Source organism: Dendrobates tinctorius, unplaced genomic scaffold (genome assembly GCF_039654945.1).
Source record: "Dendrobates tinctorius isolate UK_male_01 unplaced genomic scaffold, ASM3965494v1 ptg000104l, whole genome shotgun sequence".
NCBI classification, from domain to species: domain Eukaryota; kingdom Metazoa; phylum Chordata; class Amphibia; order Anura; family Dendrobatidae; genus Dendrobates; species Dendrobates tinctorius.
Window position 1 is genome coordinate 12822291 of NW_027361772.1, and position 60948 is coordinate 12883238.

General features: G+C 43.2%; 2 protein-coding genes and 1 long non-coding RNA gene across 3 annotated transcripts; 2 read left to right on the forward strand and 1 right to left on the reverse strand.

Annotated features, from left to right (window-relative positions):
* Window positions 1–22121: 22121 nt before the first annotated feature.
* On the forward strand, window positions 22122–42493 carry LOC141100457 (CD209 antigen-like protein C). Its single transcript, XM_073588964.1, has 8 exons — window positions 22122–22419; window positions 22513–22590; window positions 25643–25747; window positions 26500–26541; window positions 27196–27273; window positions 27630–27781; window positions 30016–30128; window positions 42196–42493. The coding sequence occupies exons 1-8, from the start codon at window positions 22263–22265 to the stop codon at window positions 42326–42328; spliced, it is 858 nt and encodes a 285-aa protein (XP_073445065.1). The 5' UTR covers window positions 22122–22262; the 3' UTR covers window positions 42329–42493.
* LOC141100456 (uncharacterized) lies at window positions 37864–40744 on the reverse strand. The gene is made up of 3 exons (XR_012234698.1): window positions 38481–40744; window positions 38308–38400; window positions 37864–38225 (listed from the first exon to the last, which is right to left on the reverse strand). It is a non-coding gene; the product is annotated as an uncharacterized lncRNA (long non-coding RNA).
* Window positions 42494–47522: 5029 nt separating the features above from the next.
* LOC141100458 (CD209 antigen-like protein C) lies at window positions 47523–58536 on the forward strand. The gene is made up of 8 exons (XM_073588965.1): window positions 47523–47575; window positions 47674–47751; window positions 48328–48432; window positions 49912–49953; window positions 50544–50621; window positions 52015–52166; window positions 55516–55628; window positions 58120–58536. The coding sequence occupies exons 1-8, from the start codon at window positions 47527–47529 to the stop codon at window positions 58250–58252; spliced, it is 750 nt and encodes a 249-aa protein (XP_073445066.1). The 5' UTR covers window positions 47523–47526; the 3' UTR covers window positions 58253–58536.
* Window positions 58537–60948: the final 2412 nt, after the last annotated feature.

Here is a 60948-nt window from a genome sequence, read left to right on the forward strand (position 1 = left end):
ACTCATTCAGCAATATAAGACCCTTCTGTATTGCCAGCTAGCCTCGCCAGCCGCGCACACCACGCTGCCACCAGCCACGCTTTACTTAATCAAAGAGTTAATTAAGAGGGTCCGCAGCAAACCCCTGAAATTAGTAGAATTATCTAAAAAAGGCGCATAGTTCGTTTCTTAGAGCATGGAGACAGAGCTAATAGATTTTATCTTTTATTCCCAAAAGAATGCGGCCAGTGATTACATAGATAAAAGTTACTATAAAGTGGAGACATTACATATGTACAAATACAAATATAAAACAAAGTGGAGGAAAGAACAGAAAGTACCACTCACATGTGTGTAGTTGGTATTAGGCAGACCATGTGGCTGAGGGAGGGGCGCTTAACCAAACGTCCCCATTCATCAGCACGTCTCTCTGGCAGGAGGACTCCAGCTGAACTGACTGGAATTTGGTAGGGAATACCTATAGCCTAGGGTCTGTGACCTCACGAAGGTCTGTGAGGTCCAACCCCCTTCTCTCTCAGTTATAACTTACCTAAAACGGTTATGATAACCATATCTTAATGGGGGAAGCTCGTATGAACTTACCAAGGGTATCAGGTTTCCCTATGTAATGAACCCAACAAGAAAACATCAAGAATGCACTAGATAGGACACTCCATTTGGGAGCAATCCATATCTCAATTTCTGGAAGTCCGAGAATCGTGAAACTTAGGGGTTTAGAAAGCTGGCTTTGTGCCCTTTGCAGAAATGTGAGTTTCATCTCTCTGTCACAAGCGAAGTGCGCACTGGAGCTTCTTTTAATATTTCCTATACCTGTATGCAAGCCGCATTTTTCAGAACAAAGCAATGCTTTCCCTTGCAAGGAGGAAGACTGCGGAAGGAAATGGAAGGTATCATGTTACCAGCAAGCACAGAGCTGATAAGGAGGGGGGGTTGCAGCTACATGACAAGCTGGTCTCCTCAGTGTGTAGCAATGGGAGATTTCTAGAAGGTTCTAGAAACATCATACTTTACTTTAACATACAGATCTTACAGACATTTTACATTACAATGGCCCACTTATTTTGGATATTGGACGGCAGCTTGGAAACTATTGGGGTTACCCCATGAGCAGTGTCCAGGTAGCTGAGGCCAGAAAGGTATGGATCTGCTTTGGCCAGCTGAAGCTCTAACAGGAGGTCGCTGAGCTCTTGGGACCTTGTACTGTCCTTATTAGATACCTTTGGAAAATCCTCTAGTCGCTTGAACAGGGCCTTTTCTATGGCCTCAGGACTGCCATAGCTTCTTTCTAGCCTCTTCCATGCAGCGATGGGATTACTGATGTGGCGGATTTAAGTCTCTTTACCCGATCCGTGGATTGTGGCCCAAGTCACCTGATTAGCAGGTCTAGCTCTTTAGCAGCGGTGATGCCGAGGTCACTGATTGTGGTTTTAAAGGTACACTTCCAACCACTGTAGTTCTCAGGTTTATCGTCAAACTCTGTAAGACCATTCTTCGTTAGATCACGCCGAATCATGTACCTTGCAAAGCCGGTCATATCAGCATTCTCCGATTTTGGAAGGACCGTAGCTGGCTGGGTAGCATTGTTCAGAGTCTGTGCTTTGACCTGGGAATGCAGGTACATATGGGGCAGCGTAGGTGTTCAGTCCATTAACTGGCTTAATGAGCTTAGTTTCTGCCACACATGGGACTGGAATTGTGTGACTGACCAGAGTGTGGTGACTTGCCTGCATATTCGCCTGCACGTATGTTTCTGTGTATAAGATTTGGTGAGGTGCAGGTTTCCGGTACATTTCGGTGCACAAAGGAGGATCAGGATGCAAGGTTGACAGCGTATTGTACTGACCTTGGGTGCAGGATGCGGGTAAGCACTCTGTGTTCTGTTGTCTCGGGGAGCATCTGTCAGGAAGGATTGCAGGAGCAGGGGTAGCGCTGTATTGGCCTTGTACATAGTCTCTAGTACGCTTAAGAGGGTCTTCAGAATCAAAATCACTTAAACTAATACTGTCTCTTTGGCTCCCACTGATGGCTTGTTCCAGGGCCTTTAACTTTGCCATGGCTGTGGCATGTTCGCATTCCTTCTCTAGGGCCTCTGTTTCTGCCCTTTTTTTTTGCCTTTCTGTGCACTGCTTCGGCTGCCTCTATTTCCATCTCAGTTTTCTTTAGAGCGAAGGCAGCTCGTATTTTCATGGCCTCAGCTTCTGCACGTGCTTTTACGAGCTGTTCGCTGAGGGTTGAGGATTTTGAAGAGCGTGACTTAGATGATCGCTTTGACTGTCTGGCTGAGCCAGAAATACAAGATGACATCTTGGCTAGCTGGATCGCCCTCCCAGGGCTGTGGGGTACCAGGTACCGGGCCCGATGAGCTTCAATGGGAGATGTCACGGCAGCTGGGACCCGGCCCGTGGCCCTGGGCGCCCATTGTAAACAGGGGAAAGTTTATGAATGATTCGTGACGCCACCTGTGGTGTTCGGCAATGTAGATGTAAGCCGACCCTGCAGACAGATCCTCTGGGACAGATGGTGTGGCAGATGGTGTGGTGCAGCAATGATGTTATAGCCCTCCACAGGCAGGGCTGTAGTCCCGGGGCAGAGTAGGTGAAGTGACACTTAGATGGTGTAGTGTCGGGCGCAAGGGATGTAGCAGTGCTGAGCGGGTTGGCGCAGGAATAAATGGAGGACACCAGGGCATGTAGTTCCAAAGCTTTACTCACAGTCTGTTGCAGGTACAGGTACCCGCATCCGTGCCGTGTCCTCCGGGTCAGGAGCTCAGCCAACTTCCAGGCAAGATGAAGTATTCCTTTCCCACACTCCGCCAACATATGTGCCTTTTCTGAACGTCTCCTCTTATAGCGCCTTTGAATGAAGTACTCCCAGTACTGAGTTACACTGGAGTTCCTCCTGTCAGATGTTCCTATGAACTCTATGTGTACAGCAGACAGCTGTAGCCTGCTTCGGGGACTCCTTACTACCTAGTCCCAGCTCACTATCGTTGCTGTTGTGCCCCCAAGTCTTGTGTGGGAATAAAGTGGTGATAACTTCTATTCCTCCAGTGTCTGCTGCAGGACCATTAGTATCCATACAACCTCGGGGACCGGACCCCGGCCTTGCGCTGTGAACTTGGGAAGGGTTCTCTCTTCCAACCCTGATCTTTAGTCCTCCTATTCTCCTTATGTTCCGTACTAATCCTTCTTCCCAATGGAGAATCAAGGTTCCTTTCTCTGTCTCTTTCATGTGCCAGCAGACCCAGATCACTGTGGCTTGCTGCAGTACTTCCTTCTTCCATCCCTCTCCCAGGGATCTTCTCTGTCTCCCTCTCTGTCCTTCTACATCCTCACTCACTCACTGTATGACTGAATGACTGAACGACTGACTCAACTCTTTCCGCTCTTTTTATGTAAACTCAGCTCCACCCACCTCCCAGCACATTTCGTGTTCCAAGCAGGGAGCCACCAAGGGGTGCTATGCTACTCTCAAAACAGGGAGCCGCCGAAGGTGCTTTGCTACACTATTTTGTGGTGTGGGGAGCAGGTGTTGGAGTGTGGTCAGGTGTCTCCACCTTACCTGAATGGTGGGGCACCACACCTCAGGAGGAGGTGTAGTACCTCTGTGGTGACTGAACCCTCAGGGGCGCCACATACCCCCCATTAAACACAGCACATCCATGGGCTGCAAGAAAACAGAAGTTGACAAAATACAGGAACATGCAAAAATTTTATAATGCTAATAAACAGTTCTTATCTAATTTTCTCAATATGAGAGGCACTGTTTCTTGAACGTTGCAAACAATTTTAACTAACTATCTATATCTTACTACAGTTCCTAATTCAAAGTGCTATTTCAAGCATTATCATGCATCACTTCTTTCACATTTTCTACTTTCTTTTATTAACCTTAAGTGACAACCGCTGATGCCTGGTTCATCACCTGCATTTTTCCAATCTTCATCTTTATTCAAATTTCTTTATTAAAACATTCCTATTAGTCATTGCTATTAACTAGATTCTATATAAAAGCTATTCTCTATTAATACTTTCATAAGGCACATTATAAAATACTTCACATCGAAACTTCAATAATTCTTGTAAGTGTTGGACACCGCTCCCAGCCGGGATCTCTTGCAGTGTCCTTTTGGTGGGAGCCTTGCTCCACGATGAGGTAGTTCTTATCCATAAAAGGGCTATGTAAAACAAAGAGAGGGCATCTAAAAAGGTGCAACTATATACATTAAAGTTCTGGATCATTCAGTGTCCATGATCTCCACAGTTCAGTAAAGAAAACGCTGCCAATAGAACTGGGCAACAAAACTGGAAAAACATGATGAATAAACACAAATAACTTTAAAGCACAACGGTGCAAATACCTTCCTGGGTAACAGAGCTAGTTTTTGGTATTTCCTTTAATGTTGGTGGGCCCCTCCAGGGGTACTGGAAGCTGGTTGCTTGGGCTGCTTCCAGGGGAGATGTCTGGGTGTCTTCCTCCTGTTGCTGGCGGTCTACAAATTGCAGGTATTCCCTCTCTCCAGGTGAGGGATTGGTTGCCACTGGCTCAGGTGGAATGGTAGCGATTGTCATTGCTACCGGTATGGAATGCACATCAGCTGTTGCAGGTGGTTTTCCTGCTGCCAACAAGTCAGCAAGGGCTGTAGCCAGTACCAATAGATGCTGCTCTGCGATCCCAAGTGGTACCACAGTTGGCGGTACTACGGCCGGTTGTTGCGGGCTGGATGCCATTGGAGTGCCACCACTCATGGTCCGGGTAATCACCGGACCATTTCTGTCCACAGGCACGGCTCCTAGTACTAGGATCATGGCAGGGGCGGCGACCATACCTGGTGCTTCCCGGTGATGTTCTGACTCCTGCTTAGGTACTGGGTGGCGAATGATGGCAGCCACAACCCCTGGAGTGGATTGATGAACGGCCGGTAGCTGCATCCGTGTCGGCACAGGACTGGGGCATGCCGGTAAAAGCCTGCGCGGCCGCGTCAGATTCGGGCTGGGACTCAGCTCCTGTCCCATAGCCTCCAAAACCCTCATGTACCTTCTCCTGGCAGGCCACATCCAGTGACAGCACCGGCCTGGAGGTGGTGGCGGGCGCTGTAAAGGGTGTCGCAGCGGCCGTATGCTCCACGGGTGTTGCCTGGAGGAGGGTTGCTTCTCCCAGCCATTTTCTCCTGGCCTCCGCGCTCCTTCCATCATGGCGTTCTCTCCTTTCTCTTCCTGTCTGGCCTCTTTTCCCGCCACCGGTTCCCGCTCCTCCTTCTGGGGGCGGCGTCTTCTTCCTACTCCACCATACCATGCCAGTATACGAACCCCTCGGGGGGTGGGCCTTGTTGCTGTTGCATAAAAGTTCAGACAGGGGAGGCCCAGGACAGTTTGCGGTCTATTCTTAGGACCACCCATGTTGTCACGCCCTTCTTCTCCGCGCTGGCGGCCATTTTTAGCATTCATTTTACAGTCTATCATATTGGGTCTTTTGCACATTTCCACAAACTTTTAAGTCCAATAAATCGTAGGCACACAGAAACCGGTGGCACCGGGCTTCATCATCCTGCTCGTGACACCAAGTTGGGTCACCCTCCCAGGGCTGTGGGGTACTCGGTATCGGGGCTGATGAGCTTCAATGGGAGATGTCACGGCAGCTGGGACCCAGACCATGGCCCTGGGCACCCATTGTAAACAGGGGAAAGTTTATGAATGATTTGTGACGCCACCTGTGGTGTTCGGCAATGTAGATGTAAGCTGACGCTGCAGACAGATCATCTTGGACAGATGGTGTGGTGCAGCAATGATGTTATAGCCCTCCACAGGCAGGGCTGTAGTCCCAGGGCAGAGTAGGTGAAGTGACACTTAGATGGTGTAGTGTCGGGTGCAAGGGATGTAGCAGTGCTGGGCGGGTTGGCGCAGGAATAAGTGGAGGACACCAGGGCATGTAGTTCCAAAGCTTTACTCACAGTCTGTTGCAGGTACAGGTGCCCGCATCCGTGCCATGTCCTCCGAGTCAGGAGCTCAGCCAACTTCCAGGCAAGATGAAGTACTCCTTTCCCACACTCCGCCAACATATGTGCCTTTTCTGAACGTCTCCTCTTATAGCGCCTTTGAATGAAGTACTCCCAGTGCTGAGTTACACTGGAGTTCCTCCTGTCAGATGTTCCTATGAACTCTACTTGTACGGCAGACAGCTGTAGCCTGCTTCGGGGACTCCTTACTACCTAGTCCCGGCTCACTATCATTGCTGTTGTGCCCCCAAGTCTTGTGTGGGAATAAAGTGGTGACAACTTCTATTCCTCCGGTGTCTGCTGCAGGACCATTAGTATCCATACAACCTACCTCGGGGACCGGACCCCGGCCTTGCGCTGTGAACTTGGGAAGGGTTCTCTCTTCCAACCCTGATCCTTAGTCGTCCTATTCTCCTTATGTTCCGTACTAATCCTTCTTCCCAATGGAGAATCAAGCTTCCTTTCTCTGTCTCTTTCATGTGCCAGCAGACCCAGATCACTGTGGCCTGCTGCAGCACTTCCTTCTTCCATCCCTCTCCCGGGGATCTTCTCTGTCTCCCTGTCTGTCCTTCTACATCCTCACTCACTCACTGAATGACTTAACGACTGACTCAACTCTTCCCGCTCTTTTTATGTAAACTCAGCTCCACCCACCTCCCAGCACGTTTCGTGTTCCAAGCAGGGAGCCACCAAGGGGTGCTATGCAACACTCCAAGCAGGGAGCCGCTGAAGGTGCTTTGCTACACTACTTTGTGGGGTGGGTGCAGGTGTTGGAGTGTGGTCAGGTGTCTCCACCTTACCTGAATGGTGGGGCACCACACCTCAGGAGGAGGAGTAGTACCTCTGTGGCGACTGAACCCTCAGGGGTGCCACATGTTAGCGTGATTCTTGCCTCTGTCTTGGCTTTTATATCGCGCACCATGCTTTATCTCTCAGAGTTAAGTTGTTGGAAAGCTTTCAGCTCTTTGCAGGGAACTGACGGATTAAGTCTTTGAAACACTGAGATGTACTGATCTGCTATTTCAGCATACCGTTGATAATCTGAACACAGTTGTGCAAGGGTTCCCTCTGGTGGTCGTTCCAGAGAAGCAGGCTGAGACAGGCTGTCTATATGACTCAGCAGTTTTTGCCATAGCTCTGCTATAGCACGGAGAAGATCATGTTTACTGAATTCTAGATTCTCCCTTACTTTCCATGTTGGCTTTGTGGGACGTCTAGCCTTCTCACTAGATGATGGATCAAGTTCTATGCACTCTTCCTCTAACAATGGGTGTGGCAGAGACCGTGTAGTCATTCCTTCAGCCATCCTGATTCACAGGGAGATGGGGAACTGTATAGTCTCTTATATGCTGAGAGCGGATGCTCTGCAGGAAGTTCTGTAGCTTTATAGAAGCTGTGGGTGGCTTTCCAGATGAACCTGGTAAGTTTTTTTTACTATTCTGTCCCCGGGACCTGTGGCTGCAAACATGGCTCTGTGAGATGCTGGATCTCTTCACCTTACTTACAATTGGCGACGGTCGCAGATAGCTTTAACTCAGAAGCAGGCACACATGTTATGAAAAATCCAGAAGAGATTTTGATTTCTTTAAGAATTCTTGTTGAATGCATACAAACAGCAGCAGGTAAAAAAGACTTTCTTCAGACAGGCTGAAAACACATGTGCCTCTAATGAAGCCAAGAAGGAGACTGAGACACGGGGGAAGAAGAAGGAAGTGACATCACACCCAGAAGAGGGAGACAGGGAGCAGAAGGAACAAACTTCATGAAAAGGGAGGATTTCAGCTGTGTAAAACACAGGAACACATAGCAACAATAAAACAGTATGAGAGACTGCAATACAGAATGTAAGATCATAGAATCATAGAATCGTAGAGTTGGAAGGGACCTCCTGGGCCATCTGGTCCAACCCCCTGCTCAAAGCAGGATTCGCTAAATCATCCCAGTCAGATGTCTGTCCAGCCTCTGTTTGAAGACTTCCATTGAAGGAGAACTCACCACTTCTCGTGGCAGCCTGTTCCACTCATTGATCACTCTAACTGTCAAAAAGTTTTTTCTAATATCTAATCTGTGTCTCCTCCCATTCAGTTTCATCCCATTGCTTCTAGTCTTTCCTTGTGCAAATGAGAATAAAGTTGATCCTTCTACAATGTGACAGCCCTTTAGATATTTGTAGACAGCTATTAAGTCTCCTCTCAGTCTTCTCTTTTGCAAACTAAACATTCCCAAATCCTGCAACCTTTCCTCATAAGACAGGGTTTGCAGACCGGTCACCATTCTGGTCGCTCTTTTCTGAACTTGCTCCAGTTTGTTGATGTCTTTTTTAAAATGTGGTGCCCAAAACTGGACACAATATTCCAGATGAGGTCTGACCAAAGAGGAGTAGAGGGAAATAATGACTTCACGTGATCTAGACTGTATGCTTCTGTTAATACATCCTAGAATTGCATTTGCCTTTTTTGCTGCTGCATCACACTGTTGACTCATATTCAGTCTGTGATCTATTAGTATACCCAAGTCTTTTTCACATGTGCTGTCACTTAGCCCTATTCCTCCCATTCTATATATGCTTTTTCCATTTTTATTGCCCAGATGTAGTACTTTGCATTTCTCCCTGTTAAAAACCATTCTGTTTGTTGCTGCCCACTTCTTCAGTTTATTTAAATCTTTTTGAATCCTCTCTCTCTCTTCTCTAGTATTAGCTATCCCTCCTAGCTTTGTGTCATCAGCAAATTTAATCAGTTTACCCTCAATGCCTTCATCTAAATCGTTGATAAAGATGTTGAACAATACAGGGCCCAGGACAGAGCCCTGTGGTACCCCACTTGAGACATTCTTCCAACTGGATGTGCAGCCATTTACGACCACTCTTTGGGTCCGATCACTAAGCCAGTTATGAATCCACCTAACAGTTGCCTTGTCCATACCATACTTAATCATTTTTTCAATAAGGATTGTATGAGAGACTTTGTCAAATGCTTTGCTGAAGTCAAGATATACTATATCTACAGCATTTCCTTGATCCACCCAATCAGTGATACCGTCATAGAAGGAAATTAAGTTAGTCTGACATGACTTATTAGTTACAAACCCATGCTGACTCTGTTTAATCACTTCATTCTTATCCAGGTATTGACATACATGTTGTTTAATAATTTGTTCAAAGATCTTTCCTGGTATAGAAGTCAGACTCACTGGCCTATAGTTACCTGGGTCCACCATCTTCCCCTTTTTGAAGATAGGAACAACATTTGCTCTTCTCCAGTCTTCTGGCACTTCTCCTGTTCTCCAAGAATTTTCAAAGATTATAGAGAGGGGTTCAAAAATTTCTTCTGCTATCTCCTTCAGTACTCTGGGGTGTAATTCATCTGGACCTGGAGACTTGAATTCATTTAGGCTAGCTAAGTGTTTCCTCACTATCTTTCTGTTTATAGATATCCTGGATTCTTCTATTCCCTTAATAGGACAGTGAATAACAGTTGATGTTACATTTCCTTTCTGAGAGAAAACAGATGCAAAATAGGAATTTAAAAGTTCAGCCTTCTCAACATCCTGTCTTACCATTTCATCATTTTCATCCTGTAAAAATCCTATAGCATCTTTGACTTTTCTTTTACTTTTGACATATCCCCAAAATCCTTTATTATTGCTTTTGACATCTCTTGCAAGCCTCAATTCATTTTCAGCTTTAGCTAATCTGATTTGTGCCCTGCAGGTTCTGCAGACAGCATTATATTCTTCTTTAGATATGCCTCCCTCTTTCCATTTTATAAACATTTTTTTCTTCCTTTTTAGCATGTGCTTAAGTTCTGTGTTCATCCATCCTGGTTTCCTTAACTGCTTCCTATTCTTCCCTCTTTTCGGAATTGTTAACAACTGTGCTTTGAGAATTTCATTTTTCAAGATTTCCCATCCTTCCTGGACATTTTTGTCTTTAAGGATATCCAGCCATTGGATCCCTCCAATTCTCTTTCTGAATCCCTTAAAATCTGCCTTTCTGAAATCTAACCTTGACGTCTGAGTCTTCACAGGTCTTCCGCCTCTAGTTATCCAAAATTCTAAAATAGCATGGTCGCTACCTCCTAGGGTCCCAGCCACTTTTACCTCCTCAACCATTTCCTCCCTGTTTATAAGGATTAGATCCAAGGTAGCAGTTCCCCTTGTTTTCTCCCTTACCTTTTGGAAGATAAAGTTGTCAGCAAGAGAGGATAAGAATTTCCTTGACCTGTTAGTTTTGCCTGAGAGAGATTCCCAACAAATGTCTGGATAGTTGAAATCTCCCATGACAACTATGTCATATTTTTTGGAGAACTTGGCCATTTGATGCATAAAGAGTTCATCCATAGCTTCAGCTTGCACAGGCGGCCTGTAGTAAATGCCTACAATGGTGTCCTTTCCATTGTTCTGTCCTTGTATTCTTACCCAAACAGTTTCCACAGAACTCCCAGTCTCTGAAGCTTCAATCTCTGTGCAGATATACGCATTTCTAACATACAATGCGACACCCCCTCCTCGTTTATCAAGTCTGTTTCTTGCAAATAAGTTGTATCCTTCTAGTCTTGTATTCCAATCATGTGTATTGTCCCACCAAGTTTCAGTGATTCCAATGACATCATATTTCTTTTCCTGTGTTAGTAGTTCCAATTCTCCTTGTTTGTTGCCCATGCTTTGTGCATTAGTATAGAAACATTTTAGTTTGTGATTGGTTTCTCTTTCTCCAATATTTTTATTAATTAGATTCTTTCGTCTTTGTTCTTCCTTTCCACTTCTAATAGCAGAGTTCTCAATAGCATTTGTCAGGTGTATGGCTTTTTCTGGTCTTTTGCTTCCCTTCCCATGTTGTTCTAGTTTAAAGCTCTCCTTACAAGTGTAGCAAGGCGACTTCCAAATACATGCTTACCAGTCTTCGTAAGGTGCACCCCATCTCTAGCAAGTAGTCCATCGTATAAGTAGTTCACTCCGTGATCCAGAAATCCAAATCGTTGCTGACGGCACCATCGACGTAGCCAGTTGTTCACCTGCAGAATCTTATTCCACCTCCTTGTTCCATGGCCATCCACTGGGAGGATGGAAGAGAAGACCACCTGCGCTCCCAGTTCTTTCACTTTCTTACCTAAGTCTTCAAAGTCTCTGCAGATGGTTTCCAGGTCGTTTCTTGTGGTGTCATTTGTCCCCACATGTAGGAGCAGGAATGGGTAGTCATCTGTAGGTCTGAAGAGTCCTGATATCCTGTCAGACACATCTTTAATTTTTGCACCTGGAAGACAACACATTTCTCTTGAAGTTATATCCGGTCTGCAGATAGCGGCCTCAGTTCCTCTCAACAGGGAATCCCCCATGACCACCACTCTCCGTTTCTTCTTCACAACATTTTTCTTTCTCCATCCAGGAGGACTCTGAAGGCGTACAAGGTTGCTGCTTGTTGGCAAAGTCTTATCCTGATGTATTTCTTCATTGTTTTCCTGCGTGAGAGCCTGGTACTGGTTCCTGAGCAGTATGGGTGCTGACTGCCTCCTGATCCTCCTGCTTCTCTGGGTCACATGTCTCCATTCCTCTGTTTCTTCAGGTGCACTTTGAATTTCTTCTCTTTCTGTAACATGAAGAGATAATTCTGCTCTGTCCAAGAACTCTTCACCTTCCTTAATGATCTTCAACGTAGCTAACCTCTCTTCGAGATTTTGCAACTTTTCCTCCAACAGGGACACAAGCTTGCATTTGTGGCATGTGAAGTTTGGCTTTTCCACTGGTAAGTCTGTGAACATGTAGCAAGAAATGCAGCTCACCAAATGGCTCCTGGCCTCTTCCATCTTGAGATGTACAAGACAGTCTGTAAAATGTCTCATTCATGGGACATAACAATGAGAAATTGCATCTAATCTGTTTGACAGGACCAGATCCAGCAGATTACCTCTACTGGTTGGGTTCATTAATCAGCTGAGAGAGGTAATTGTCCTGAACTGCGGATAACAAGTTGCAGCTTTTAGCACAACCTGAAGATTCTATGTCCCATTGAATGTCTGGATAGTTAAAATCCCCCATAATATGGACCCTATTAACCCTATTATTATTTTCTGCCTTTTTAATTTGTTACAGCATTTCATCCTCTACCAGTTCAGCTATATTAGGGGGGTATACACAACAAACAGTTGGACTGTGAGTGAGGTTTAGGCGGAGATGTTATGGTGTATTGAGAAAGATGTGATGTGCTTGGTGTCTGAGATCAGTCAAAAACAGCTGACATGTCCACTGACATGTCCACTTCCGTAACATCTAATGGGTTATCACTCTCCCTCACTGTAGCAGGTAAACAAGTGGAGGTTCTGCAACCGAAGACCTGTGTGAGAATACTTACCATGGTGACGGAGGAGGAAGAATCAGTAAATGTGGTTAATGGGGTGGCTGCTGGTTGGCAAGTCCCGCTAGGCCACATTTTAGTGCAGTGATATTCCCAGACTAAGACATCGCACATGTGCCAATTCATGCATGTATTATTGGAATTTTTGCCTCTACTGAGACACTTTTTACAAAGTTGGCAGATGACGTGAGTTGGGTCATCCTTTGCTGTCTCAAAAAATTACCAGGCTAGGCAACCCTTGCCGCCTCTGCGAACTGCAGACTCGCGACCGCTGCTGGCCACAGCCACAGTTGTGACTGATGATACAGTGCTTGTCGTGGTTACATCACTCCGTGTCTGTACGGGCAGCTGCAACGTAACCTCCTTGTCTTCTTTCTCCTCCACCTCCTCTGCTGAGCTTCTCAGCTGCATGGAAACTACAACCTCATCATCATTCTCTATGTTCTTCCACTTCTTGCCCTGAGAATCACCCACTTGACACCACAGTACAGTCCACGTGCACCTCAGGTATCTGAGTCTCATCTGGATCATCTGCAACCCCAGGGATTAACGTTTAGTGATGAGGGTCTGGATTCTGCTTGGACCCTACTTCATCCGGCACCAGATTCAATTGAAGAATCAGTGCAGATGCTTTCCTCCTCTTGAGTCTGTGAATCTTAGGAGCAGACCTCTGATTCCTATGGAATAGAATGTATGAACAGCTATAGAAACTCGCATATCTGTGGTTCCCCAAAGTCAGTTGGGCGATTGGAGAGTTGTGACTCTGGGGGAAAGAAGGGTTATTGGGTGTGATGTTAAGATGGAGGAAGAGGAGTAGAGGCCACTTGATGCAGCGCTTGCCATCTACTGGAGCACATGCTCTTTCTGGCTGTGCGACTTCAAAAGAAAGGGAATCAAGAAGCCCATCCAGGAACAGAAGTTGTCAGTTGTATTTGGATAGGACGAGCCAGTGTTTGTTCAGTATAGCTTTTAGTAACATTATGACCTAGCCCACATACACCTCGAACACCAAGCCTATTCCTCCTTCCACCACAACCTCGCTTTTTCCCTCTCATTTTGAATGTACCCTTCCCCTCTTTTAACCAGCTGTTTCAAAACCCTAGACCTAGACCTGTAAATCACCTGTCACTAAATTAACAGTATCCGAATTTATTGTTTGAGATCAGGGCTGTGGAGTCGGTAATCCAAACCTGCGACTCCGACTCCTCAATTTCCCTTACACCGACTCTGACTCCAACTCCGACTCCACGACTCCGACTCCCACATGTATTGCATATATTTAAGTGAAAAATTTATTGTAGTACAATGTGAACATCAGACATTTAATCATTTTTATGATACAATAGTCAAGATTAGAGTTGAGCGATACGGGTCGGTCATATTCAAAAGTCGGCAACTTTCGCTGAAGTCGGGTTTCATGAAACGAAACCCGACCATAGCGTGAGGTCGGCCACGAGGTCGGCGATCAGAACGCCAAAGTCGCGTTTCAAAAGATGCTTCCAGCGCCCTTTTTCAGCCAATGATGGAGGGCGCACACTGTGGGCAACGCAATGACATAGGCATCGGTCAACACCATCTTTGAGAAGGGCATGCAAGTGATTGGCTGGCTTTGTGTTGCGTCACAGGGGCTATAAAAGGGTGTGAACGCCAACCCCCATCTTACTTCTGCCGATCTTAGCATTAGGGAGAGGTTGCTGCTGCTGATTCAGAATAAGGGAGAGCGTTAGGCAGGGAAGAAGAACCAAAAAAACTGCTTCTGCTGTTAGCGATTTCCACTTCCAACACAACATGTTGTGTGCAGTGACAGGGGAGGCTCTATTTTTGTTCATCAGCTCTGTTGGTTATTAGGCTGCCTTATAAGGCTCCCTGATAGCTGCATTGCTGTTTGCACACTGCTGTGCAAACTGCTTTTTTAAAAGCAAAAATAGTTTTCTTCCTCTTTTCTGCACAGTTACCAAGCGTTCATTTTTCCACACTTTTGTGTGCAGCAGTCCTGCTTATTAGGCTGCCTGCAGGCATACTAGGACTGAGAGCATCATTGTCAGCCTCCTAAAATCTCTAGGGAGATTCAAATTCTCCCCAATACTATATACACCTTGTACTTTGTCATACACCAGCCAATTTCAGCCTGTTACATTGAGGTGTAATCTCTCCTGGGCCTGAGACAATAGTTCTGCGTCCTCAAATCTATAGTGAGATTCAAATTCTCACCAATAGTAGATACACCTTCTACCTTGTTTTACAGTACCATATAGCTGGTGGTATTTTGGGTACATTTTCACAAAAAGGAGGAAGTATGGTGGAAGACCCCATGGAAGTGGGCGGGGGTTGCCAGCTGGTCCCGATGGTGGTGGTTGTGGTGCTGCATCTGTTGGTAGTGGCAAAAGCACAATAGCACCTAAGGCAGGAGGTGTTGAGCCTGCGTCATCGTCTGGCTCCGGAACGCCTGGAAGGCTACCTTTTCTGGGAGTAGGTTAACAGCTTTTAAAGCCGGAGCATCAGGAACTGGTTTTGGCTTACATTGTTGAAACAGACTCCAGCAAATATGCCCTCCTCTTCTGAAGTTTCAAAAAATGCAAGCACTGAGTCGTCAAGTGCTGGCTCCTGGTCAGGAAGAACCCCTTTCCTTGGGTCATTCACCCCCACCAAAAGTGAATGATGCAGCAGGCCACACTTCACATTAGTCCATGTAGCTCTTTCTATCATACCATGCCTGGGTTATCAAATCAAATCGTGAATTCCCCAGTCCAAGATGAATCTGACATGGAGTGTGAGTGGCCAGCCAGGGCAGTGGGGTTAATCGGTACCGGTACCGGTGTCTCAGAGGGATGTGTCACGTTGGTGGTGATGACCCGTTCCATGGCCCTGGGCGTCCATGCAAAGGGGTGAATAACGTTTATAGGTGAATGATACATGACGCCACCTGTGGTTTCTGATCAGATTGACCCGTGCTGCATTGTCACTTCTCTGGGACAGATGTTGTGGTGCAGCTAAGATGTAGAAGGCCTGCACAGGTAGGGCCGTAGTCGCAGGGCAGATGAAAGAGTTGGTAGATGGTGTGCAGTGCAGGATGTAGCAGAGCCGTGCGCCAGGCGCAGGAGAAAGATGACAGACACAGTCGTGCAGTTTCTTTACCTGTACTTGGTAAGTGCCATCTAGGACCCAAAGTATAGATGGAGAAGGAGTTGGTCAGCCTGGAAGCAAATTAGGAATTCTCTCTCTGCAGATAGGTAGTGTGGCCTCCGTTCTAGTGCTTATCTGAGGTACCAGCAGTACTGAGTTCACTGAAGTTCCCCCTGTTGACTCTCTTTTGGAACTTTCTTGTATGGCAGGCAGCCTTAGCCTTTTCCTTCTGGCTCACACACGTCACTGCTGGGGCCTCCGAGCCTTAGTTGGGAACAGAGCATTTACAGCTGCTACTTCCTCCGGTTTCTGCTGCAGGACCGTCAGTGTCCCTACACACTCGAAGACCGGAATCCCGACCATGTGCTCCAGCTAGGAGTGAGCCTTAACTCTGCTCATCCTCCAGCTCCCCTTCCCTTCACAGACTGCCCTAACTTACCTCCTCCCGACCACAGAGAGCAGCTCCTCAGCAGTCAGGTTCAGAGGTCTAGCCTGCTGGCCTCGAGTGGGAACTGTGTTGTGTGTTGGTTTAACTGCTAGAGAGATCCTTCTTTGCTCCCAAGCATGACATCACACTCCCTAGGAGGAAGGTAATGCCACTGTGGCGACTGTACTCCTGGGGGCGCCACAAGTACACTGATGCCCAGCCACTGCTAGGTGATTCTGCTGGTACATTGACCCAGACCACTACATTCCCCTTGCACTCTACACAGCCAGAATCTGACCCTGATGAAACTCAGATCCCCCTTCCCGCATACTATATACCACCTTACACGGTGACAAAGAGGAAGGTGCAGATGAAAGTGCAGGTTCCTTGAGCAGGTGGGGGGCATACTCATGGGCGACGGCACTGGCACAGGGCCCCTCATAGTACGCAAGTGTTTCTGCCGGTGGGAGGGCCCACCCGGGAGGGCCCACCCGCCGTCAGACACACCGCCATACTATGAGGGGCCCTGTGCCAGTGCCGTCGCCAGCAAGTGGGCCCCCCCTGCTTGCTCAGGATCACAGCACTTGCAAAGTTGAAATACTTACCTCTCCCTGCTCCACCGCCGTGAGGTCTTCCGCGTTTCCTGACAGTGACATTCTGGTCAGAGAGCACGATGACATCACGTCTGTACGCCCTCTGCCTAAACAGTCCAAGTGCAGTGAGATGGAAGATGGGAACGACGAGGAGTCCAGACTAGTACAGGGATTCCCTAGTGAGGAGACTTATTTAATTGTTTTCAATGTTGGGACAGCTATATTTGGGGATCACTATACTCTGGAGAATGATATATGAGGCCCACCATACACTGGAGCATTCCAAAGGTGGACATCAGACACTGGAGCAGCATTTACAGGGCCCATTATGCACTGCAGCATTAGAAATGGGGCCCATTATATATGGAGCATTATTTGGGCCCATAACACAGTGAAGCTTCATCCATGGGGCCCATGATATACTGTAGCATTATGTGGAGCTCATCATATACTGTTTCAAACATTACATGGGACCAATGATTTTATATTTCTCCATACATGGGCCTCATTACTCTGTATAGTGCACTATGCGGTGGCCATAATACTGTATGGAGTAATATACTGTCCGTTTTTGGAGCTATTGGAGAATTTAAAATGGATAATCAGTCATGAGATGTAAGAAGTGAAGTATTTTTCATTGTACTATACCGCTATTTCTCTGCCGTATCAGAGGATCATGAATTGTGGCATGTGATAAAAGAGCCCAGTGACACTCTTTGGCCCAGGGCCCACGAAAATCTGGAGCCAGCCCTACCCCCCCACAACTTTAGCCAAATAACCCCCAGTTTTCAATGCCTAACTATTATTATAAAGTAAATTAAGGTTGACAAGCTTAAGTAATAAGAATTGATGTTTTTGGCATTAAAATGGGCACTGTAGGTGTGTTTCCTGTCCTCCATTCCCTGCCGACCTTGGTTCCCCATTGACTTGCATTGGGTTTCGTGTTTCAGTCGGCCTTCGACTTTTCATGATAATCGGCCGATTTTGTTCAACCCGACTTTTGAGAAAGTCAGGTTTCATGAAACCCGACTCGACCCGAAAAAAGGCAAAGTGGCTCATCTCTAATCAAGATATTTAGATACACTATGTAATAAACTGTAAGTGGCAAAAAACAGTTTTCAACTAAAACATACTAAATAACATTTGTGCAGTTTATGAATTTGTTCTAAGAAATAGAATTGCCTCCATCAGATCCTCCTTCATAGATGACCTCAAATCTGACCTAATAATTTTAAGGCTAGAGAACAACCTCTCTACACTAACTTGGGTTGGAGGCAAAGCTGTAGCCTCATGAGCAACATCTCTAACAATTTCCGGGTATAAAGGAATTGCCTCATGCACAGTCAGTTTTGATGAATGGTTGAATTTTTCTATTTCTTTGAGAGCAAGTGAAACATTTTGCTGAAATATGGTCAATCTGCTTGCTATAGGAGATGGAGTGAAATCTTTTTCCTTGCGGCAACGCTTTGCCTGCTCCATATCATCCAAATACTTGTCAAAGTCAAATTCCTCATCTGATGAGGATGAAGATATGGCAGCAGTAGCACTGGCAGGACCCAAGTCCTCTTGCGCCTGGCAGTCCTCCTGTAGGCCACTCATCCTAACTGCTAACTCAGTCAGAGCTTCTTTTCCTTTAGTAAGCTGTTGATCATCAAGCAGTATACAATGACTTGGGTACACATAAACAGCTGCCAGAAAAAAATTATTTTCCAATAGCTGTGTCTCTCTCCGTTTCATTGAAGCAGAAATGCCATCTGCGATTAAACTTCCTCTTTGGGACAGGCAAAATAGCAAGTTCTTCCACTCCCTTATGAAAATACCAGGAGTTAAATCCTCAGCTTGTAATTTTTTAGTCACAGTAAATGGGTGATTAAGCAATTCCTTCAATTCAGCCACCTGTGTCCATTGACCTTCATTTAGGGTTACCTGAGGGTCCGCCATATCTGTAAGAAACAGTTTTAGTTCAAGCAATCGCTCAATCAGTAAATAAGTGCTGCCCCACCGAGTGGTGTGATCGACAATTGCCCCTTTCCCAGCACGTCTCTTCAAGATGGAATCAATTTTAGGGGTTCTGGCAGCAATAGCCAATTTCCTCACTTTTCCAATCAGATTTCCAGCATGTCCCTCTTGCAGACTATCTCTTATTGCCAGCTGCAGCATGTGCACAACACAGCGCATGTGATGAATATGTGCTTCAACAAGATCTATTTCTACAGTATAATTTTTCTGTTCTTCTGTTGTAATATCTGTTTGTTCCTCAGTTACATGAACAGCACTGTGGCCTTCCATCTCAAACACACTGAATCCTAAATTTTCTTCTAGCTGTTGTTCATTACTCTCATTCATCAGTGTAATTGTACTTATCATGTTTGAAGCATTGTCCATTACAATAGCAAGAACCTGTTCTTTTTTGAGTTCGTAATCTTGCAGAACTTTTTCCACTAAGGCCTGGAGAAACTGGCTGCTGTGATGAGCTTTAGTATCTTTTACTGCCAGTGTCTTGGTAACAATTTCTTTGCTGTCACAAACATATCGAGCATTGATGGCAAAATAGTTCACTCTGTGACGTGTAGGCATCCATTTTAAGAAACATGAAGCGTCTTTTGAGAATCTTTTTAAGATCTTCCTTTTGTTTAAGGGCTTCTTCAATCACTAATTTTCTAATACTTTCTCTTTCCAGAGAAACACCAAGTTTGCAGGCCATATCTCCATTAAGAGCTGTAAACGCTGGTAATGCAAATAATGATGATAGTCCACCATCCTTCACGACAAGCTGTATGAGCTGTCTTTTAAAGATATCTGCTGTCATTGTTACAGTAACTTCGTCACTTACAAAATATCTTGCTAATGATGTTTCAGATGCTCTTTCCTCCTCTTTTGCCTGGCAGGAAGTACTGGGCGCGAGTTTCTTGGTGCTGCTGTTATCTTTCTCAGTCACAGCTCTGAAAACTTCTGGGTGGAAGCATTGTAAATGTCTTTTTAGATTGGAAGCTCTTGTAGGAGCATTTTTATCACTGACTGAGTATGCACTGATTTTGGCATCACAGCATTTATTTTCCTCTGGGTCACTGGTCATACATTGACAGACAAAATATTTTTCATCTTGAGTCACTGTGAAATGCTCAACTACAGCTGACTTCATGGGGAGCTTCTTAAACATTTTGTAATCATATAAATTCACTCTCAAAATAATAATTATGTCCTATACATTATTTTATTTTATATTATAATTCCAGCAAGAACAGGGAACCATGTACAGTGGGGAAAATAATAATTTGATACACTGACAATTTTGCAAGTTTTTCCACCTACAAAGAATGGAGAGGTCTGCAATTGTACACTTCACCTGTGAGAGACAGACTAAAAAAAATCCAGAAAATCACATTGTATGATTTAAATAATATGCATTTTATTGCATGAAATATGTATTTGATGCAATAGAAAAACAGAACTTAATATTTGGTACAGAAACCTTTGTTTGCAATTACAGAGGTGAGACATTTCCTGTAGATTCTGTTTCTCTCAGTTGAAGTGTACCTATGATTAAAAATTTCAGACCTCTCAATTCTTTGTAGGTGGGAACCGACAGTGTATCAAATACATACTTTCCCCACTGTATAATTTTAGATAGAAATAAAACAAACTTTGCATAAATCAATAGTACAGATGACAAATATAAAGCTTGTAAAATATGTTATTAGATAGCTTTACCTTGAATTTCCAATCTCAGGCTTTTCTTAGGGTACAGCTCACTAAATGCTTCACAGTCTATGAAGAGGGGAGGAGGGAGGGAGCAAGTTTGTTGTGTATCATACTCCAGGAACAAAGAAAATGATAAGAGCTAATAACTTGATGTTTTGGCTTCTATATCTATACAAGTCCTCATATAAGTCCTCATCAATCCTGTTGCTGTATTTTCTCTGTATATTGTATGCATATTGTATAAAAGCTAGCTTCCCAAAAGTACATGAGCTCAAAGAAAAAACAAACAAGCATCAAGCATACAGAGAGAACATACAGTATACTGGACTATTGATTTATGCACTGTTCATTGAAAGTTTAAGTATGCTTTAAGAAGTAATTACCTTAATCTTGTTATCCTGTTCACTCTAGCAATTCTTCTGAGATGAGTGCAGGCCTTCCTTCTTTCTGAGTGTGTTTACTTTGTACCCTTGCCTGTAGAGGAGGAGCTTCACTGGTTCTGGAGTGCAGCACTGACTTATTTCAGCTAAGACAAAGCCTATATCCGCAGGCTACATTCACACCATAGGCATAGCCAGGATCAAACCTAGGGGGGCCAGAACTTCACACTGTTCTGCAGAACCTCATACTGCATACCTCAGCTGCTGTAAAACCTCATACTGGACACCCCTACACTTGAAAATAAAGCCGCACCTTAGGAAGATTTGGTGATGAACGCAGTCTATTTATTCCAACTATCAATTGATGCTGATGTGTTACTGAAGACGAGCAATGCCTGTCCTGGGCGTCCTTTTGGGCAGCTATGAGGTGTACCAGACTGGTGCTTAAAAAAAAGGAGTGTTAGTCTGTGTGCTACCCGGATTTCATTCTTTTTGGTACAGATAAGATATGGATAAATGGATAGATAGATGGATAGAGCAGACTTCTAATCTGCTTTTGCTATTGAAAACATTATCTATGTGCTCAAAAACCTTTTAAAAAGCTGATCTGCGCTTGCAGCTCAAAAACGTATCCTCAAAAAATGCAGCAAATATACTGTGTGTGAATGTAGCCTTAGATCAGGAACAGAATAGCCATTTACAGGACATTCAAAGGTTTCCCAAATTCCTATGAAAAAATATTCAGCACATTCTGCATTGAACTACTGTACACAATTTATTATATATTTTAGGAGTCGGAGTCGGTCCATTTTATACCGACTCCACCAAAATGAGCACCGACTCCGACTCCAACTCCACAGCCCTGGTTGAGATAGTGTGGCTGGACCACAGAATTAGCACAAAAGATTTTTATGCTGAAATGTGGACTGGTGGCTGGACCACAGAATTCGCACAAAGGATTTCTATGCTGGAAAGGCAATTTGACACAGGATCCTATCTATCTGAACTAGCTGAGAATAAGCCAACCAGCTAACTAAAAAAAAAATGAATAACAGTCCGTGATTCCTTTGACTCTCCTCACCCCCTCCCCTAACATTTCCCCCCAACCCCCCGCTCATCATACAGCACCACTATCCTAGTCAAAGTCCTAACAAAAGCATTAGTGGAAACTCAATAATTTACCGAACTTTGGCCGAATTTTGCCAATTTTGAGGAAAATGCTCGGGAATTCGAATGTGCAACGTTCTTGATGAATTTGAGTTCGCTCAGTCAGAATAATGAGCCCTGGTTAGAGCCTACATTGCCACCCTGAACATATTCTGCCCTTGCCATCAATTCCGATATTGACGGCCTATCACTTGTAGGCATAAAGCTTATTAGGTGAGAAGTTATATGGATAGCATGGCGGAACAAATGGAAAGGGGGAAATAATCCAAAAAAAACCCCCCTTTGGAGTTGCTTAAAAAGGGCAGAGTAGAAACACCATGCATTCTTTTTCTATCATAAACCTTCTAATACTTGTTAATTTCTTAAATGCCCTTTGAATTTTACAAAAAGAATCATACAAAATCAAAATTAAAAGTGAAAGACGAATCAGAACCAAACCAAAACACAGGGTGTTATTTTTTATTATTATTTATTTATATTAGTACCATAATTATACTTAATGAAAGATTAATTTAGGTGTGGAATGAATGATCCCTTGTTAATGAAAATCCCCTTCTCTGCTGGCACTGTTCTTTTCCTCGTCTGGAGTATATATATAGGTGCATATTACACATCAGGGTTACTGGTAGTAGATAAGAAAAGAGCAGAAAAGAGAATGGACGGGAAAAGTAATGACATTGGTAAGATGGAAACAGTGAGATTTGTCCTGGTGGGACGGTAAGAATACACGGTGTTGGTACGAAGAACCTAAATTTCTATAATCTATTCCACAGGGTATTCGGAAAAGGATAATGGAGTCATTACTGATGATGTGTTTCGGACAGTAGAAAACAACACTATGAAGGGCAAATGTAAAGTATAATTCTGTCTTTCTATTAATCTATTATTTATATCTAGAGATGAGCGAATTTGTTCGGATTTTGTCCCCAAATCTGATTTTGACATATTTGAGCCATATTCGAACAATATTCGTGCCGAATGTATGTCTTATGATCGGTTCTGAACATATTTGGTAATTTCTACTCCCATTGACTCTAATGACGTTCGGCTGTATTAGACGAATATTGCAAAAACAATATTCTATTCCGATCGTATTCGCTCATCTCTATTTATATCTATCACATTTGGGTAAATTGGAGAATTGGGCTGAAAAATGGCAAATGAGGTTTAACACAGATAAGTGTAAGGTTATGCACATGGGAAGGAGAAACAGATGCTACAATTACTTACTAAATGGGAAACTGCTGGGGAAATCAGACATGGAAAAAGACTTAGGCATCTTAGTCAATAAGAAGATAAAGTGGAGTACCCAGTGTCAGGCAGCTGCCACCAAAGCAAATAGGGTCATGGGATGCATTAGAAGAGGTCTGGGGACACGAGATGAAAACATAATTCTCCCTCTGTACAAATCACTCGTCAGACCACACTTGGAGTAGTGTGTGCAATTTTGGACGCCGGTGCTCAAGAAAGACATTACTGAACTTGAAAGGGTTCAAAGGCGGGCTACTAAAATGATAAATGGAGTTGGTTCACTACAATACCCAGAAAGGTTATCAAAATTAGGTCTATTTACTCTAGAAAAGTGAAGACTTAGGGGAGACCTAATATATACAGTGGGGAAAAAAAGTATTTAGTCAGTCAGCAATAGTGCAAGTTCCACCACTTAAAAAGATGAGAGGCGTCTGTAATTTACATCATAGGTAGACCTCAACTATGGGAGACAAACTGAGAAAAAAAAATCCAGAAAATCACATTGTCTGTTTTTTTTCATTTTATTTGCATATTATGGTGGAAAATAAGTATTTGGTCAGAAACAAAATTTCATCTCAATACTTTCTGATGTATCCTTTGTTGGCAATGACAGAGGTCAAACGTTTTCTGTAAGTCTTCACAAGGTTGCCACACACTGTTGTTGGTATGTTGGCCCATTCCTCCATGCAGATCTCCTCTAGAGCAGTGATGTTTTTGGCTTTTCGCTTGGCAACACGGACTTTCAACTCCCTCCAAAGGTTTTCTATAGGGTTGAGATCTGGAGACTGGCTAGGCCACTCCAGGACCTTGAAATGCTTCTTACGAAGCCACTCCTTCGTTGCCCTGGCGGTGTGCTTTGGATCATTGTCATGTTGAAAGACCCAGCCACGTTTCATCTTCAATGCCCTTGCTGATGGAAAGAGGTTTGCACTCAAAATCTCACGATACATGGCCCCATTCATTCTTTCATGTACCTGGATCAGTCGTCCTGGCCCCTTTGCAGAGAAACAGCCCCAAAGCATGATGTTTCCACCACCATGCTTTACAGTAGGTATGGTGTTTGATGGATGCAACTCAGTATTCTTTTTCCTCCAAACACGACAAGTTGTGTTTCTACCAAACAGTTCCAGTTTGGTTTCATCAGACCATAGGACATTCTCCCAAAACTCCTCTGGATCATCCAAATGCTCTCTAGCAAACTTCAGACGGGCCCGGACATGTACAGGCTTAAGCAGTGGGACACGTCTGGCACTGCAGGATCTGAGTCCATGGTGGCATAGTGTGTTACTTATGGTAGGCCTTGTTACATTGGTCCCAGCTCTGTGCAGTTCATTCACTAGGTCCCCCGCGTGGTTCTGGGATTTTTGCTCACCGTTCTTGTGATCATTCTGACCCCACGGGGTGGGATTTTGCGTGGAGCACCAGATCGAGGGAGATTATCAGTGGTCTTGTATGTCTTCCATTTTCTAATTATTGCTCCCACAGTTGATTTCTTCACTCCAAGCTGGTTGGCTATTGCAGATTCAGTCTTCCCAGCCTGGTGCAGGGCTACAATTTTGTTTCTGGTGTCCTGTGACAGCTCTTTGGTCTTCACCATAGTGGAGTTTGGAGTCAGACTGTTTGAGGGTGTGCACAGGTGTCTTTTTATACTGATAACAAGTTTAAACAGGTGCCATTACTACAGGTAATGAGTGGAGGAAAGAGGAGACTCTTAAAGAAGAAGTTACAGGTCTGTGAGAGCCAGAAATCTTGATTGCTTGTTTCTGACCAAATACTTATTTTCCACCATAATATGCAAATAAAATGAAAAAAAAACAGACAATGTGATTTTCTGGATTTTTTTTTCTCAGTTTGTCTCCCATAGTTGAGGTCTACCTATGATGTAAATTACAGACGCCTCTCATCTTTTTAAGTGGTGGAACTTGCACTATTGCTGACTGACTAAATACTTTTTTTCCCCACTGTATGTACAAGTATATCAGAGGGCAATACAGAGATCTCTCCAATGAACTGTTTGTACCGAGGACTGTGACAAGAACAAGGGGGCATTCTCTTCGTTTGGAGGAAAGACAATTTCTGCACCAGCATAGAAGAGGGTTCTTCACAGTAAGAGCAGTGAGGCTCTGGAATTCTCTTCCTGAGGAAGTGGTGATGGCCACCTCACTGATTGAATTTAAGAAAGGAATGGATGCTTTTCTTGTGAGTAACAGTATAGAAGGTTACGAATAACAGAATATTATAGGTAGATGGTTGACCCAGCTTAGGGGAAGGAGTTTTTTTCCCTATGGAGAAAATTGGCTTCTACTCTGTGAGTTTTTTGCCTTCCCCAGGATCAACAATGCAGAACAGCTGCACTAAAAATAGGCTGAACTAGATGGACATAAGGTCTTCCTTCAGCCTTCAAAACTATGTTACTATTTTACATATCTATCTATTATCTATCAATCTATCTATCTGAAGCACCACCATTATTTACCGATCATGTCATACTTGCAATGTAGTATTCGATGGGATCTTGTAAGCCTCGTTAGTTAAGCATGGTTTCTTGAAACCTATATCGCCCTCATTACTGCCTCTATGTGTGGTCTATGGAAGGAGGTTTTATAGATGTAAATAATGAAGCTTATTATTATATAATTTTTTATGATCTAGTTGAATCCTGTTTTGGGAGGAAGAGGTCTTTACTATTCAGAATTGCTCTCCTTGCCTTAATCTTGCTGATCGTGATATTCTTGATAATCTTCGTATGTGCATTCAGTAAGTATAATACAAATGTTTCAACAAGTGAGAATGGTACTGTGGAAAGAAAGAGAGAGACTTTATTTAAAACCAATGGGACTTTCAGTGAAGTCCAAGTATAGTGCTAGGCTATGCCTCTTAGGCTAATAGACTTGGCTGGGAGCAGCATCCTATATGCACAACTGCTACTCTCTTGTCAGAGGATGTGGACCATCTGCGCTCATGATTATGGGGGCCCTGTGGTAGTAGTACCCCTATGGGTCAGACACTCTTCACCTATCCTGTGCATAGGTTCTAGGTGTTCACCACGGAAGACCCCTCTTGGGACAGCTCTATAGCTAATGGAGGAGGTAGCTATATATTGAAACTGTAAGTGAAAATTTTACTTCAAATCACTGTGAATATACATAAAATTACTCAGTGATGAATTTTAGAAATATAGCTTATTAAATCAATTAAAGAGATTTCTCCTGTTGATGTTAAGCTAGCCGTAGGCATAAATTGTTGCCAGGCAAAATGGGCTTTGCTCAATGGACAAGTTATTTCTTTAGAGGCTTGGGAATAGGTTCCGTATCTGACATCATCTAGTTGATGAGATCTGAAATCCAACCTCTATGATCACTGATTAGTCCTATTGGAGATGTCGGAGGTCCCTGGAGACTTGGAATGGTATCTGCTACTGTCAAAGGCCATCTTATCACTCAAGAACAGTTTTTTTCCATCCGGTTGTGAATAAAGATCTTGATCAACTCTTTGTTCTGTTTCTGCAGATTCATCTATCGTTGGTCAACTGAAGACAATAAATGAGCAAGGTAACGCCACCAATGTCCTGCAAATCAGTATATACCCTTGATACTGCTTTACTCTATTGTCTGACCACTTTCCAGAATAATTGTATGCTACATGGATTCATAGGTTGAAAAAAAGACCTAGGTCCATTAAGTTCAATATTTCTCCATCAATTATACAATCTTTGTCACTAAATCATCTATATTCCACAATGCCATTTTTTAAAAGCTGCTACAGTGTCAGCCATCACTACCTCTTATGGTCGGCATTCCACAGTCTGACTGCTCTAACTGTAAAGAACCCTTTCCTATTTAGCTGCTGGAATCGCCTTTCCTCCACCCATAATGAGTGCCCCCTGATCCTTAGTATGGTCTTTGGTTGGAATAAGTCGTGTGCCATTCCTTTGTACTCACCACACATATATATTTATAGATATACATGAGAGCTCCTCTGACGTGTCTCTTTTCTAAGCAAAACAAGCCCAACTTTTCCAACCTCCCCTCATAAGAGAGGCCTTCCATCCCTTTTAATAATCTAGTTGCCGCCTTTGAACTGACTCTAACTTCTGAATATCCTTTTTAAAATGTGGAGCCCAAAACTGGATCCCACACTGAAATCACAGTATTTGGATGTATATCATTATAGATTGAATTGAAATGTGGCATTAATCCCTACAGTTTCCGAATCCCAGAAGCATGGTGTGGAGGAGATGGACAACTTGAAGACAAAAGTGACAGAACTAATTGATTCGATGGGTAAGCAATTATCTAACAGGTTATCTTGGGTGTCAGCAGAGATGTCAACATGCCTCTCTGTCTTGGCAGAGAATTTAGATGATTAGCTAAGGCAGTACGTTGAAATACTTGCCTTGAGTGAAGGAACGCCTAGCTACTAATCAAGTACTATTCACATCATATGGACCATGCCAAATTGGGGCCCATGTTCTGGATCTGGAGGAGGACAGAAATCCTATAGCCAGTATGTCATTTTTATTTCAGTTCAGTGCCCCTTTCCATTATCAGTGTCTCTATGGTAGGTACACCATTGTTCACCTCTAGTGACCACAATCTGGATGCTGCTTCTTCTGTCTCATTTACTCTAATTTACATAGGTAAAATGTGCACATTGTGCCCCGTTGGCTGGCATACCATCGGCTCTTCATGTTATCATCTCTCTGCGCAAAAGAGAAACTGGGATGAAGCCCAAGGTGAATGCTACAAAGTTAACTCTTTTCTAGCCATGATAAAGGACAGGAATGAATCGGTGAGTGATGTATACAAGAAGCAGACATGTTACCTTATTTTCATATACTGTGTTCTTTGGGATACTCAGTATATAATGAGGTCATACTAGAAATTCAGTCTTCTTTTCATTAAAAAAAAAAATCACCATTCTTATGAACAGGCTGTATGGGATGTTTCAGTCCAGACCCAACCAGCTATTATCATAAATGTTCTGACTGTTCAGTGGCGAAGCATAGAGTGCCATAGGAGTTATTTGTTCAGGATGCAAAATTTTTGGGGATTGCAATATTTCACCCCAATCCACGACCCTATTGTCAAAAGAGCCAAGATTCCACTGCACTAAGCCATGCTACGAGTGCATGCCTGGAGGCTAAAGAATGACAAAGCTCTTCACGTAGTTAATTGAGTTTTGTCACCTTGGTCACTGGCTATGCAGAGATCAGCAGCAGAGATCAGCAGTCCATTACCAACTCATATGCCTCCTGTGCTCTGCATAGGCAGCAACAGTACTGAATCAGGTGAACTGCATATGAATTGCCCAGTGTTCTCCTGCAGCTATCTGCCATTTCTGTTGCCATATTGTGACCACAGCTGTGACTGGATAGACGTTGCTGCTCACTATCACTCTTAGGGTTCATTCAAAAAAACGTATTAGATGAAAAGTTATATAGCATGGCGGAACAAATGGAAAGGGGGAAATAATCCAAAAAAAAAACTTTTGAAGTTGCTTAAAAAAGGGCAGAGTAGAAACACCATGCATTCTTTTTCTATAAGCCTTCTAATACTTGTCAATTTCTTAAATACTCTTTAAATTTTACAAAAAGAACCATACAAAATCAAAATTAATAGTGAAAGATGAATGAGAACCAAACCAAAACACAGGGCGTTATTTTTTTATTATTTCTTTATATTATACCGTAATTATACTTAATGAAAGATTAATTTAGGAATGGAATGAATGATCCCATGTTAATGAAAATCCCCTTCTCTGCTGGCACCATCCTCTTCCTCGTCTGGAGTATATATAGGTGCATATTACACATCAGGGTTACTGGTCGTAGATAACAGAAGATGACTACCAAAAAATTCTGTAACAAGCAGTCAACATAATAAATATAAATCGTAAAAAAAAGGACAAATTTGTTGTCGGCATAATCAGTCTGAAGAAGAGAATCATATTAAAAAATCTTTTTTACCACACAATGTACGCCGTAAAAACAATACCCCCAAAAATGTTAGAGTGTCAGAATTGTGTATTGTTTTTTTTTCACACTTTCAATACACTTGGAATTTTTGTGAGTCAAATGTAAAACTCATCACGCAAAAAACAAGCCCTCATACGTCTATGTGGAGAGGAAAATAACAAAGTTATGGCTTTGGGAACATGGGGAGGATAAAACGAAAATGCAAAAATGGAAACTGGCAGCGTTGTGAAGGAGACCACTTAATGTTTAACTTGCAAAAAAGAAGGTTAAGAGGAGACTTAATAGCTGTCTACAAACATCTGAAGGGATGTTACATTATACAGGGATCGTCCTTATTCTCATTTGCACATGGAAACATGAGAAGCAATGGAATAAAACTGAAAGGGAGAAGATACAGATTAAATATTAGAAGAAAATTTTTGACAGTGAGAGTCAGCAATGAGTGGAACAGGCTGCCACGAGAGAGGGTGAGTTCTCCTTCAATGGAAGTCTGCAAAACAGAGGCTGGACAGACATCTGTTTGAGATGGTTTAGTGAATCCTGCACTGCATTGAGCAGGGGGTTGGACATGATGACCATGGATCTCTTCTAACTCTAACATTCTAGGATTCTATGAGTCTGTGCATCTTACTCCAGTACAAAGAGGGTGCAACCACAAGAAATGTTTGTCCAGTCAAAGGCTGGTGTACATTTCTGGAGAAATTTAATTCTAGTGAATTTGTCAGGGCAGGGTTAGTGACGCTCCGCTCCACCCCAGCTTTGCCCACTTTTAAAAAAGTACACTAACTGGACTAGCACAAAAATTCCAAAAGTCACAAAATAGTTGCACAATTATTTTGCAAAATATTAAGCAATTTTACACCAATATCCTGCTTGCTTGATGATTCAGGCCTTATTGTTTTTAACTTTACACACGAGATCTGTAATTAATAACAAGACATAAGAATAGTTTTGTTATTCTTTTTAATAATCAAATTAGCTATAAAAGTAAGAATTCAATGGACATCAGTTCCTAAATGAAATTCAGTTTAATGATGTTTGGTTGTAGGATTCTTTGAACACATGGTTAGGAAGAAACATTAGATACTGGATAGGACTGAGACGAGACGCAAAGGATATTCACATCTGGAAATGGGCAGATGGATCAGAAGTGACCTTTACGTAAGTACAGTTATGCTATCGATCTATATCTATCATATTATAACTACCGTATTTTCCAGCGTATAAGACTACTGGGCATATAAGATGACCCCCAACTTTTCCAGCTAAAATATAAAATTTTCTGAAAAGTCGGGGGTCTTCTTATACGCCGAGTGTTGTCTTATAGGGCGGGTGCGGATCCATCACCGATCACCGCATATAGTGGGGGGGAGTGGTCCCGATGACGAGGTGAAGGGGCGTCTCACAGGGAAGGTGTACAATAAGTGAAGTATCCCTATTACCTCATTGTGGCAGCGGTGCTCCATGCGGCTCTCTGTGCTGCGGGGGCGGCAGCTCTTTGTGCATCGTGGGGGGCTTCGCCGGCATTATGTCAAAGCCCGGAGGCCACCACAGCTCCATTGCTGCGATGCGTTGGCCTCTGGGAAAATGGCCTCTGGGGGCGGCGCATGCTCAAATTCAGATCTCATCCCGTAAGACAACACAAAAGATACTCACGTTCGCTGAGCAAGCGCAGGCCTCAGAAAAGCAAGGTTACGGTGGTATTTGTATTTTCTTAGTATCCTTTGAGCAGCACCACTTTTAACCTGGCTCTCCTCTCTCATGTCCTTGTTGAAGCGATCCTTCATCAAGCGCCAACAGACTGTTATTCTCTTCACTGTGAAAGGGGAAAAAAAAGGGAAAAATTAATTGTAAAACAATGCACCTACATTTACAGTTTCAATGGCGCGTCACACCACATTGCAATACTTACACATTCCTAGTACGTGGCGTGGCACGTTCCCAATCATGCAACAGCGATCTGGCCACTTCTTCCCAGAGTCGTCGAAACACAACTATTCTGCCTCTTCCTGATGGCTGCGAATCCCAAGCAATCTATCAGCTTCTTAGATAATTGTGTAACTCGTACTCACACCACCAGGCGTCCAAAGATAGTTTTAACTTCACCGGCAATGCAACTGTAGAAAGACCAGGAGAAACTACGCTGTTTTCTTCAAAATCTTGTTTTAGTTTACAATGAAAAGTAGGTAAAAAGGAGCAATCTGTACAGGTGAGTACACATGCGTCTTGAGTAATGGCTGCTGTAGGCTAAACTGAAGAAGAAGGGAGGAGCAACCTAATACAGAGCTCATCTATGGCAGGGACATAGGGACAATCTTCATACAGTCTAATTCTACCTAGCTACAACAGGTAATTTTCTGATTGGAGGAAAAACTCAACACAGAGAATATATATATTACAGCTTGTTCCCATTAGTGGGACACAACACTCCCCATCTGAAATCGTCAGATTTCATAAGTCCTTGTGCGACGCAGGAGTCGACTCTGTCCCTCGATGTCATGAAAACTGAAATGAGAGGAGAGATGACAAAACAATGCAACATGCAGAAATCAAGTCCATACTTGCGGTAAAACATAGTCCTTGAATAAAAAATAAAAAAATTGAAGAATAAGTCCACTAGAAAAACCCATCTTCGGATTGGGGAAGCCGCAACATGCAACTCTTCCACCAACCCAATAGTAAAAGTTCTAATTCACAAGGGTAATTTTAAAGTTCAGTTGGACATTGATAGTCCTGTGTCCTAGCATGGCAGTTGCATGCGAAGGTATGCTCCCCACCATGGCAGAGTCCAGCAACAAAGTTACGTTCCTGTGACTCCTGTTCGAAGGAGCCAGCAAACTGAAGCACTTGGAGAGGTTCATGCAGCTGTAGTCTTCATAGATGTGTTGTAAGAAATGGAAACTTGTCTATTGATGATGGTTGAAAGAATCATTAAAGAACTACGGTGCAGGATTTGGAGTTGCTGTATGGCCTTTAGGGACTTCTTCCCCGTCTCCCACCTTTGCTGTCTCTGAGATGGTAACATAGTGTTCCTGTTGATGCCCTGAGTAGCGAGCTGTCTCAGTGGTGCCCTGCCTTGAATTGCGATGAGTGTTTTGAACCCAAGAGGACTGTGGATGCTGTTTTCAACAGGCGAGGTTCATCATTCGATCGGAAGTTCATCACAGGGTGATGCTTGGGAAATGATCGTGTCTTGTTCGACATCCGGCAGTATGCTGAGGCTGCGTTGCATGGGGCGAACGCTAGCACCATTGGAAAGAGATAGGCTGTTGAGAGAGGGTCTCTCACTTTGAGCACTAAAGTCTAGCACGGCTTTGGCTTGACCAGGCTTGTGATGGAGATAGGCGTCAAAGGTTGGGAACTTAGAAGTTACTTGCTGCGGATCCCTTGGCAACTCAGTCTTTGCTGAATAGAAGACGAGGGAGCTACCCAGTTGTTACAGTAGTCTTGAGCATAGAGCAGACTTGAATTGTCAGAGGGTTGTTGTTGACACTTAGTGTCATTTGACTTGTCCTTCATCTAGTAATGACGTGGGTCTGGCATGGGGTACAAGTCATGGTGATCTGACGTGATAAGCATTTTATAAGTAGTGTTGAGCGATACCTTCCGAAATCGGGAAATATCGGATCGGATTGGATCAGACCGATACCCAAAAAGTATTGGATATCGCCGATTCCGATACCGGAAACCAATGCAAGTCAATGGGACAGAAATATAGAATTAAAATAAACCCTTTCTTTCCTTGTAGGTTAATTCTACATGAAGGAAAACAACTAAGAATAATGTAGAATGTATTGGGGGAGGTGGAGGAGACATTAAAGGCATAGAGGTTTAGCCTAATCAAATGGAATAGCAGGAATTAATTTTTTTTTTAAGACGTTCGGAGTTACAAAGATGTTGACTATGTTAAAGGGGTTGTGTAGCAATAGAGGGAGACGTTCAGAAAAGGCACATGTTGGCGGAGTGTTGGAACGGAGTGCTTCATCTAGCTTGGAGGTTGACTGAGCCCCTGACCCGGAGGACACGGCACGGATGCGGGCACCTGTATGCACAACAGACTGTGAGTAAAGTTTTGGAACTACATGCCCTGGTGTCCTCCACTTATTCCTGCGCCAACACACTCAGCACTGCTACATCTCTGTGCCTGGCACTGCACCATCTACGTCTCTTCACTACCTCTCCATCTACACTGCCCTGGGACTACAGCCCTACCTGTGAAGGGCCACAACATCAAAGCTGCACCACACCATCTGTCCTAGAGGATCTGTCTGCAGCGTCGGCTTAACATCTTCATTGCCGAACACCACAGGTGGCGTCACAAATCATTCACTCATAAACTTTAATCATCATCCACACGTTCAACATTTCCCTTTAACAATGGACGCCCAAGGCCACGGACCAGGTCACAGCTACCGTGACATCTCCTATTGAAACCAAAGGGCCCAGTACCGAGTACCCCACCAGCATTGGCGGGCGATCCAACTTGGCGGAAATACATAACAGAACAGGTTGTCCGGGCTTTTCACACAATCTCAGTGCATATCTAGGCTGCAGAATGCTAACAATAAGTAATATACCTTCTGTGGCTAGTCTGCACGGTTTCCAAGATATCATCTCTTGCTTCTAAGATAAACGTCAAGGGAGGTGTGTTCTGGCATTGAAATGAGAACTGGTCGTTTCCTCCTCCCTCGCTAGTTTCACTTTCTATAGATCACTGTTCAGCGTGTGTCTGGGGGAGGAGCAGCTGGGTGGTCTGCTCGCAGCCAATCACAGCCATGCCATTAGTTTACATGCCTAACAGGATGTGCCCACACTTCTCAGGATTCCTCATTGGCTGAATCAAATCAAACTGGCTCATAGCATTATGAGAACTTCCGATTCCGGTATTTGATATGCAAAAAGTATCGGATACCCGATATTTGCAGTATCGGAATGCTCAACACTATTTATAAGAGGAGATTCTGCCTGGATCCTTTGTCTGGCCACTACAGATGTTGCCGATGATAACCCAGCCTAGCTCAAGGCGCTGGGCGTACGGTTCATTGAGTAGTCCGTGGATTTGTTGACGCATCTTGTGCAGTCGTATAATATCTCTGCCGAGGAGAATACAGATGTCTGCCTTGTCATCCAGTGGTGGCATCTCTTTGGCTATCATTCTGAGATGACGGTGCTGAAGAGCGACTTCTGGTGTTGGGATTTCTTCCCTGTTGAATGGTATTTGGTTACACTCAACAAGTGTGGGTATTGCTATCTCCATGGCGTCCTTCTCAAGAGAAGATACTATGAGGCCACCGGCCCTTCTTCCACAGTTTTTTATAACGCTGCTGCAGGTGCCCAAGATGTAGGGATTGACGTCTCCTTTTAAGTCGAACAAGTCGAAGAGTTCTGACCTGGCCAGTGATTTGTTGCTCTGGTCGTCCAGACTAACGTACACCTTGACTGCCTTCTCTGGATGACCCTTGGGATACACCCTTGCCAGGCAAATCTTCGTGCAGAACTTGTCTCGAAGACCTTCTCCACAGACTTTGGTGCATGAGGAAGTTACCGCAACATGGCTTGATGCTTGGTCTGAACTCTCCCCGCCATGGCTTGTGGTGGGAGAAGATGTAGACACAGAGTCAGGCTGTGATGGATGGAACGCTTGTACATGGTCTTCACTGTCTCACTCTAGACACTTGATGGCGATGACACAGTCTTTAGCAAGATGATTGGTAGAGGTGCAGCATCTGAAGTATACTCCAAACTTCAAGAGCTCCTTTCGTTCTTGATGGGGCTTCTTCCTGAAGCTGATGCACTTCTTTAAGGGATGCGGCAGTTTGTGAATTGGACACTGGCAGTTCGGATTTTCCACCGTCTCACCTTCATTGCCTTTGTCTGGCGCTGATGTCGGTGTAGGCAGAACTTCTATCTTTTTTGCAGACACCTCATCACTGCGGTTACTGTTGTGAGAGCACGAACTCTCATACTTAGGAGATGATGCAGAGCCGCTGGGTTCTTCATAGCAGAAGCTGGGGTCGGTGTTGCACTCTGCAATCTCCTTGAGGAAGTCACAGAAATAGGAAAATGGAGGAAAAGGGACTTGGTATTGTCTTTTGAAGTTTGACCCTCGTATGGTCCACCTTTCTTGCATGTTGTAGGGTAACTTGGCAACTATGGGTTTCACCCCACAAGCAGTGTCCAGGTAGCTGAGGCCAAGTAGGTGCATGTCTGCCTTGGCTAACTGGAGCTCTAAGAGCAGGTCACTGAGCTCTAGGAATTTTTAACTGTCCTTACCGAATATTTTAGGAAAATCCTGTAGTCGCTTGAACAATGCATTCTCTATGGCTTCAGGGCTACCAAAGCTACATTCTAGTCTTTCCCATGCAGCCATGAGACTAGCTGCTGGATTACTGATGTGGAAGGATCTGAGCCTCTTGACCTGCTCTGTGGATTGAGGTCCGAGCCACCTGATTAGCAGATTCCGCTCTTCAGCAGCGGTGATGCCAAGGTCACTAATTGCGGCTTTAAAGGCACATTTCCAACCTCTATAGTTCTCTGGTTGATCATCGAACCTTGTCTTAGTAAGTTCATGGCGAACCATGTACCTTGCAAAGTCAGACATGTCAGTTTTCTTTGACTTTGAGAAGACAAGCGCTGTTCTTATGGTCTGTAGCGACTTTACATAGAAACGTAGGATAGTATGGTGCGGCATAAACATTTAGTGCAGTAACCGGTTTACTGAGAATAGTTTCTGCCATAGATGTGACTGGAGCTATATGGCTTTGCTGGGGTGTAGGATTTGGCTGTGTATTGAAGCATGAAGGAGGTTCAAGTTTGAATGTTTGTGGCACATTGGACTGACCTTGAAAGCTGGGAGCTGCAGGCGGATCGACGTCTTGATGTTTTGGAGAGGGGTCGGTACTGACGGGAATGTTGTTGGTGGTCAGGTGTTCATTGGCTTGGCTCAGCATGTAGTTTCCTGTGTGCTTAAGTGAGTCTTTCGTGTCGAATTCTCATAAATTGAGGCTGCCTCCTCCGCTCCCACCTAGGGCTTGCTGGAAAACCTTTAGCTTTGCCATGGCTGCTGCATGTTCACATTCCTTCTGCAGGGCTTCTATTTCCACCCTCTTGCATGTAAATTCAGCTTCCATCTCTGCTTTCTTGAGTGCAGATTTAGCTTCCATCTCTGCCTTCCTTTTCTGCAAAAATGGCTTGCCCTTTCGTAGATTCCGCTTCGGCACACGCTCTTATGAATTGCTTACTTAGGGTTGAGTACCTAGATGAGCTTAACTTGACTGCTTTGAGCTCCTAGCGGACCTGGATCTGTACGATGCCGCTTCTGACATTTGTGCGATTTTTGCTTCTGCATTGTCCACAATATCATGCACGGTGCAGTCTCGTTTGGCATTGAGCTGTTGGAAGTCCTGGATTTCCTTTAGAGACTCTGGCATATTTAATTTCAGCAGAGTAGAGATGTATTTTTTACGTGTCTTTATAAGACTGGTATGCAGAGTACAATTGTTCAAGGGCTCCCTATGGTGGTAACTCTTGAGAGGCAGGCACAGTTAAAACAGTCACTTGGTTCAGTACTCTTTTCATAGGGAAGTTGTGTGGTGTAGCAATTCACTTTTGGTGGATTCTAGCTTCTCTTTGACCTTCCATGTAGGATTGGTTGATCATTTGGATCTTTCACTGTGAACTGTGAGAAGTTCTGTTTCCTTTTCTTGCTGCTGCAGGACTGTCAGTGAAAGGGTTCTTTTAGTCTGGTGAACATGTATTCCCATAAAAAAGTTTTTAATGATATAATTAAAAAAAACACCTATTCCCGTGAACAATTGATAGAGAAAGACCAAAAATTGAAGACAAAAAGCCCTATAAAAGGCTACAATAAACTATCTATACCCTTCCTTGCCGTGGAGGTTGGCACCCTAATAAAAACGATTGTTTGGCGCCCCCACTCAATGTCGACTGACCCTGTCTCCCCTAGCTCACCCTAATTACAAAGGTGGGAAAACAATGTTCAATAGATTAGAAATGAAGGAAGGGAAAACAAGACCTTCACCAACACCTTTGTAATTAGGGTGAGCTAGGGGAGACAGGGTCAGTCGACGTTGAGTGGGGCGCCAAACAATCGTATTTATTAGGGTGCCAACCTCCACGGCAAGGAAGGGTATAGATAGTTTATTGTAGCCTTTTATAGGGCTTTTTGTCTTCAATTTTTGGTCTTTCTATATCAATTGTTCACGGGAATAGGTGTTTTTTAATTATATCATTAAAAACTTTTTTATGGGAATACATGTTCACTAAACTATGTTATATTCCTTTGTACATATAATTGGTTCGTTATTCTTTAAGTCTGGGACATAGTGGCAGGAGCGCAAGGGTGGGGGCTGTTCTGCTCCTGGTTGTCAAGGAGACCAATACAAAGTTGCAACTAGATGAGCTGAAAGGCACAGAGAAAGTGATACAAGTCTATGTAAACTGCAGGTTCTCAATAGCTTATAGATGATCCTTTCTCTGGATTTCTCTGGATTACAGGCTGTAAACTGTTCTTAGTAACAGGTAAATCTTTGGCTGTGCAATTTTTTGAGGTGAGGAACACAGAAAATGTCTGCAACCCATGTAAGCTGCTGTTGTTGTTGTGGCTTTAAGTTAGCCTTATAAACAATCCTCTTCTTGGATTACAGCTGTATACTGTTCCTGGTCACGGCTATTCCTTTTTACTATTATGCCTCTTCCTGATGGCTGCGAATCCCAAGCATTCTAACTATCAGCTTCTTAGATAATTGTGTAACTCTTACTCACACCACCAGGCGTCCGCAGATAGTTTAACTCCACCGGCAATGCAACTGTAGAAATACCAGGAGAACGATGCTATTTTCTTCAAAATTTTGTATTAGTTTACAATGAACAGTAGCTAAAAAGGAGTAATCTGTACAGGGGAGTACACATGAGTCTTGAGTAATGGCTGCTGTAGGCTAAACTGAAGAAGAAGGGAGGAGCAACCTAATACAGGGCTCAACTACGGGAGGGACATCGGGCCAATCTTCACACAGTCTAATTCTACCTAGCAACAACAGGGAATTTGCTGATTGGAGGAAAAACTCAACACAGAGAATATATACTGTATATTACAGGTTGTTCCCATTCGTGGGACACAACAACAACAGCGTCAGAGTGCTGGCAATCACGGGTATCCCACAACGGTGCTCACTCCTGCATAAGGTTAATGAGTTGATCATTGTCAATGTCCTGTTTGGCTTCTTCCCATTGTGGAACCTATAGATCAAATAAAACAAAGACAATTTTAAGTAAAACTGAAAAAAAATTCAAATACAAGTCTGATGAAAAGAATACTTACATCCCGTAATTTCTCCTGAGACACATGAGCCCGACGACCCTGAGAAGAATCATTTCCACTCGACTGCTCCTGCTCTTCATCACTGCCAGGTACCTGTAAAGAAATTACATGATTTAACACAGGTATAGTATTGCCAGTCACGACATACCAATCAGTATAGCAAGTGTGATTACATAAACTTTATCAGTTCCACCCTGGGACGAAGTCAGTTCTTCACTTGAGGACATGGTTGAAGCGCAGGCAACAGTCAAGTGAAACACTACAGAAAGAAAAAGGATAACAAAAATTAAACTTGTTAAGAGCCATACAGAATGTAGCAAAAAAAAAAAAAAGCAATGGACACCAATACATTACAGGCAGTAGTCCAAAAGCACAGCAGTCAGCACAGGACAGGGACAGACGGCAGCACCAGGAGACAACCAGTCTAAAAGGAACAGCAAAATAAATTAAGATAGACAGACATTTTCAAAGCTTCTATACTTACACAGACAGTGTGGTCCTCACCAGGATGGCAGCACCAGGACAGACGCCAGCACCAGGAGAGACAGCAGACCCAGGACAGACAGCAGCACCAGGGGATAGATAGATATATATATATATTACCTGTCTATCCATGTTTAATACCTATCATCATTTATTTCTATCTTACATCAATTAAAGAGGACCTGTTACTTGCTCAAAAAATAAGTTAAATACTTTGTAAAAATATGTGAGCTCCCCTAATTCTGCCTGTCTTTTCCATTTTACGCTGCATCGCTCCATATCAAAGATATTCATATATGTTGCTTGTGGATTGCAATATGTGAAATCTCTGTTTGCAGATTAACTGTGTGTTTCTTCAGAGTCTTCTCTGGGGGACATGGACTTTAACTCCTCCCTCTATGATGCTCAGTGGCTAATCTAGAAGACTAGCAGTCTCAGACACTGTGTAGTTGTGATTGGCAGAGTCTGAGAGGGAGGGGTGAAAGTGAAAGCCCCTAGAGAAGACTCTGAAGAAATGGGTCACCCTCCCAGGGCTGTGGGGGTACTCGGTACCAGGCCGGTCTCTCAGATGGGAATGTCACAGCAGCGGTGACCCGGTGAGTGGCCCTGGGCGCCCATGTAAAAGGGGGTTGAGTTGGGAATAAAGTTTATAAGTGATTCGTGACGCCACCTGTGGTGTTCGGCAAGGGAGGTGCTAAGCCGACGCTGCATGCAGATCCTCAGGGACTGATGGTGTGGTGCAGCCAAGATGTTGTAGCCCTCCACAGGCAGGGTTGGAGTCCCAGGGCAGTGTAGTAAATGAAGAGGCAGGGAATAGGCGCAGACAGTGTAGTGGATGGCACCGAGATGTAGCCGTGCTGAATGTGTTGGTGCAGGAATAAGTGGAGGACACCAGGGCATGTAGTTCCAAAGCTTTACTCACAGTCTGTTATGCAAACAGGTGCCCACTTCCGTACCGTGTCCTCCGGGTCAGGGACTAGGTCAACCTCCAGGCCCGATGAAGCACTCCTTTCCAACACTCCGCCAACATGTAGCTTCTCTGAACGTCTCCTCTTATAGCGCCTAAGAATGAAGTACTCTCAGTACTGAGTTACACTGGAGTGCCTCCTGTCAGATGTTCCTATGAACTCTACTTGTACGGCAGACAGCTGTAGCCTGCTTTGGGGACTCCTTGCTACTAAGTCCCGGCTCACTATTATGTTGCTGTTGTGCCCCTAAGTCTTGTGTGGGAATAAAGTGGTCACTACTTCTATTCCTCCGGTGTCTGCTGCAGGACCATTAGTATCCGTACAACCTCGGGGACCGGGCCCCGGCCTTGCGCTTAGAACTTCTAGGAAGGGTTCTCCTCTAACCCAGGTCCTCTGTTCTCTTGTCTCCTCACGTTCCGATCTAATCTTTCCTTCTTATGGAGAATTAGGCTTTCGGTCTTTGTCGCTCTCTCACTCTTCCTTTCCTGTGCCAGCAGACCCAGGTCACTGGGATCTGCTGCAGCACTTCCAACCATCCATCCCTCTCTCTAGGGATCCACTCAGCCGCGCTCGCTGGCTGATTCCTCACTCTATGACTCAGACTACTCAAAGACGCTAAAACTTCCCTCTCTTGTAATATATATACTAACTCCACCCACCTCCCAGCACGTTTTGTGTTCCAAGCAGGGAGCCACCAATAGTTGCTTTGCTATACTCCAAGCAGGGAGCCGCCGAAGGTGCTTTGCTACACTACTTTGTGGTGTGGGGGTGCAGGTGTTGGAGCGTGGTCAGGAGTCTCCACCTTACCTGGATGGTGGGGTACCACACCTCAGGAGGAGATGCAGTACCTCTGTGGCGACTGAAGCCTCAGGGGCGCCACAGAAACACCTAGCAGCACTACAAGCAGAGATTTCACATGCTGTGCTACAAAAGCAACACATGTAAATATCTCTGCAATGGAGTGATACAGCACAAAATGAATTCAAAGCAGCAGGATTAGGGGAAATCTAGGATTTTTACAAGATACTTAATTCATTTTTGTTAGCATTGTGAGTTCCTCTTTAATATTTTAATATCTATTTTATTTCACATCTCTCTTTATATCTATATTGCTCTCTCATATCTAATTTTTAATGTATCACCCATCACTCAAATCTATCTAATTATGTATTTATACATGTCTGTTTTAGGTTGTAGTTCAAATCCATGATTTACAAAGCCTTACAAAAATAAACTGAGAAGATTTACTAAAACTGCTACTTTTATTTTGCCATGTGGTTCCAGGGATATGGCCTTTTTTATTTAGTGTACTCAATAGGCTACTTCTTATGGTCTTTATGAAGGGAGCTTTGCTCAAAAGATTCTCTGAGGGCATGCCTTTAGGCTCCTCTGCATAATTACATGGTGATCAACTTGCCCGAGTGTTCATTTGTTTTCAAAGGGGAGAATGACTAGAACTGCAATTTTCTTGAAAAAGTGGGCGCAAATCTGAGTGGTCTAAGATGTAGTCCATCACGCCTGACAAATTCATGATAATTTGTGCCAGAAAAGTGGCATAAATTTTTTTAAAAATGTACTCCAGTCCCCAGCTGATCACACTCTAGACGATCTCTGATCAGATTAGGTTGGGAATTACATTATTTAACTCCCACCTAATCTGATCAGAGTTCGTCTAGAGTGTGATCAGAATGTGCGCCAATTCTCTGTCATAACAAAATCGGAGAACACCATAAAAAAAAGATGGAGGAAAAAACCTCTCATCTAGGTCTTATTGCTGGCCTAATGCTCTGCAGCACTTTTGCGTTGTGCCGATCTGGACAAAAAGGGAACCCCTTTACTCTATAAGCAGGTCTATGGCGCTGTCACTATTGACAGCAGCATCAGAGGAGTTAAATGCCCACAATCGGCGCTAGCACCGATCGTGGGCATTACTACAGGGTCTCGAACAGCAGTTTATGGAAATGCGCTTCTCACAGGGCCGTATATGTACGATTCCTGTCGCCATGAAAATGCCATCTAATCTGCAGCCATCATGTTATATAGACCAAGAGGAGCTGAGTAGATTGATATATAGTGTTGTGAGAAAAGATTCTGCATAGCTTGTATAACTGCTCTTTGTGGTATTTTCAGTCCAGTGGGCGGTCCTTTCTGTGACTGACAGCTGCCTCTGCATGCACATTTATACAAGGAAAGCTGGCAGTCACTGGTAGGACCGCCCACTGGACCGAAAATCCCAGAAAGACCAGAGGTATAAATAATTAAAACACGGGTTATGCTGAATTTTTTCTCACACAACTATACTGTATATCTATATACTCATCTCCCCTGCTCTATAGCATAGTACCTGCAAACTGAACGGCATTTTTATGATGACAGGTTTCCTTTAAACATTGAAAATTTTTATTTGTAGTGATTTGTGTCTTCCATTTTTTTGTAGAAACTGGGGAGTGAATGAGCCCAACTATTTAGATTCCGGAGAGCATTGCGGAGAAAACCTGAAGGGAGCCTGGAATGATATGAACTGTGTAACTGCGCTGAATTATGTGTGTGAAAAAAATCGTTCCTGCTGACATTTATTCCATGATTAATGCACAAATACCAAATGTTTCTCTAGTTACTATAATTATATGATCGTTATGCTCATCATGTTACTTTCTATATCATGGCAGAACTGCTTAAAAGTTATGCATCATCTCTATTATTTTTGAATAATTAAAACCAGATATCTAAAAATATTCCTCCGTCTGATCTGTTTTAATTACTGATTGTAGATTTTATTCAAAAAAAATTTATGTAAATAATTATAGTGGTGGTAATCGTGCAAGGTCTACAGTATATGTCAGAAAACCCTCAAATAAAACTCCACTTTAAAAACCGCACCCATCACAGTATTCAAAACCGCATTCCGGAAGGTTATGCTAACCCTATAGATGCTTCACAGAAAGTGAAGGAAAATAATGAACAAATTACGTGTTTTTCACAAAAATGCTGCTTTAGCGTCAAATTTTTTACTTTCACAAGGATAACAGGAAAAAATGGACCACTCGATTTCTTTAAAACCCATATGTAGTGGGAAACTACAGTTTGGGTACATAAGAGGTTTCGGAAAAGAAGGAGCACTATTTGACTTTTCAAACGCAGATTTGGTAGGAATTGACTGCAGATCCCAAAATGCTAAAGCTGAAGAAACTTCCCACAAGTGACCACATTTTGGAAACTACACCCCTCAATGAATTTATCTAGGAGTTTGATGAACATTTTGAACAAAATGGTGCTCCCAGAATTTTGAATTCTTGGAATACAAAAAATGTTTTTTCCACAAAAATATTGCTTTGGCCCCAACTTTTTCATGTTCACAGGGGTGACAAGAGAAAACGGACCACCCAGTTTGTTTTGAAAGTTGTACTGAGTGTGCCTATGTCCAACATATGGGGGAAAACAACGGTTTGGATGCATGATAGGGTGGATTTTTTTAGAATAGTTTGCAGACTCCATTTGCAGAGCCTCTAAGTCCCAGAACAGTAGACAACCACCTCAAGTCACCCTTTTTGGAAACTACACATCTCTGGAAATCTATCTATGGGTGTAGTGATGATTTTTGGTGTCTTGCAGAAACAAATACACAGTGGAAATTGGTGAGTGAAAATTGAAAATATGTAATTCTAGTGCCTAATACATTGTAGTACCCAATTCACTGTACCCAGCTTATGCTTCTGGAGCCATGCACCTGTAATTTAAGCAGGCTCTCCTCGCTACATTATTGACAAACATGTGGATGCTATCTGTGGATTAGGAATATTGTACTGTGGGACTCAGGAGGAGAAGGCATTTGGATTTGGGAGCCCAGATTTTGCTGGATTTCTTTTGGTGGGAGCTATGTCACTTTCCCACAGCCTTTGTCCATCCATTTATCCTGTGCCCTACGCTGAGCACTTAAATCTGGGTTTCCATCTAAATCTACAAAATACGTGATTCAGATGAAACCCCTGATGGATCCATTCACTATAATGAGGCAGCAGAGCTATTCTGGACTCCACCTGGTTTGTTCGGCGGTGTCCGGCTTTTCAGAAATGCCCAAAACTGTGCATGACCGCACAAAAAGATGGACACTGCAAGATCCTAGGCAAGATGGAGTCCAAAATGACCCAATCTGCCTCATTTAAGGGAATGTTCCATTGGGGATTTTGTTTGAATCACGTAGTTCAGAGAAACACGGAAAACCTGCTGTAAGTACTCAGCGTAGAGCACAGGATAAATTTGAACCAATCCTTTTTTAAATCATTGGGAGGCAGAATGAACAAACCAACAGAAGTTCAAGAACTGCTTTTATATATTTTTTATGCCATTCACTTTTTGATAGAAGTGATAAGTCAACTTTATTCTTTAGGTCACAACAATCACTGTCATACCAGATTTATATACTGCAGGTTTTTTAGGTTTTGCTACAATCATACTAAAAATGCTGTTTTACATGTGCAGGGAAAGATGTGGGCTCAGCGCATGTCATGTTGCTCAGCGCCCACATGAAAGGGAGGTACAGTACCTGTATGGCGCATATCATGAATGGATTAATCAGTATGTGATCTTTATTTACTACTGTGTGTATTAGGCACTTTACTGACATATGTCATGCTTTCCTCTGTCTGTGTATCCCTTACCTGGCAGCTATTAAGCTGTTCTTGTTTTAATCAGTGATATATTGTAGCATACAAGATATGTTTGCAGGGAATAACACTATGTTTATGGATTGATCACCAGATCTCGCACCTATGGCTTCTGTGTACACTATTAGAAGGCATACTGTGTTGGTATTATTCAAACAAAAAAGTTCCAACAACAGATATCCAAATCAGATGGTTGAATTGACGTTAAAAATTCATCTTTATTGCAATATCTTTAAAAACATGCTGTGAAAATTGTAGATCCAGGGGATTACGCATTTCGAACAAAAATGTTCTGACTCATAACCATGTCTATGATCAGTACAAAAGCAGAGTTAAAATAGAAAAGGAGGAAGGAAAAGAAGTGAGCAATTAATCATGTAAATAAGACAATTATGCTAATGACACAAAGAGAAAAAAAAAAACATGTTCATAATGTCATAAGTGTGCAAGTGTTGGTATTATTGCCAGGTTTCAATAATTTTATATTACATATTACTTACCGTTTTTGCTATTTTGCTAATTAACTATACACAATACAGGTCCGGACTTTCCACCAAGTCGCATCATCTGTGTTTTTTTCTCATTTTTAACAAATGCTTTCTGTTATGTATTTGCTTTTATGGTTTGTTTAATAAAATGTGATCTTACTTTTTAGGCTATGTGCCCACATAGCGTTTTTTTCCGAACACTAAAAACCAGACTCCTTCCCAGAAATCGCGTGTTTTTTTCCACGCAATTTTACCGCGATTATGATCGCGATTTTGCTGCGATTTTCGTGTGCGATATTCAAGCACTTTCCAAGCGATTTGAAGCATCGCTTGGAAAGTGATTGACAGGTTGGTCACACTCGTCAAACATAGCGTTTGACAAGTGTGACCGGATTTTTACTATTGAGGCCGCCTATGCGGCATCAATAGCAAAAGATAGAATGTTAAAAATGATAAAAAAATTAAAAATCAGGGTATATTTACCTTCCGACATCCCGTGCAGTCTCAACGGCGCTCCCGTTCCCAGCGATGCCTTGTGAGACCAGTGATGACGTTGGGCTCGCGTTGCTATAGCGATCTCACGAGACCGCTAGTGTAACGCGAGACTACGTCATCACAGGTCCTTGCCGCAAGGCATTACTGGGAACGCTGAGGCCGGGAATGCAGCGCGGGACGCCGGAAGGTAAATATTCCCCGATTTTTTATTTTTTATTCTTTTTTTTACAGGGGTCTGGTACCCAGGGCCTGGAGGACAGTCTCCTCTCCTCCACACCGTGGGTACCAACCGCACATGGGACGCTTAACTTCGCGCATGGTGGGAAGTAAGCGGTTCTCATGCATTCCTATGGGTGCGGAATCGCGGCAATTCTTTGCGATTCCACACAAAAGAATGAGCATGCTGCGATTTTTTCCGCGATGCGATTCTGCCATGGAAAAAAGCGCAGCATTAGCACAGCATGTGCGGAATGCCATAGGAATGCATGGGGGGCGTTCTGTACACGATTTTTAAACGTTTTCGCAGCGTATTCGCGCCGAAAATCGCGGCAAAAACGCTTAAAAATTGCTACGTGGGCACACAGCCTTACTTTGGTCTGTATTTAAAGTTAATTCTTGATGGTGTCTATACTGTTTATACTTTAAAACCTTAAACTATAATATCTTCACTATAGGCGTATATTGATTTTTTTTGCTTGGACAGAGTCTGCCCAAGACAAAAATCATTGCATGTCTGAGTTTGATCCAATATTCCCGCTAGTACAGTACTCCTGAATTTCTACATTACTTAGGACTGGCAGAATCAAACTCATGTATTTTGACTCTGAACTAAAACTAAACCTTTCTGGGCTGAAATAGAATTGACACTATACGATTTTGGTCTAATGAAGCACACACTAAAAAGCCAAGGATAAACTAGCTACAACTTGCCCACTTTGGACACATCATACGAAGGAAGCAATCACTAGAGAAGGACATCATGGTCAGAAGAATAGCAGGAAAAATGCAAAAGAGGAACTCAAGCATCCCGGTGGGTCGATACTATCAAGATAACAGCAGAAAAGACCCTGGTGGACTTATCTAGGCTTGCACAAAATCGATCTTCCTACGGATCATTCATCCATAAAGTTCCCATGTCTCGAGATCAAGCTGAAGGCCACTTAAGGTTAATAGACAGTAGAGATCTTGTTATCTTGCCCTCTCAAAAGCTTTACAGTTCGGAAACCCAATCTGTTGGCACTTCTTTTAGAAGTCACAAAATACTTGATTCCTTTACATTGGAAACAATCAACACCCTCTACTCACTCAGAATGACTATCTAAAACACATTTGATATACCGCCTTGAGGAGCTTTTTAGTTGGGAGTCCCATACACATCCACACTTCCTCAAAGTTTGGTCACCGTAGACTAAGAAGACCATCAAAAAGCATGCACTGCACATCACACGCATCCTACGATATACCCCACCTTGCTTCCTCGCCTCCCATCAGATGGTCTATTATTGTTCTTTTCATTATCCCTCTTTTTATCTGTTTCTCTCACAATCCTTTCTCACTTCGGTCACCTACATTGATATGGATATGTCTAGTATTACTTTTACCTGTCATTTGTTATTATAGCTTAATCTGGTTACTTTTTTGGTCTTTTCACCCCTGTTTGAAACTTCTCTTAGTGTTCTTCTTACATTTATTCTTATTATGTATGTAATTTACTGTTTAATAAATAAAGAATTCATAACAAAGGGGGACTCAATCAAAACCATTAGATACGTTAAAAATGCCCAGACTAAAGGAACCACGTAGTTTATTTCTGCTGTCACTAAAATACCAAATTCCCATTTTATTTTGTCATTTTCTTAAATGACCCTTTGAATTTTACGGAAAGATATAAGCAAAATCAAAACCAAAAGTGAAAGATAAAATAAAACCGCACCAAAGCTCGTTATGTGGGAATATTTTTAGCTTTAATTTATATTGGCAATCCTACCTAATTATAGGTTAGTATAGGTGTAAAGTGAACTATCCCATATTAAAAAAAATTCCCTTTTCTACAGTCGACTTCCTCCTCCCCGTCTGGAGAATATATAAAGAGGTACATAAAGAGATAAAAAAAACATTATTATGGAAGGTGCATCAGATAAAAGAATGGACGGGAAGAGTATTGGCAATGGTAAGAAGGAAATAATATAGTTAAGGTGGATTTGGTGAGACGGTAAGAATGCAATGTGCTAGAGTTAAGAAACTAAAGTCCTATGATTTGTTCCACAGGACAGTTGGAAAAGGACAATGGAATCATTATTGATGATGTATTTCGGACAATTGAAGAAAACACTATAAGGGGCAAATGTAAAGTATAATTCTATTATCTATCTATTTCATTCACCATCACCATATACAGAATATGTAATATTTTATTCACCATAGACTACGTTTGTATACTAGGTGTGCTTAGTTATTTCAGGTATGTTTCACAATAATCTGTATACCAGTGATATCAGCTTTATTTGAAGAAATATTTCTATATCTGTATAATTTGTCTATACTCCCAGGTGGGTCAGTGGTATAGTTAATATTCTGTACAGTAGCCAGTATCCCATTGTCATAGTATAGACTGTGGTTAGTACAGTGGGGCAATCCTGGTGTACATTCAGTGGTCAAATCTATATTGGACCAGAAGCCTAGTAATTATGGTTGTCCAAGAAAGTTAGATTGAGGTCTTGTTTTCCCTCATGATTCATTTTAGGCAGGTGATTCCTTGGGTGACATTGTAAACCTTGTTAGTTTTGTGAGGATTCTTGTAACCCATGCCGCACTCATTTCTGGCTCTATGAATGAGATATGGGAGTAGGTTACCATGAGTAAAAAATGGAGTGGTTTCAATGAATATTATTAATGACACAAGCATATTTTTTTCTGTTGTAGTGGAATCCTGTTTTGGGAGGAAGAGGTCTTTAGTATTCAGAATCGCTCTCCTTGCCTTAATCTTTCTGATCTGTATACTCCTGATAATCATTGTATGTGCATTCAGTAAGTATAAGGAGTGTCGCGAGAAGGAGAACAGTACTATAGAAAGATAGAAAAAGGATCTTTGTCTAAAAGTTCTCCAAACAATAACCAGATGACCCAGATGGACATCAACCTGTTTATTAAAGGAATTGTCCAAGAATTAGAATAACATAGCTGCTTTTTCCTGAAAACCTCACTGCACATGTCCACAGGTTAAATGTGCGACTATTCAGTCACAAAGAGTTTCAGTTTTTCATCTCATACAGGCGTTATACATAAGATATTTGCCACTCAAGCAACTTATCCAAAAGGTTCCATAATTCCAATCTACAGGTTCCAACCACATAGTTGTACAATATATATTAACAATAAATGGATAGATGATAAGTGTAATATCACTGGGGGTCTCACTGTCAATTATGAGAATTGAGTTCCAGTTAGACCCATTTAAATAGAGTGAAGGTTACAGAAACATGCTACTTCTCCATTGAAATGCAATAGACCGGACTTTGAAAACCAAGTATTATATGTTATCTTGGTAAGTCCCATAGACACAACTGGAATGCTCCATTCAAACAAGGGATATGGGAAATCTCTACTGTTGATTGTGGGGGGGCAAAGTAATACGGTTCTATTATATGGACCGACCGGTGTCAATCGATAAACCTTTACAGATCGGAAGTGGCTTACTAGCCTGTTTACACAGGAAGGCCACAGTAAACCATGCACACAAGGCAATCTGTAATATGTAATTCAGAGCATACAGGCTGCCGAAATTCTTGGCAGCACAGATCTTGACTGCACAGGACGATGCACCGTCAAGAATGATGATCTTTTGCCTTGCGCAAAAGATCATTGCACCTGATGAACGAGCGTTCAGCAGCCTGTTAACACTACAATATAATTGTGAAACGAGTATTTTTAAGAATGCTCATTCACGATTATTTTTCAGTGCAAATGCAGCTTTAGCACTCCCAGGATAGATTCAGGGTCAGACAAGAACAGGTATATCAGTGATAAATCTATGGTTGTGTGAGTGAGATCAGGGGTGCTGGACCTCTGTAACTGAAAAATTGAGTCCCTGCCTCCTTAAAGATACATTAAATTACTAACACATAATTTTAGAACTAAAAACTTAATGAAATTTGAAGTTACACTTTGACAAAATCAAAATGTACAATGGAAAAGATTTCTTTTCACGACGTCAAGCTGGCCATAGGCATTAAATTTTTGTCAGTCCAAATTGCATGTAGAAGGGATAGGCAGCTGCCAGAAACTTCTAGTACTGGGTTTACATCTTGGATAAAACTATAGGTTCAGAAATCGAACTTGTATAATCGCTGTTTAGTCCGGTTGGAAGCAGTAGTAGACCGTCTGAAGGTCCCTGAAGACTTGGGATGGAATCCATTTATGTCTAGGACCATTTTAACGATCAACAACAGTGTTCTATCTGACTGTGTCCAATGATCTTGATAAAAAAAAAATATTCTGTTTCTGCAGATTCATCTGTCAACAAACAACTGAAGATGATAAATGAGCAAGGTAACTGCACAACTACAAGTAGGGAAGGGAAACTAAAGCCCCCGTTACACACTGCGATATCGCTAGCAATATCGCTGTAAAGTCACCGATTTTGTGACTTTACAGCGATATTGCTAGCGATATCGCTGCATGTGATACTTACCTCCGACCGGTTCCCCCGCTGGTTATCGCTGATCGCGCGAGAAGCTGCTGGACCATTCCTCGTCGGCCACTTCCTGCGGCGCTTCCTGCTGTGACGACGAGCGACGTGTGGAGCCGGGCGGGAGGACGCAGGATCGCCGCGTCTGACAGGTAAGTAGCGATCCCCGTCCCCAGCGATGTCGCTGGTGAGATCTGCCTGAGTGGCAGCTCACTAGCGACCACCTAGCGATTCACCAGCGATCCTGACCGCATCATATTGCTGGTCGGGATCGCTGGTGAGTCGCTAGGTGTAACGGTACCCTAACTTAGACACAGCTCTACTCTATCTTCTACCACTTTCTAGAATAATTGTATTCGACGTACAGAATTCACAGTATTTGGATAAATATCAATATAGAATGAATTAGGATGTGGCATTGAACTTTTCTAAATTACATTAATACCTACAGTTTCCGAATACCAGAAGGATGAAGTAGAGGAGATGGACAACCTGAAGACAAAAGTCACAGATCTCACTGATTCTATGGGTAAGCGATTCTCTAGATCAGTGTTTCTCCTCCAGTCCTCAAGACCCACCAACAGGTCATGTTTTCAGGATTTCCTTAGTATTGCACAGGTGATAATTCCATCACCTGTGCAATACTAAGAAAACATGACCTGTTGGTGGGTCTTGAGAACTGGAGTTGAGAAACACTGCTCTAGATGGTTCTTCTGTTGGAAGTCAATAGGCATCTTTGCCTTGGTATGAGCATTTAGAGAGGAGACTAAGGAAGTTAGAAAGTTTAAGACTATGTGCGCATTTTAAATTCCCACAGAAAAACTAGCGATTTGCACACGTAATTAGCTTGCAGAATGCTAGCGCTTTCCAAGCGATCTATAGCATCGCTTGGAGAACTGATTGACAGGTTGGTCACACTCATCAAACATAGTGTTTGACTAGTGTGACCAATTTTTTACTATTGAGGCCACCTATGCAGCATCAGTAGTAAAAAGATCTAATGTTAAAAATAATAAAAAAAATAAAAAAATCAGGTTATATTCACCTTCCGGCGTCCCACGCAGCCTTCCCGGGCCTCAGCAATGCTCCTGTTCCCAGTAATGACTTGCGAGACCTTTGATGACGTCGCAGTCTCGCGATACTGTAGCGATCTCACGAGGAATAGGGACCGCTATAGTAATCGCGAGGGCGCAATGTCATCAAAGGTCTCGCAAGGCATTACTGGGAACGGGAGCATTGCTGAGGCCCGGGAAGGCTGCGTGGGACACCGGAAGTTGAATATAACCCGATTTTTTATTCTTTTTTTTAAAGGGATATGGTACCCACAGCCCGGAGGACAGTCTCCTCTCCTCCGGACCGTGGGTACCATCCGCAAATGTTCTGCTTACTTTTCGCATGGTGGGCACAGCCACATGTGGAAAGTAAGCAGAACAATGCATTCCTATGTGGGCGGGATCCCCGCGATTCTGCAAAATTAATGAGCATGCTGCGTATTTTTCCGTGATGCGGGAAAATCCGCAGCATTAGCACAGCATTGCGGAATCCCATAGGAATTCATGGGATGCTGTTTTTCGCGTTTTTGCAGCAAAAACGTGCGTTAAAAACCGCTGCGAAAACTAGAAAAAACCGCGACGTGTGAACGCAGCCTAAATGTTTTTCCTGAATGAAGGAAACTAAACTAGACTAGTATCTAGTACTCTTCATATTATATGCAGCATAGGTATTGGGGTCCATGGTCTGGGAGTAGGAACAGACCAGAGCTACTGCTAGACAGTGTGACATTTTCACCATAGTTCAGTGCCCCTTTTAGCCATGTACCCTATATCAGTGTCTCTATGGTAGGTACACCACTGTTCAACTCTAGTGATCACAATCTGAATGCTGCTTCTACTTCCGTATCATTTATTCTCTCATTTACATAGGTAAAATATGCACAGTGTGCCCCGTTGGCTGGCGTACCATCGGCTCTTCGTGTTATTATCTCTCTGCGGAATTGAGAACCTGGGATGGTGCCCAAGATGAATGCTACAAAGCTAACTCTTTTCTAGCCATGATAAAAGACAGGAATGAGTCGGTGAGTGATGTATGTAAGAAGAAGCAGACATGTTACCTTTTTTATAGCCAGTGTTAAGCAATAGGGCATTTCAGGGGATGATCAGCATATAAAGGGGTCATATTAGAAAATCTTCAAGAAACATCATCATTCAGTGTGGGGCATTTCAATACAGACCCAACAACCAATGAAACAAAATGGTTCATTCTCCGTGGTGTACCGGGAGGGTAAAGAGGGGTTATAGCCCCCAATGCCAAATTATTTATGAGTATCCCACTCCTCTGTGCACTGTAAAATGAAACAATGCTCCACTGGTTTGAGCCACTTCTTGGACCAGGGCAGTCAGTGCCTTCCCAGAGTCTGGCAAGATGACATATCTCTCAGTATAATAAAGTGAACTTTGTCCTCTTGGTTACTGCCTATGTAAAGTGCAGCAGCCAATGAAAATCTCATTCACATGCTGTGCTCATTTGGTAAATTCAAAAAAGTTCATTTTTTTCTCATTAATGTACACTCTGCACCCCATTTTGACTGAAAAAGCAGAAATGTAGAAATTTTTGCAAATTTATCAAAAAATAAAAACTGAAATATCACATGGTCTTAGGTATTCAGACCCTTTGCTCAGACACTCATATTTAAGTCAGATGCTGTCCATTTCCTTGTGTTCCTCCTTGAGATGGTTCTATTCCTTCATTGGAGTCCAACTGTGTTTCATTAAACTGATAGGACTTGATTTGTAAAGGCACACACCTGTCTATATAAGACCTCACAGCTCACAGTGCATGTCAGACCAAATGAGAATCATGAGGTCAAAGGAACTGGCCAAGGAGCTCAGAGACCAAATGGCTGCAATGAAACAAACAATAAAACCCTGTTGGGGACAGAAAAACAGACAAAACGGGGCACCTTAAGTGCGTAAACACAATATACAATAGTCTTTGATGGGTGCACTAGTTCATGCACTCACCTGATGGAGAACTAATATGGCTTTAGAACGTGAATCCTCAAAAGATTTTCCTGGGATACTTTTCAATGGGATTAGTTTCTGCACCGTCCACTTCACTAGTAAGGAATTGGTTCAGGGCGAGCTAGGGATTTCAGGTATCCTGATCGGTGCTCGGTGCGGAACCGGCCTAGGGATCGTTAGGAGTGTAGAGACACTGACTCAGGGGAGTGCAGGAGGTCTCCATGTCCCCATTCCCTATCGCAGGGCCACCATTGTAATTGTTTCCCCTTCCCCCATGTCTTGTTGTTTTAGTTACCAGTCTGCGGGTCGTGTCACACAGGACAGTTACACGTGCCGTGTCTTGTTGTTTTAGTTATCGACCTGCGGGTCGTGTCACACAGGACGGGTTTCGCGTGACATTATCAAGTCCAGTCACACGTGACCATGACAATACTCTTATCATTCCACCTAATTCAACACCTGTACCAGTCTCAAACCAATCTTTTTTTCCACTGAAAGGCCCTATTGCTTCACCTAAAGAAATGCCCTTCACCTTACCTCCCAGAACTAACTCTACCATTGTGCAGGAGATTATTCAGTTATCAAAATGAATAGAAGCTGACCTGCAGTACCCCAGAATGGTCACTAGACAGTACACAGTGTTGTGATCTTCCAGCTCCATACACGCTTTACCCTCAAGCTCTTGCTGGAGTTGTTTTTAGCTGAGCAGTAGGGGTGCAGAGAGTCGCACCCCCACCGATTTTTATATTGGCAACATATCCAATTCTTTTTAAACCCTCCGCTCAGCGTACGGTATGTTGTGCTCTGGTATCTGCAAGTGTGACAGGAGCTCAAGAGCTGAACTCGCTCCACACATGGCAGATGCCGGCTGTGTTACATATCTGGCATCTGTCTCCAACAGCAGAAGCTGGAGCTGAACTCACTCCACACATGGCAGATGCCGGCTGTGTAACATATCTGGCATCTGTCTCCAACAGCAGAAGCTGGAGCTGAACTCACTCCACACATGGCAGATGCCGGCTGTGTATCATATCCGGCATCTGTCTCCAACAGCAGACGCTGAAGCTGAACTCGCTCCACACATGGCAGATGTTGGCTGTGTTACATATCTGGCATCTGTCTCCAACAGCAGAAGCTGGAGCTGAACTCGCTCCACACATGGCAGATGCCGGCTGTGTAACATATCTTGCATCTGTCTCCAACAGCAGAAGCTGGAGCTGAACTCGCTCCACACAGGGCAGAAGCCGGCTGTGTTACATATCTGGCATCTGTCTCCAACAGCAGAAGCTGGAGCTGAACTCACTCCACACATGGCAGATGCTGGCTGTGTTACGTAGTCGGCATCTGTCTCTAACAGCAGAAGCTGGAGCTGAACTCCAGTCACTGCTGTTAACCATTTAGATGTAATTGTCAACCTCTTATAGCAGCATCTATATGTCACCTTCTCCCATTGGCAGTAGGCTGCCATTTTGGTGATTCTGTAAAGCTCAGCCTCAGGTACTTTACACTATATACTCACACGTTCATGCTCCGTAAGGTAACTAAAATATAAAGTTAAAAACAAAAGTATAAAAAATATATATATATACAGTATAAAAGGTAGGTCTATTGAAATAAAAAATTAACCCATATGGTAAATGTTGTAGAGAGGAAAAAAAAAATTCAACACCAGAATTGCATTTGTTCAGTCACAGCAAATCTGTAAAAGCTATATAGTAAAAAGTTAGCAAAAAATTAGATGTAGCCCAGAGTGATATCAATGAAAACATCAGCTTGTCATGCAAAAAACAAACCCTCACACAGCTCCATCCATGGAGAAATAAAAACATCACAGTTTTCTGAAAATGTCAACACAAACAAAATATTATTTACGATATTTATTTTATTTTATTGCAAACTGCTGAATATTTTCTTTTCCACCACTTAAAAAATAATCTATGCACATTTTATATCATCATACTCGTACTGACCCAAAGAATCAAGTCTCCAGGTCAATTTTTACTACACAATGAATATCATAAAAACAACCCCCAAACCTTCCCACAAAAAATCAATATTATGATTGCAATTTCTCAGCATTTCATCCCATCTGGAATTTTTTGTTCTCGTTTCCCAGTACATTTTAGGACAAAATGAATGGTGTCATTAAAAACTCCAACTCATTCCACAAAAAAAAAAAAAATCAAGCTCTAATTTGGCTGTCAACTGAAAAGTAAAAATACAAATTACGGCTTTTGGAAGAAAAGGAGAACAAAACAAAAAAAAAAAACAAAAGCAGAAAAATTAAAATTTGCCTGGACCTAAAGGGGTTAATAATCAGGTTAACTGGGAAAAATAGGAACTTAATGACAGAGAAACTAAAACCAAATTCAGCTTCACATGTTGAATGATGTTTGGTTGTAGGATTCTTTGAATACAGTTTTTGGAAGCCCCGGTAGTTATTGGATAGGACTGAGACGAGACGCAAGGGACCCTCACATCTGGAAGTGGATAGATGGATCAGAAGTGACTTTTACGTAAGTACAGCTTCCTTGTCTATCTCTGATATCTGTCCGTCATCTCATAGCTATGCCTATTTTACATGCATTTCATATTTATCTCAAACAAATAAAGCAGCACTCTGTAGGGCTATAGCATGCAAATATGAAAATTTGCTTGCATTTCTGCACTAGAAATACAAAAACTTGAGAATGCTTAGTTCATAAATTGGCCAATTCATGTGTACCTGGCAGCCACGATAAGGTGATTCTCGTTTGCCAGGACCTAACGCCAATCCTCTCTTAGGTAGTCTACATCTCTCTGGGAACCTAATGTGAATCCTCTCTTGGACTGAAGTCTATATCTCTATGGAGGGGTAGAATTCTGTTGCAATTAAAAATGCCTGAGGCTAAGGGGTGGAGTGCTCAGTCAGAAGGCTACTACATACAAATAACAAAAAACTGACCGTCACATCCAAACATAAATCAGGTCTGAACAGGTGTTTAACCTAGAGTAGCCAACTCAAATACAATCAAACAGATAAGGCAGCACTCTGTAGCGCTATAGCATGCAAATATGAAATATGAAAATTGAATTGCATTGCTGCACTAGAAATATGAAAAACTAGCTGAAGAGCCCGGCACTGCCCGGGCATAGTAACTAACTGTGGTTAGTTATAGCAAATTATAATTATCCTCCATCCCATAGTCCCGTGCCCATATACCCATCATACATATCCACGATCCCATAGGCCCGTGCCCATATACCCATCATACACATCCTCCATCCCATAGTCGAGTGCCCATATACCCATCACACATCCTCCATCCCATAGTCCCGTGCCCATATACCCATCATACATATCCTCCATCCCATAGTTGAGTGCCCATATACCCATCACACATCCTCCATCCCATAGTCCCATGCCCATATACCCATCACACATCCTACATCCCATAGTCCCATGCCCATATATCCATCATACATATTCGCCATCCCATAGTCGAGTGCCCATATACCCATCACACATCCTTCATCTCATAGTCCCATGCCCATATACCCATCATACATATCCTCCATCCCATAGTCCCGTGCCCATATACCCATCATGCATATCCTCCATCCCATAGTCGAGTGCCCATATACCCATCACACATCCTACATCCCATAGTCCCATGCCCATATATCCATCATACAGTACATATTCGCCATCCCATAGTCGAGTGCCCATATACCCATCACACATCCTTCATCTCATAGTCCCATGCCCATATACCCATCATACATATCCGCCATCCCATAGCTCCGTACCCAAATGCCCGTCATACATATCCTCCATCCCATAGTCCAGTGCCCATATACCCATCACACATCCTCCATCCCATAGTCAGCCATTATGACATCATAATGAGCGGTGGGGCTTGCAACCTATGATGACATCAGTGTCGCCATGGCAACCATTATGAGCAAAATACTCTAATGCCTATGCCCAACACACAGTCTCTCCATGCATGTGTTGTGACTGTCACACAGCCGCAACACATGTAGCTGCGCTTCTGAACAGCTGATCATCGGGAGCGCTCCAGGTATCCGGGTTCCCGATGCAGCTTCTTCGGTAAGCGCTATAGATTGCCGAATAAGGAGGAAGCCGACAATGTTCACTCATCTCTACTTAGAACATACTGCCGGAACAGAATCGGAATCAGCATCCTGTGCATTCCAGCAGAGGGGCCCCTTTGGCTCTTATGAGGGCCAATTGTTTTTAGTTTGTTGTATATTTCTAGAACGAGGGGGAAAAAAGGCCCACATGTAGAACTTCCTCCTCACACGGCGGCACCCTGGATTTCTTCTGCAGGCACTAAGCGCTGTATCTGTTTGCAGAGCCTGCACTCTTGCGCTGTTAACCCATTCCTGTAGCCCTGCTTTATCCAGTCACATTTATCTAATTCCAACCAGATAGACTCATGTTCCAGCCTCTATATAATACCAGCATAGACTTTGCTACCACCTAAGGATATCTATTACCCTATCGGTATCTTTTGCAGTTTTCTACCAAAAGAAACCAAAAAACCTTGCTGATGAAGGTCCGTTGTTGGACCGAAAACATTCATACGATATGAGTCTATTTTTGTCTGGATGCTAAATAAAGAATATACTGCTTCTTCATTTTTGAGTGCCAAGTATTTTTGTACATATTTACGGGTTGGAAACCTTACTTGAGCACCGAACAACCTTCCCTTTTTTTTCTCTGGAGTGCCGTGTTTTTTTGCCTACTGGCCAATTGTTTTTAGTTTGTTGTATATTTCTAGAACGAGGGCGAAAAAAGGCCCACATGTAGAACTTTATATTCCATTGTAAAAAAAAAAGCAGAAACCAAAAAGACCACATAAAAATGAATGGGGTCTCTCTGCTTCCATAACAGGAATGCAGAGGATGCCAATTCCGATTATATGTTCTAAACAGAATGTGACGTGTGAACAGAAGCTTGGAGATTGAATGTGTTGATTTGTTTCTTTCATTTACTTGTAGAAATTGGGGAGTGAATGAGCCCAATCATTTAGCTAGGAATGAGCACTGCGGAGAAGTCACATCAAGAGCCTGGAATGATGCAACGTGTGATTACACCCAGAGTTATCTCTGTGAAAAAAATCGTTTCTGCTGAGATGCCCAAATACACCTCTAATCGCTGTAAACTGTACGATCATTATGCTCATATGCACGTGGGGCTTTCTAGTAGAAGTCGGGCCCCTTCAGGGGGCATCAGACACTTCTGAGCGCTTCTGCGAATAGATCATTTTTATAAAAATCACCAATTTGGAGTAGCCCACTCTTATTAAATAAAAATGGCAGCCCCTGACTGGTGATAGTTACCGTTTACATTTCTTGAAAAGAGTGTACCCACTATTTTATTTTTGAATAATTACGGTAATAAAATAGTGAAAAATATTCTTTTATCTGTTTCTTTTTTCTGATTGTAGATTTTTATGATTGATTATGGTTCTGTCCCTTTTGCATGAATTTCTCTTAACAGCATTTAAAGATGTTCTCTACAGCAGCTACCTGAACTTAGAAAATAAAGGACAGGAAATGCTCACTGACTCAGTAGGAGATTGTTGTGGGCATGCTCTGTGATCTGCGTAGAGGTCATTGTGGAGGGGAGCCGAATGCCATTTCACACACTGCTGAAGACTGCATTAGGTGTCTCTGCATAAGCTTCCCTATAATGCCTTGCAGCTGTCACATCATATGATCTAGTGGTCTACCGCCACCAATTAGAGACTTTAAAAGAAAAGATGAGGGCATTGCAAGCAGCAGCCATATTAGGTCAGAGTACCATTTTTTTTAATAAAAACTTGGTTTCAAGACACCTATCAATTTCAAAATGCGTAAGGCGTGCGGTAAGGGACGGGGAAGTGGAAGTGCTGATGATGGTGCAAGCAGTCACCAAGGATGTGGGGCAGGTGCATTTACGCCTGTTGCTGACAAGGCTGCCACTAGGAATTTCGGGGCCCCATACTGGCAAAATTTTCGGGGCTCCCTTGAGACTCTGCCCAGGCTCCACCCAGCCCCGCCTCTACCCCTCAAACTGTCCACAGTCTCACCACTCTCTATTGGAAAAACTCCACTTCTCACCTATCACACATTAACAGTTCCCATCACCAGATCACATATATAGCTGGCAGATTTTGCTTTGGCCAAAAGATTTTTTTAAGCCGCCACCATAACAGGGTACACTTTTGGCCGGGCTCTACTCTACTGTAACCTATTAAAAATTTGTTAAAATATGCAATACAATTTAGGTATATTTTTATTTATTTTTCAATTTTTAAAAATGACCAATAATATCACATACAAGGAGCAAATACTGCTACACCATATCCAGACCACATACTACCACCACATAGTGACCTATAATACCACATACAAGGAACAAATTCCGCTACACCATGACCAGGCCACATATTACCATCACATAGTGACCTATAATAACACATACAAGGAACAAATACCGCCATACCATGACCAGACCAGACCACATGTTGCTACCATAGTGACCGAATAATATCACATACAAGGAACAAATACCACCCCACCGTGACCAGACCACAAATTACCACCACAAAGTGACCAAATTATAGCACATACAAGGGACAAATACCACCGCACCACGCCCAGACCACACATTACCACCACATGGTGACTGAATACTACAATACTGTCCATTAATTAAAAAAAAAACATAATACTATGACCATAAGTGACATTATACACAGGAGATCTGTATTTAGTATGCAGTGTCTGTGTACAGGTAATATAGTGATCAATGACATTATACACAGGAGCTCTGTATATAATGTACAGGTAACACAGTGATCACGGGTGACATTATACACAGGACCTCTGTTTATAGTATACACTGTATAGTGTCAGTGTACAGGTAACTGTACAGGTAACTCACTAACTCACCAGTGATGTCTCTAGGTGAAGTCCTTCATCCTTGCTTTTCATCTTTCATAAAGCACAGACCGCCATCACGTCTGCCAGCCAGGACTCGTCTCTGCAGGAAATAACACAGTTATCTATAGCTCCGCTTGCAGAACACATTACTTATTTTTTCCCAACTTGTATATTACACCACATGAAGAAAAAAAGGCGACATAGTGTCACTCTACACAGTAACAGGACCACCCCCCATTTAAGAGAGTATACTCAAAAAAATAAAATAAATACATCACTGCAGTAATAGTATCCCTTAGCCCCTATGCTAATAATATCCCCCATCCTGACCCCCGTGTGTCTCATTCCAGGCTTCAGCCATATGTTCTCCCATCCCACCCTCATGAGTATCCATTGTGCCCCATATGTCTCCAATCATGCCCCGTGTCTCACATTCTGCCCCCTCCTGTGTCTCACTGTCACATTCTGCCCCCTCCTGTGTCTCACTGTCACATTCTGCCCCCATGTCCAGCATTCTGCCCCAGTGTCTTGCATCCTGCCCCCAGCATCCAGCATTCTGCCCCCAGCATCCAGCATTCTGCCCCCAGCGTCCAGCATTCTGCCCCATGTCTGCATTCTGCCCCAGTCTCCAGCATTCTGCCCCAGTCTCCAGCATTCTGCCCCAGCATCCAGCATTCTGCCCCAGTCTCCAGTATTCTACCCCAGTGTCCAGCATTCTTCTGCCCCAGCATCCAGCACTCTGCCCCATCTCACAGTCTGCCGTCATGTCCAGCATTCTGCCCCAGCGTCCAGCATTCTGCCCCCAGTGTCCAGCATTCTGCCCCAGTCTCCCGCATTCTGCCCCAGCGTCCAGCATTCTGCCCCAGCATTCTGCCCCGTCTCACAGTCTGCCGTCATGTC

Excerpts from the sequence above, each read along its gene's own strand:
- LOC141100458 (XM_073588965.1), top strand. The coding sequence starts at position 47,527 with ATGGAAGGTGCATCAGATAAAAGAATGGACGGGAAGAGTATTGGCAAT. Across the intron at positions 47,576-47,673 it reads CGGGAAGAGTATTGGCAATG|GACAGTTGGAAAAGGACAAT; the intron begins GTAAGAAGGAAA and ends TTTGTTCCACAG. Across the intron at positions 52,167-55,515 it reads TAAAAGACAGGAATGAGTCG|GATTCTTTGAATACAGTTTT; the intron begins GTGAGTGATGTA and ends GTTTGGTTGTAG.
- LOC141100457 (XM_073588964.1), top strand. The coding sequence starts at position 22,263 with ATGAATGATCCCTTGTTAATGAAAATCCCCTTCTCTGCTGGCACTGTT. Across the intron at positions 22,591-25,642 it reads CAACACTATGAAGGGCAAAT|TTGAATCCTGTTTTGGGAGG; the intron begins GTAAAGTATAAT and ends TTTATGATCTAG. Across the intron at positions 27,274-27,629 it reads AGAACTAATTGATTCGATGG|GTAAAATGTGCACATTGTGC; the intron begins GTAAGCAATTAT and ends TAATTTACATAG.